Raw genomic sequence first — 65,141 nt, 5'->3', positions numbered from 1 at the left:
GAACAAGTCCAAAGGACCTTATACAGGAGCATGCTTACTATGTTTAAGAAATAGAAAGGCTGTCTGCTTGGTGTGGCTCAGTAGGTTGGGCATCATCCCATGCACCAAAAGGTTGCCAGTGCAATTCCCCGTCGGGCCCCATGTCCAGGTTGTGGGCTCCGTCCCCGATAGAATACATGAAGGAGGCAGCCAATCGATGTTTTGCTCTCACATTGATGTTTCTCTCTCTCCTTCTCCTTTCTTTTCTTTCTAAAAATCTATTTAAAATTTTAAAATTCTTTTTTTTTTTTTTTTTTAAATAAATAGAAAGGCTAGCTTGGCTAGAGGGCAGGGTTCAAGGCAAAATTAGTGCGAATTAGGTTATAGAGATGGCCACAAGCAGGATCATGTACAGGAGAGGCTTATAAACCATAGGAGGCATTTTGAAGTAATATGAATGAATCCTTTGCAGGGTTTAGAAGAGGAGGGGGTGGGGATCTTTTTTCTGCAAAGGGCCATTTGGATATTTATAATATCATTTGAGGGCCATACAAAATTACCATTTAACAATTAGCTTGCTATATTTGGTCAAACATTTCATTAACTCACCCCTAATGCCTTGGCAGGGCCAGACCAAATGATATCGCAGGCCTTACTAGTATTCAGCCCTCAGGCCAGATGTCCCCTGATTTAGAGTAAGGGAGGGGTGTGATTCTCTTAAAAGGATCACTCTGGTGTCTGGAGGTTACACTTAGGAGAGGGAAGGAGTTGACAAGTATTTAAGAAGTGGGACAAATTAAAGAGCTTTTGTGGTAACCTAAATGAGAGAAGTGTATAGCTTGGATCAGGCTAGAAACAGTGGTGGTAATAAGAGGTCAGATTCAGGGTATATTTTGAAATGCTTATGATGGATTGGATGTGAAGGATAGAAGGAAAGGAGGAATCAAAGATAATTCCAGTGTTGTTGTTGTTTTCGGCCTGAATAGTTGTGTAAATGATGGATAATCTAAGGGGAGAAGCAGGTTTGGGTTGAAAATCAGTTTTTTAGATTTAATATGCCAATGAGCTATGCAGGTGGTGACACTTGAATGGACAATTAAATCACAAGCCTGGAATTCGGGGATGAGGTCCTGGATCTACATATAATTTGGGAATTATCAGTGTGGGGGAAGGTATTTACCTCCCTGAATGACTGGAAAGAGAGAGTTTATAAGAGATCTAAGGAGCCCCAGCAAAGAAGGGAGAGTATGAAAGGACGTTCGAGCTAGGTTAAGACTGAGAAACTCCCATTGGATTTGACAGCCTGCAGGTCACTGGTGGCTTTGACAAAAACTATTTCAGTGGCCTTTTGGGATAAAAGCATAATTGAAATGGGTTCAAGAGAGAGTAGAAAAGAGATAATAGGATATCACTGGCAATTTTATGGTAATAAACTAAAAAGTTAGACAAAATAGAAGTGGTAATCAGAATAATGGTCCCCCAAGAAGTCCATGTGTTTTTCCTCAGGATTTGTGAATATATTACTTTACATGGCAAAAGGAAATTTGCAGATATGACTAAATTAAGGATCTTGAGATAGGGATATTATCCCAAATTATCAGTTTGTCCAATGTGTAATCATAAGAATCCTTGTAAGTGAAAGAGGAAGGCAGGAGAATCAGTATCAGAGTCAGAGCAAGATTTGAATATGATAAGTTGCTGGCTTTGAAGATAGTGATGGAAGAAAACATGACTTGGGGTGGTGAACACACAATGCAATATACAGACAGTGTATTATAGAAGTGTATACCTTAAGCCTATATAATCTTATTATCCAATATCACCTCAATAAAAAAGTTCAATAGAGCCCAGCCAGTGTAGCTCCATGGTTGGTCATCAACCCATGAACCAAGAGATCACCAGTTCCATTCCCATTCAGGGCACATGCCCAGGTTGTGGGTTTAGTCCCCAGTAGGGGCATGCAGGAAGCAGCTAACTGATGTTTCAATCTCTCCCTCTCCAAAATCAATAAATAAAAACATATTTTAAATTTTTTTTTTAAAGTTCAATGGGAAACTAGAAAAGAAAGTACTGTCATACAAAGGAGTGAGTTTTGTGGGACTGGAATCAGGTGTCATTTCTTTTTGGTCCTACAATAAAGAAAAATTGCACCTAAAAATGAATGAATTAGTGAAGGAGTGAGTGAGTTCCTGGCTTTGAAGATGGAGGAGGGGCCAGAGACAAGGAATGCAGGTGGCCTCGAAGTGGGAAAGGGCAGGAAACATGTTTTCTCCTAGAGTCTACAGAAGTAACTAAGCCCTGTAAACACTTTAGTATCTTTTGTCCAAGAGATTAATATCACTTGTAATGAGTTTTTAATTATATTGGACTCAGAGTCCAACACGTCCGGGTGTATCTTCACTCTTCCAGCCACCGACCCTGCTGACCAGCAGTAGCCCCAGCCCACCCTCATGCGCTGGCTGCACCCCCACAAAGACAGCTTCTGCTAAGCCAGTGGTCGGCAAACTCATTGGTCAACAGAGCCAAATATCAACAGTACAACGATTGAAATTTCTTTTGAGAGCCAAATTTTCTAAACTTAAACTTCTTCTAACACCACTTCTTCAAAAAATAGACTCTCTTAGGTCCTGGTATTTTGTGGAAGAGACACACTCAAGTGGCCAAAGAGCCCCATGTGGCTCCAGAGCCGCGGTTTGCCGACCACGGTGCTAAACAGTTTTCCCCGCCTGAGGCTGTTTCCGTAGATTTCTTCAAGCTCCCTCTTCATGTTTCCACCTTGGGCATACATGGATGATCAGATGTTCCTGCAAGCTTCAACTTGCCTACTGACACCAGTTCTTCAAGCAGCCCGAACCCTGTTTCTCTGACCCTCCCTGGCATTCCTCACTAATGCAGGCTAGATTTTCATCCCCTCCACCCTGTAGTCTGGCCTTCCAATTCTCCCCTTCCAGACCATTTTCCTAGCTCCTCACATACTTAGTAAAATGCTATTCCTGTAATCAATCCTTTAGTCCCATAATTCTTATGATGACTTTGTTTTCTTGACTGATGCACTCTGTTGGGGGAGACAAATAAGCAGGCACTTTTAAATCGATGTAAAAAGTGCTAACTAACCTCACTAGCTATACAAACACATGAAAGATGAATGACATTCCAAAATCTGAAAAAGAGCTTTAGAGTTCGCCAAATGAGTATTGCTTCAGATAATGAAAAGGAGAAAAGAACGTCCCAGTCTAGATGAGACACAGGGCCAGGGAAGAGTAAGAGGAGAAACTGCAAGGGGAAGCAGGGGCTAAAGTTCTATATAGATTTCCCTCTGAAGCACCCTAACAGCATGATTGTGGGTGTCATTTATAAATTTATCTAGTGACATCCCAGTGGGTGAACAGGTTGGAGGGGTGTGCCGTAATGTTTGTGAGGCATCCCAAGCACCTCAAATTAAAACTAACCTTTATTTTTTTTAATTAGTTGTATTTATATTCTATTATAGATGTACTCAGCAGCTTCCTGAGTACGTGATCTGGCGATCATCTTCACAATTAATAATCTCCAATACTTTTCATTAGTTCACCAAAGAATGTTTTTACAAACAAAGGATGGTTAGAAATACTTAAAATTAGAGCTGGTCAGGCATTGTCCCATACACAGAGAGGTTGCTGGTACAATACCCAGTCAGGGCATATGCCTCGATTGCTTACAATAGTATGGACATTTTAGTAATGTTAATTCTACCAATCCATGAACCCAGTATTCCTCCACTTGTTTATATCTTCCTCCACCATTTTTTTCAATATCCTGTAGTTTTCTGAGTACAGGTCTTTTACCTCCTTAGTTAAGTTTATTTATAGGTATATTCATGTTTTTGTTCCAATTATACAGGGGTATTGTTTTTCAGTTTCTCTTTCTGTGGGTTTATTATTGGTATATAAAAATGCCATAGTTTTCTGGGTGTTAATTTTGAAATTCTGCTATGTTGCCGAATTCATTTATTAATCTAGTAGTTTTTTGTTTTTTGTTTTGTTTTTTTTTATGGAATCTTTAGAGTTTTCTATGTACAATATCATGTCATCTATGAATAATGACAGTTTTACTTCTTTTTTTCCAATTTGGATGCCTTTTATTTCTTTTTCTTGTCTGATCGCTATGGCTAGCATTTCCAGTACTATGTTGAACAGGAGTGGTGAAAGTGGACATCCCGCCTTGTTCTAGTTCTTAGGAAACATGGTTTTAATAATGTTGGCTGTAGGTTTGTTATATAAGGCTTTTATTATGTTGAGGTATGATCCCTCTATTCCCACTTTGCTGAGAGTTTTTATCAAAAAAGGATGTTGGATTTTGTCAAATGCTTTTTCTGCATCAATTGATTTATCACGTCATTTTTGTCTTTCAGTTTGTTAATGTGATGTATCACATTTATTGATTTGCAGATGTTGTACCAGCCTTGTATCACCAGGATAAATCCTACTTGGTCATGGTGTATGATCTTTTTAATGTGTTGCTGGATGTGATTTGCAAATATTTTGTTGAGGACTTTAGCTTCTATATTTATCAGGGATATTGGCCTGTAATTCTTTTTCTTTGTTATGTCTTTCTCTGGTTTGAGGATTAGAAAGAACTTGGAAGTGTTACTTCCTCTTGCAATTTTTAGAATAGTCTGAGGAGGATATGTTTTAGTACTTCTTTGAATGTTTAGTAAAACTCCCCTGAGTAGCCAGGACCAGGACTTTTGTTTGCTGGATATTTCTGTGTTACTGCTTCAATTTCATCAGTAGTTATCAGCCTATTCGGATTATCTGATTCTTCCTGATTGGGTTTTGGAAGATTTTATTTTCCTAGGAATGTGTCCATTTTTTCTAGGTTGTTCAGTTTGTTGGAATAAAGATGTTTGTAGTATTTTTTATTTTATTTTTTTACAATCCTTTGTATTTCTGAAGGGTCAGTTGTTAATTCACCTTTTTCATTTCTGATTTTGCTTATTTGGGTCCTCTCTTTTTGTTTCTTAGAGAGCCTGACTAGAGATTCATCAATCTTGTTTATCCTTTCAAAGAACCAGTTCATGGTTCTATTAATCTTTTGTACTGTGCTTTTATTGCTCTTGTTTGTTTGGTTTGGTTTGGTATAGGGGTTTTTTGGTCTCTTATGGCATTTATTTCTGCTCTGACCTTATTATTTCCTTACTCTGGGCTTTCTTGTCACTCTCCAGTTCTTTAAGTTGTAGGTTTAGTTAACTTATTACCAGTTTTTCTTGTTTTTTGAAGTAGGTCTATAGTACTATAAACTTCCCTCTCAGGATTGCTTTCACTGTGTCCCATACATTTTTGGATTGTTGTGTTTTCATTGTCATTTGTTTCAAGGGTGTTTTTTGTTTCTTCTTTGATCTCTTTGGTCACCCATTCATTGTTTAATAGCATTCTATTTGGCCTTCATATGTTTGATTGTTTTTTATTGTTTTTATTGCAGTTGATTTCTAATATTATGCATTGTGATCTGAGAAGATTCTTAATGTGATTTCAGTCTTCTTCAATTTGTAGAGATTTAGCCTATGTCCTAAAATGTGGTCTATCTTTGAAAATGTCCCTTGTGCACTTGAGAAGAAAGTACAGTCCATAGCTTTGAAGAGAAATGTTCTGAGGATGTTAATTAGTTACATCTGATCTAGTGAGTTGTTTAGAATTACTGTTTCTTTGTTGATTTTTTTTAAATATATTTTATTGATTTTTTACAGAGAGGAAGGGAGAGAGATAGATCTCTCAATGAGAGAGAAACATCAACCAGCTGCCTCCTGCATACTCCCCACTGGAGATGTGCTCGCAACCAAGGTACTTGCCCTTGACCGGAATCGAACCCTGGACTTTTCAGTTCCCAGACCGATGCTCTACCACTGAGCCAAACCGGTTTCGGCTCTTTGTTGATTTTTGTCTAGAAGATTTATACAGTGATTTCAATGGCTATGAAAGTCCCCTATTATGATTGTGTTACTGTCTATCTCTCTCTTGATATCTTCCAGAAGTGTTTCTATGTATTTGGGTGCTCCTGTATTGGGTGCATATATGTTTACCAGAGTTATATCCTCTAATTGTATCCATCCATTTAGTATTATGAAGTGGCCTTCCTTATCTCTTGTTATAGCCTTCATTTTTTAGATCTATTTTGTCATATGTAAGTATTGCTACCCTAGCTTTTTTTTTTTTTTTAATACATTTTATTGACTTTTTACAGAGAGGAAAAGAGAGGGATAGAGAATTAGAAACTCGATGAGCATTTTCGTTTGTTTTTTTTGTGTTTTTTTTAAAATATATTTTATTGATTTTGTACAGAGAGGAAGGGAGAGAGATAGAGAGTTAGAAACATTGATGAGAGAGAGTCATCGATCATCTGCCTCTTGCACACTCCCTACTGGGGATGTGTCCCACAACCAAGGTACATGCCCTTGACTGGAATCCTTCAGTCCCCAGCCAATGCTCTCTATCCACTGAGCCAAACCGGTTTTGGCCCTAGCTTTTTTTGTTTGTTTTATTTCTGTTTGCCTGAAAATTTTTTTCCATTCCTTCACTATCTGTGTGAGTCCTTTGTTCTAAAGTGAATCTCTTGTAGACAACATATATTGTTTTCTTATCCATTCAGCTACCCTAAGTCTTTTGATTGGAACACTTAATCTATTTACATGTCAGGTTATTATTGATAGGTACCTGTTTGTTGCCATTTTTATTCTTTATGTCTGTGTTTCTCCTGTTCTTTCTATTTCTTCTTATTATTCCACTCCCTTTAGTATTTCTTACATTGCTGGTTTGGTAGCAATAAACTCCCTTAGCCTGTTTTTTCCTACAAAGCTCCTGATTTCACCTTCAATTTTGAATGATTGTTTTGCTGGAGAGAGTATTCTTGGATTCAGTCCCTTACTTTTCATTACTTTGTATACTTCATTCCAATACCTTCTGGCCTGATGTGTTTCTGTTCAGAAATCATTTAATAGTCTAATGGGAGATCCCTTGTAGGTAACTTTCTGTCTCTCTCTTGTAGCCCTTAAGATTCTTTCTTTATCATTAACGTTTGCCATTGTAATTAAATGTGTCTTGGTATGGGTCTTTTTAGATTCATCTTGTTTGGGACTCTCTGTGCTTATATGACTTTTTTCTTCCCCAAGTCAGGGAAGTTTTCTGTCATTACTTCTTCAAATAGATTTTCTATTCCTTGCCCCTCTTCTTGTCCTTCTGGCATTCCTATGATGAGGATGTTGCTTCGTTTTATGTTGTCCCAAAGCTCCCTTAAACTCTCCTCCTGTTTTTTAATTATTTTCTAATTGCTGTTCAGATTAGGTGTTTTTTCTACCCTGTCTTCTAACTCACCAATTTGGTCCTCAGCTTTTTCTAGTCTACTGTTGAAACCTTCCATTGTGTTCCTTATTGCAGCTATGGCATTATTCATTTCCTCCTGATTCTTACACATGTTGGTGAATTTCTCATCCAGATGTTTGAGCATTCTTATAACCATTGCTCTGAATTCTTTCTCTGACAAATTGCCTCTATTTCACTTAGTTCCTTTTCTGGTGATTCCTCTTTTTTTTGGGGGGGGGGAGGGGAGGTTGTTTTTTTGTCTCCCCATTTTTGGTGTCCCTTTGTATTTGCTTCTATGTAATGAGAGTTGCTGTCTATTTCTGGCCCTGGACAATCTGCTTGAGGTCTGAGAAATTGAAGCCCCTAGTAGTCCAATGGTCCAAGATTCCTTAGCCCAGAGGCTGACTCTTCCTTGAGCCTCATGCCTTTATTGTCTATGCTCTGAGTTGTACTCCCTTACCTCATAATCTGGTCCCTCACTTGTCCGCTGCAGATGCTTGGGGTCAGTGGAGGCACTTTCACAGTTCCTCTGTTGTGTGACTCCCTGTGAAGTCCCAGAGCCCTCTGGCATGCAATTCACTGTGCAGCCCAGGCACCTGCAGCAGGATGGTTCCCCAGTGCATTGCACTTGCAGCACAGTCCTGAGGCCTGGGTGAGACAGGGTTCCCTGGATTGCACTCACATCATGGGGTCCTGGAGTGCAGGGTCCTGGAGCATAGGACCCCCCAGAGTGTGGGGACCAGGAGCCTGGGCAGGCAGGCGCAGGAAGTCTCTCTGGTGGGAAGTCACAGCAGACATCTGAGAGCCCACAGCGATATAGTGTGCACTCACTGCAGGGGCACAGCAGTGGCAAGTAGCTCACCGAGTGGATCTGGGGTGGTGTCTGAGGCCCATCTGGGTGTTGGTGTGGCTGTACTCCTGGCCTCTACTGCTCCCCCTTCAAGATGGCATGGGCTCCACACCAAAGTCACACTCGGCCTGGCAGTGCCTATGGAAGTAGAAGGGACTACCCAACCAGACAAGCCTGATCTGCCAGTCCCGGAGACACCTATGAGATCTAACTGTCCCTTTCTCACCCACATACACACACACCACACATCTCACTCCTTTACTCACTCATACTCTCTTCCTCACTGCCCTCCCGCCAGCCACCATGTTGGGATCCTCAAAAATAACTCTTTAAATATATAGCTATAATTTAGTTTTTATAACTCTATAACCCTTTTATATAAAAAAAATTCCAATTTTTTTTCAAAAATGTTTATTTCCCTTTTTTCTTTACATTTAGAAACCTGGCTCTCATTACTCACAATGCATGCACTGATTTATTTAACCCTAGTATACAATGAAAAGTACTTTCAGAATTACTAACTTGTACACCTTATGACAAACAAATTCACCAACTAAAGTACAGTGCTTATGCCATTTTTGTCTTCAGCTTTATCTATTCACTCAGCTGAGTATTTCCTAAAGTTACTTAGGTCAGCTCCTTTCTTCCCTTTCTTCAGTGTGGTTATGTCATCGATTTTAATGCAGTTAGATATAGTCATCATAATCTGCATTCCATGTTGAGTCCAACGTCTTGACTGATTTTTTTTATTTACACACAGAGTTATGCATCCTTTACCACTCACTGTACCATAAAGAATGGCTACATTGAGCCAAAATTTATCTTGTGTAGCCCTGACCAACTATTGATTCATTTTTTGTTCTTATGAAAGGTAGAATTCTAGAATAAAACCTGTTAGCCAAATGGCAAACAAAACCATCTTGGGCCAAGTAATTAATGCTCATGTAAGAAAGGGATGAAAGAACAAGGGTTATTTAGTCTCAGTCATACATTTCCAAAGTGTGTGTCATCCCCAAGGTGCCATGGGGAAAATATAATGGAAACCTCAATTATTGTCCAAAATTTCCTCTCTCTTTCTTATTTGCCAAAGCTTAACTCTCTCTCACCACCAGCAAATCAAAACAGTTTGTCTTTGATTTTCTTTGGAGGTTGTTAGCTGCTTTACAGTAGTATGTATGGAAGGAGAGGGTGGGAAGATCAATGAAGAGATTAGGTAGAGAATGGTCTCATTACATCATCTGTTCATAGCACTTCTCTACCACAGCTAGAGAAACAAAAGTAATGCATCCTCTCCTTCCAGCAGCTCAGTTTTATGGAGAAAAGAGACATAAATAATCAACGGTAATAGTGTTATACTTGGCCCCAAAGGAGTGGAGTACCTGCATTTATCTCCGCCATTTTGTCTTCAGCTTTATTGGTTCACTCAACAGACTATCTTGGGAAGATCAGGGCATTGGGGCTTGGTGTGCAAGTTGGGATTCACCAGGCAGAGAGAAGCATAAACAATATTTTCCCAGGAAGAGAGGACAATATATGCAAGGCAACTACAAGTAGTTCAACGTGACTTCAGCTCATGTTTCAAGTTGAGTAGTGTCAGGATATGAGATCTGAAAGGCAAGATGTAAGGCAAAAACATGGATAACGGCCTTCTGTTATGGTTTTTTTTTTTTTTTTTCTTACTGAATTGTATAACGTTTTAATTCATCAAATTATCGCTAACTCAGTGTATGCCACATAGTAGGTCCTCAAATAAAATTAAATTAATTGTCCAACGTGTTTCTAAGTATCATTTATATCTAACCTAATCAGTTGCAAAACTAGTTTAATATGTAAATATTAATCTAATGTCTATTTTTTTTAAAATCGAATTAGTATACTGCCCTCTAGTGGCCTTTTCTATCACAGTCAATGCAAATCGCTTTCACCCTTTAAATACTGATTGTTTCTGAATCTTGGCCATTGTAAATAATGCTGCAATGAGCATAGTATGCAAACATCTTTTTGTGATTCTGATTTTGTTTCCTTCTGATAAATACACAGAAGTGGAGTTGCTGGATCATGTGACGGTTCTATTTTTTAATGGATTTTTTTATTTTAAAGAGAGAAAGATAAATTGATATTAGAGAGAAATATCGATCAGTTGCTTCCCACATGTGCCCCAACTGGGTATCAAACTGAAGCCTGGGTATGTGATTTCTAACCAGGAACAGAATCCACCACCTTTTGATGGACAGGACAACGCTCCAGCCAACTGAGCCACACCAGCCAGGACTGATAGTTCTATTTTTAAGGAATTTGAAAGTTGCTTGGATGTTAACTAAACTTCTTATGGTAATCATTTCACAATATATCCAAATTATGTTGTATACCTAAAAATATATATCAACAACATATCAATTTTTTAATGCAGTTTACAATCAATAAGATAGCTTTACTCACTAATAGCTTGCCACCCTGCTTGAAAACCAGTGGTCTCTGACAACACTTGTTTTATTTTAAAATATTGTTTTGTATTTATATATGAGTACATGTTCATGTATATAATACATAGACTATGTATTGTTCATTATATAATTTATTCTGAAAGTAGATATGATCTAACTTTTTCCTCAAACAGTAAGTTGGTTAAGTTTAATAAAACAGTGATGTAAATAAAATTTCTCACACACTAATACAAATAATTAAAAAGAGTAAATATATCCTTTTCTCATTTTTATACATTTCACATGTATAATCTCAAACAAGTCTCTACTATAAAACTCTGCTTTTATTCTTGAGCATTAAAGACTGAATATCTTCAAGAGTAACAAAGCAAATAATGTACTAAAACTTATTTTTATAATAGGGACATTTAATAAAGCACTCTACGAGACAATAAGAAATGTGTTACATTGGGTACATTTATATGATAACCATTAAAATCATTTTTTTACAGAATACTTAATGAAAAAGGAAAACAGTAATAATTTATTGCTAAGTGGAAGAAGAGGACTATGGGGCTTCTCTTTTAGTGTCTTAACTCTGAAAGGAAACAGACAGAAAACAGGAAATTAATGCAGGAATTTTATTGCCTATTAAGTTTTTATATTTTTCATACTACTTCATGCATTTTTTTTTTTATCAGATAAGTCCAAAAAACTAAGAGCACTGTTTGATAAAAGTATACGCATGAAAGGAGAAAGAATGCTCCTCAAAGTCAGGCATTGAGATTTCCGGTGACAGGTTTCCATAATGGAGGTTGAGTTTGCTTGTCACAAAAGCATTTCCCAGGACATGCTTTAAACAAAGTATTCCTAAAAGGGGCTTCTGCACCTTCAGAATTAGAAGATGAGTAACTAAGCATAAACTTGCTTTACTTCCTCCTATTTGCAAATATCAGTGAAAACTCTCCAAGAACTTCCTTTGGAATGGTTACCTCAGCCTGACTTTTGTTCCAGGGGTTGGTGCTTGGAAAACAAAGTATAATAAAATGCAATTAGAGGCCCTGGCCAGGTGGCTAAGTTGATTAGAGCATTGTCCTGATACGTCAAGGTTACTGGTTTGATCTCTGGTCCAGAGCACATATAAGAAGCAACCAATGAGTCCATAAATAGGTAGAACCTTAAGTCATTGTTTCTTTCTCTCTCTCTTCCTCTTCAATCAATAAATTAAAAAATAAAGCACTGTTAGAATATTGCACAATAAAACGATAAACTAGATAAGCAAAAATACAATATTAAAGGATTGCCTTATGATTGTTAATGCTTATGTTTCCTAAAATTTGGATTATAACCCAAAAATGTTTGAGACACCTAAATATTTTTTTCAAAACATTTTTTAAATATCTCCATTTTTTAAATTTATTTTTATTGATTTCAGAAAGGGAGAGAGAGAAACATCAATGAGAGAGAATCATTGATCAGTTGCCTCCTGCACACTCCCCACTGAGGATTGAGCCCACAATCTGGGCATGGGCCCTTGACCAGAATTGAACCCAGGACCCTTTATTCCACAGGCTAATGCTTAATCCACTGAGATTTAGCTAGGGCTAAATCTCTCCATTTTTAATATTTTATCCTCATAGTTTATTTCTTATGTAGTAATTGTCATAATGCCTTTCTTCTATAGAGTTTTTATAATGCCTAGATATTAGACGTTTAAGTAGTAAACATTCAAAGAATTTTAAAGTAAGAAAGAACTTTACACATCATCTACTCCACACTCCTCATATTAGTGATGAAATCTAAGTACTTTTTAAATGGCTTTGGTTAAGGGCATTAACCTCTATAATTCTAATGTCCATGGAAATAAAACTAGTAATTTGCTTTTTTGCTTTCTACAGTCGAGCAAAGAAAGGCAAGGAAAAAAAAATTATCTACAGAAAAATGTGAGCTTTACAAGTTACTGCATTTTTAAAAATCTATTCAAAGTTCTGTGACTTGTTTATTTGTGTGTTTATTATTGAGTGCCTCTTAATCATCTCCAATAGAAAACAAACCCAGGCCCCTGTCAATAAATGTATAGCCTATGCGTTCTTAAAGGCTGATAAACAAGCAATTACAGCAGAGAGTGATAAATGTTACACGTAGCAAAGTTCTTAATGCAATCACACATCTAAACCAGATCTGGGCTGTGAAGCCACTCTTCTGGAGAATGTAACTACTAAACAGGGCCCTGAAAGGTGGGTGTGACAGCAAAGATGGATAAGGAAGGAAGGGTAATTTCAGGCATCAGAAACAGCATTTGTCAAACTCCACCTGCTTTACGTTTGCTTCATAAATCATCAAATCAGAATACTGAGAGTGCTTCCAAACAAGGAGAGCAATTGATCACACATTTTCACCCCTGCCCCTTCTTGAACCCAACTTAAGCAGCTGAACAATAAAGAGGAGAGATACAGAGGAGAAAAGACCAGGAGAGAAGACAGCACCACATCTCGAAGTTTAGAAAGAGGGCGGTCAAGGGGGAAGTGACTTGGATGACCAAAGAAAGCTAAAACTTTGCTGACAGTGGGGGAAGCCTAAAAGCAAGCAGGTCTGTCCTGCCAAGCTACTGGAAAGCCCAGGTTTGAAGGAAACTGGGGTAAAGGTGACACTGAAACAGGATTCGTTGAAAGTTTGTTTAAGAAGCAGGCAGACACCAGATCCGATTTCCCACATAATACAGCTGGGCAACTCCCTTTCTTTTACCAAAACAGGAGCGTTTAACTAAAGGAAGAATAAAAGAGAACACCTTTAATGTCTTTAACCGGTTAAAGGGTGTTTGGTGGTGGTTGTGATACATTGCCAAGACTCCCCCTTCAGGACTGAAGAGTCTGCAGGCTGAGGGAAGGCCGGCAGCCCACAGTTCTCAACTGAGTCACTCTCCAGGCATTGCCCTCAGGCCAAAACCTCTCACTGGGTCCTTCTCCAACGCCTGGTTCCAATGGGGTCCACGGGCCAGGCCCATTTGCCTCAAGCTAGCACAATTCTGAAAATTCAGCATGACTGTACCCCAGCAGGAAACAGAAAATGTAATTCTTTTAAAGAAAAGATACTCTTTACATCAATGGCAGAAATTTTAAGTATCAATGATAAACATTAAAAAACATGTTAATAAACACTGACTTTATAATCATTCAAAGCGTGTATACATTTTTGGAGGTATCATGTGTCTAGCCTAGGTGTGTGGTAGGCTATACCGTCTAGCTTTGTGTGAGCACACTCTATGATGGTCACACAATCAGGAAATTGAAATCCTCTAGTGACAGATTTCTCAGAAGCATATCTCTGTCATTAAGTGACGCATGACTGTAGTGAATGCACTAGAAAGAGACCATTCTCACCCAAAGGGCTACTCTTCTGGGAAGCAGTCTTTGCTCACAGGTGCCTCATCGGCCCAACTAAGCAAGACATTTTCTCCGAGCTGCTTCCTCCTTCACTTTCTCCTTTCTCAGGTGTCAGACCCACATTATAATATCAAGTTTTTCCTAGAGCAGTGATCAGCAAACCGCAGCTCGAGAGCCTCGATCAGATGGAGGATGTTTTTAGCAAAGGCCAGTTTAGGAGTACCCTAATTAACTTAATAACAAAGTGCCTACCTATATAGTTTAAGTTGAAAACATTTGGCTCTCAAAAGAAATTTCAATCGTTGTCCTGTTGATACTTGGCTCTGTTGACTAATGAGTTTGCCATCCACGGAGCTAGAGAATCCCTGCTCCTTCGCAGGTGTTTCCCACCAGTAAATGTCACACAACTCTAATTCCATCGAAGCATCTGCTTCTCAGAAAGTGAACTGACATCATTGGTGCTGGGAATGCCCCAAGAAAGCAGCCTGTAGGGCAGAGATTGGATCACTCCCCAGCTGGCAAGGAGAACCCCAACTGAGTGGATTGTTGGCCCCCGATTATCTCTGGCACAACTGAGTGGCTCAGCTGCTGAGTATTTCACAGGTAATGACCTGGGGAAGCATTCCAGTGGAGAAGGCTGACCACTGCAATAATTCAGGCTTTTAAAAGACACAGGAGTGACAGTGCCTGCAAGGACAGCGACTGGTTATTACTAAGTGAGGTGAAGCCCTTCAGAGGGATAATGACAAACAGAGGGCAGTTAACAAGCAACTGGAGGCTAAGAGTGAGAGCCAGTCTATGCTTGTGGTGGGGTAGCCTACAAAGCAATATCCCCGCAGTGGAAGAGAACATAGCTGAGGAGCCATCCTGGGACTTGAGAGTTAGAATGTGGAGCAGCCGAAGCAATTCAATGCCCTGTTCGATGAAAGTAAGAGCACTGAAACATGGCATGGAAACCTCTACACAATTTGGGTCCAAGAGATCCCAAGCTCTGTGCCCACGCTCCTGCCATCAGCCCGAGCCTGCAGAGAGCCACCACTGATGAGCGGATGCCTGCCTCTCCCATCATACAGATCCTTCTTCCAGATCCTCCTGGCCCAGCACTTCCCTGGCTGTATTGCATTTAACCATCGTTATCTTCCTGTCCACCAGGAGACAAAGTGGGGATAACTATCTTGTGGTAGAGAAGCCTCAGTAGGGCCCTCAAGTATGGGGTAAGGGAGGGGTGGTATCACTAAGAACTTCTGTTGGTTCTCCTGTCTAGACCACGGCTGAAGGTATGAGACGGTCACAGAGCAGGTCTCATTAACAGTGATGGACATGACCAGCCCCCACATTAAGAGAGACCTGGTAGCAGCACTGAACTGCCAGAAGCCAGGGAGCCATAGTTACCACCACATCCAGCAAGGTTAAAGAGGCAGCCAGAAGAACTTGATTGGGATGACTAATATTGAATTGGAGGTTTCTAAGAGCAACACAGCCAGTCTCCTTTGAAGGGTACTATGTGATATCTGTAATCCGAAAACGGCAAGAAAGGAGGAGCAGGAAGCCAATGACTATGGTCCCAATAAAACGTCACAATGCCAATTTTTAGATCTGGAACCCATTGTATGAAGAGATGACCAGGTCCCAGTAAGAAGGACCCTGCAATACCTTCAACAAATGAGTATTATAAAGATTTTTTTTTTAGTTCTTGCCTAAAGGAAACTATGGCCATTTCAGTGAATTTACACTGAGGAAACAGGAATAACTAAATATTTAAGGAATATTGGACACAGTGATCTTAAGCTACTAGAGGATGTGATCTACCAAAACAAGGGAATAACTGAGACAACAATGATATAAAATCTAAGAAACCAGGTCTCTGGTGGCCATGCATTGGTCCCAGGGAATGACTGTTACTAAGACAGGTTTATTCCTGGGAGAACCAGAATTATTCTGGCGGGCCACTTGAAGACTTGCTTAATTTTCATCAGACTACACAGTGGCCTAATACACTTCCATTCAGCCACCCTACCCTCGGGGTCAGACTTGCTTTGTGGCCTCACGGATCCCTCAGCCTCTCCTGGATCCCGCTCCATGTTTGCTCACAGGCAATATGTGAATGGATCAGGGAATATCACCTTTGTTCGTTTAGCCTCCTCTTGGTATCTGGTTCTTAGAGGACCCAGCACCAACATGGGAAAAAAAGCATATAAGTACAACCAATGGACACAAAACTCTGGGGAGGGAGGATATATATGGGGGGTATGGGGGGGGTGCAATGTTAAAATATGTACACAGATAATAATTTAATAAAAAAATGTAAAAAAATAAAAATAAAATAAAAAAATTTTTAAAAAGCCCAGTATGATGGTAAAGGAACATTCTAAGCACTAAGTCTAGAAAGCAACCAGCCCAGACATGTACAGAATGGATAGCCACAAGGAGATAAAAATGATAGGACACCTAGCATGTTTGAATGTCATTACTTACTCTGCACCATGGCAGAGTAAAAATTAGCAATAAATCATATTAAAACTAAACTGAAAAATCATAATTTTTAATAATTAACACAAAAATTTGAGCAAAGAAAATATATTCATAGAATACTAGGTGACAACAGTAAAAAATTATGCTTACATGGACTATGTAAATAATTATTAAATATTAGCACAACAAAAAATATAATAATATAGTGATAATATACTACAAGGTTAATACATCACATGTTAAACTGAAATATCAAGAATGACAGCATACTCATGTTGTTTAGAAATATGGAGGTAAATACTAAAAGAAAAAGCTAAAAAGAATTAAAAGTTGTTAATCTGGGGAGAAGAAATGAAGATGGACCCTGCTAACTGTTTCATGATAACATGTAGATTTTTAAGTTTTGACTAACTGTGGTAAAGTTGAAATTTAAAATAGTTACTTAAAAATCAATGAAGTTGCAACAATTTGACAATCATCTGGAAAATATATAAAGAGTTCTTAGAAACCAATAAAAGGCAAACACCATATTGCAAATATAGGTAATTCGTTTAAAAAAATATGAATAAGAATATAAAAATATTTCATTTCAGAATTAAGTTAAAGTAAAAGAAAAAAATATGAGACCATTAGATAGATATAGGACCAACAGAATTGAATATGTCCATGCAAAAACTTGTACATAATCAGCATTATTTATAATAACTAAAAAGAGTTTATGGACCCAAATGTTTGTCAGCTAATGAATGGAAAATAAATCATGGTATACCACATAATGAAATATTACCCAGCAATAAAAAAAAGAATGAAGTTCTGATACATGCTGCAAAATAGGTGACTCTTGAAAACATTATGCTAAATGAAATAAGCCAGTCAAAAGGCCATATGTTATATGATTCCATTAATATAAAATGTCCAGAATAGGCAAATCCACAGAAGCAGAAAATAGCTTAGCGGTTGCCCGAAGCTGGTGAAAGGAGAAACACAGAGTGACTACTTATGGGTATGGCGTTTTTTTAATGGGGTTATAAAAACAGTCTAAAATTAGATAGTGGTGATGACTACACAACGCTATTAATGTTTTTTAAAAAATCACTGATTTGTATACTTTAGAAGGGTAAATAGTATGGTATGTGAATTATATCTTAATAAAGCTGTGGTAAAAAAAAAAATAAAACCACAAAAAATTAAAAATACCAAAAAAAGCAATGAGAGAAAAAATAAAGAAAAAATGTTAAAAGCAATGAGAAATGTAGAGTAGAAGAAAATAGTAAGGTCAAAAGAGGAAGAAAAAGGAGAAAAAGCAAGAAAATAAAAAACCAATTCAAGCAAACGTATTTTATGGTTAAATAAATGAGTGATAAATTATAGATCTTCACTCAAGGGGTCACATATTGAAGTTTATGTCTTAGATTTGCACACAATAAGGGTCATATTCCCTTTTTTTAATGCTATGAATTTCTGGATGTTGATTTGTTTTTGGTGTGTATTTTTAATATATTTTTAATGATTTCAGAATAGAAGGGAGAAGGAAGAAGAGGGTGAGAGAGATAGAAACATCAATGATGAGAGAGAATCATTGATTGGCTGCCTCCTGTATGCCCTACTGGGAATCGAGCCCACAACCCAGGCATATGCCCATGACCAGAATCGAACCCAGGACCCTTCAGTCCACAGGCCGAAGCTCTATCCACTAAGTCAAACCAGCAGTCACATTCCTTTTAATTTGTCATTGCTGTATACAAAATATTTTATATACATACCAATTACCACCAAAAAAAAAAAATGTTCAAATAGCTCAATAGCTTTTATTTTTTAGATTAGAATAAAAACTTTTCACAGAATCTATTTCATCAACAAAGAAAGTAAGGTTGCTTTCTCCTTGGCTTGAGAAAAAAATAATAATAGTGGGATTTTTTTTTTTTAATGAATGATTAAAGCCACAGGCTTAAGCAAGCAGATACCACATATCTAAGATAATCTAGCTGATCTACCCCAATGAAAAAATACTTCATTGTATTTATTTAGGTTTCTTTCCAAATGTGTGTATTACCTGGAGAGAGTAAGGTTTTCAAGTGGCTTTTTGCCAAATGGATTGGGAAGGCAGAAATATCATCAGAGACTCAGAGATGCTATCGGAGCATTACAAGAAAAGACTTGGAAGGTGTGCTTGGCGAGGAAGCCAAGAGGACCGTAAATCCAAATGAATCAGGAGCCAAAACCATCATTTTAAACGGAAGAGAAGGAAAGCAGCCTCTTCCATAAAACCGACTCCTCAATTTCCAGTTTATTTTCATGACAAGCTAGAAAGTATCTTAATTTAGTTGGCAAGGTTAGCTTTCTAGTAATTTAAGTCATATTTATTAGCCAGATATAAACAAAGGGTAATCTCCTCGAAGCATCTGCTAGAGTGATTCTCCAACAAGGAGCTTTCTTTGACACATTTTCTCAGTCAAATCAATTCTTAAATAGTGCATGTAACCGCATCTTTTGGCTTGGGTACCTAAATAAACATCAAATAAACACAAATACTTATTTTTTAATTTAAGAAAATTTTTAAAAATTCTTTTAAAGTGGAGGGTACTGAAGCATTGCATTTCAGGTGTTCAGAAGTCAAGACTTTATAAGCCTCTAAGCCTAGCTAATGCTAGTACATTTATCTCTTGAGACTATTTTTATTGTTAATAAAGCAGAAATGTGCTAGCAATATTAAAATTTGTATATTATGTCCAAACTTTGGTTAATATAATTTTTAATGTTTCTATTCTTACTGTTTAAAAAAAAAAAAAAAAAAGAATGATTTTTTTTATATTCTACAACTTCCAGAATACATTTAATTTCAAAGCAAAATTCAAACTTCCTATTAATGACATATTTTGATATGCCTTTTTTTAAAGATGAAAGCAATCAAATAAAAAGAACTTAAGGGACAGTTGTTTCGAGACATATAACCTGACAATAGATTCAAGTACCCCGTAGACAAAAAGGCAAGAAAGATCCAACTGCATTTCAGTCAGCTTTTATTGAGAACCAACTTTCTATTAAGCCATCATAAATTAAGATACTCGGGATCATGTTTTCAGAAGTAAACAGTGGTGTGCAGTCCTGGGCAGATTTGAACAAGTTACAGTAATGATAACTTATTGACATTTATAATTGATGCCAATATTAACAGTGATACTTCAATGACAATTTACTGAACACATACCAAGTGTTGATAGGCACAGTACATGATAACCTCATTTGTGATGCTCTCAGAGCCTTACAATGTAGGTGGGACAGTCTTCCCTCTTTTAACAGATGGAAACTGTGAAACAGAGAGAAATTAAGAAACTTGCCCAGAGCCACACGGAAAGTTTGACAAGCTAGAATTCTAATTCAGGCGATCTGACCCCAGGACCTATGCTATACTACCTCTTGAAATTCAGAATGAATTTTCCTTTGGAACCACATTGTAACTGTAATTAGTTTCACAAGCTAGTCTGTAAAAGCCAAAAAGCATGTCTAGACAACAGACCATACACACTTAACCGAACTTTAATGACTAGTGAGCCAATTCAGAGACACAAAGAAATTGGTAGCAAAAGAAGAGTATTTTATCTCTATATTTAGTAATGGTCATTACTTGAAAAAAAATAAATTTAAAACATTTTAAAGCCAAAGAATCCCCTTTGCAAGTAAAATGTTACCCAGTACTTTGATTTCTAAAACAGATAAGAATAGGGCTGTTTTAACTGAATTGGGAAAGCAAAGGCCATAATCTCCTTCCACCATTCTGCAAAATAGAGCCTAAAATACCAAAAATTCAGGGTTTCCAGGGAAACAGACTGAAGAAGACTGAAGTAGACAGAGAGATTGCCAAAGACCCATTGGCTCTTAAAGCACCTCCTGGTGTTCTAGTAGACAAGGTAGATAAATGTGAGTGGTAAGACAGTACAGTCACTTGCAACAGTAAAGCTGCCCATCTAATGGGAGGTCTTCAGTGTCAGACAACTTTGTATCTGGTCCCATCAACATTTTTCATCAATAACTTGGATGAAGTCCTAAAAGGTATGCCTTTGAAACAAGTTTGCAACTAGATAAGTAAGGATATACTTTGCTTTGAACTTTAATGGGGACTGTACAAGTCACAGCCTGACCACCAGCTCTGCTTTGAATGACCCCAATTTCGGGGATCACTGTCATTCCCAGCCAGCGTCAGAAAATAACCTTTGGTTAGTGGCCATTGCTCAGGATTCAAGGCCCATGTGGGTTGGGAAGCTGATGGAGAGGGGGGTTGTAGAAGAGTTTATAAGATAATGTTATTGGCAGCATTCAAGTGTAAACAAAACGCAGTGTTGGTTTCCAGGCAGGAAAAACTAAAGAGCCAGAGGGCAACATATGAGGAAACCTATCAATCCTCATAATCTAATCCCATGGCCCTTAGCAGAAAGTGTCCGCCAACAAAGACGACCTCTCCCAGTCCAAATTGGGTTTGAGGAACAGCTGGACCAGGATTGCAGTATATTCTAGTCTTTTTTCTTATGTATCATGTGCTTTTACAAATAATGAGTTCATCGTCACATATCTTTTGCTTAGCTGCTCTTTTTTACCTAACAATATCCAGAAGCTCTTTCTCTATCATTAAACAGTGCTTTCTCAAATGTTTCATTCATTCAACAAATATTTACTGAGCACACACTCTGTGTCAAGCGTTGTCTTAGGCCCTAAGGATATGACAGATTAAGCTCCCAGTCTCACAGAGATCTCAGTCTGGTGGGAAAGAGAATAAGTATATAATAAAGAGAAAAGGAAAACGCCAGGGCTGACAGGTGTTACGTAAAGGACTGAAACAAGGGAAGTGATTGTATCTGAGACTACTTTCAATTGATTGTCAGAGAAGGCGTCACTGAGGAGGTCTTATTGAGATCCTATGACAAGAGCCATCCATGGAAAGATTAGGGTGAGATAATTTCAGGAAAACAGAAAGCTAGGGCAAGGGCCTACGGCAGAAACAAACTCGGTCCATGTAAGAAACAGTGAGAAGATGCAGTGGGGAAGGGAGATGAGGTTGCAGAGATTAGTAAGGCCTGGGTCCCCCACTAGAGAAGAGAAGTGTGTGGAGTTCTGTCCCAAATGTGAAGGGAAGCCATTGGAGATTAGTGTCTATAAAAGTGTATGTGTGTGTATCAGTTTTACAAAGGTATAATTTATATACAATAAAATTTCCCCAATTTTAAGTCTATAATTTCATTAATTGCAATAGTGTATATGGTTGTGTAAACAACGCCATGATCTATGATGTAAAACATTTTAAGCACTTTAAAAAGTTTCCTTCTGCCCTGGCCAGGAGACTCCATTGATTGGAGCATTGTTCTGTGCACCAAAGGGTCTTGGGTTCGATTCCCAGACAGGGCACATACTTACATTGTGGGTTTGATTCCTGGTTGGGGCACATATGGGAGGTAACCGATTAATGTTTCTCTCTCTCTCTTTCTTTCTCTCTCTCTCTCTCTCTCTCTCTCTCTCTCTCTCTCTCTCTCTCTCTCTCTCTTCTCTCTTAAAAAAACAACAGCATATCCTTAGGTGAGGCTTAAAAATTAAATAAGTAACGAAAATTTCTTCCTGCCTCATGGTTTCAATCTCCTCTCCCCTAACAACTACGGAGCTGCCACAAGAATTTTAACTTCTCTAGAATGTATTTTCAGTGGAATCATCCAGTCAAGACAGCTACACAATTTGCAGAGCAAAACAAAAAAAATGTAGAGCTCCTTCTTAAAAAGTGATTAAGAATTTCACAGCAGCAAAACACAGAGCACAAACCAACCACAAGTCCCTGTGTGACTGCACAGATTGCACAACCATGAAGCCAGACTTACATTCAATATGCAGTTTCTGTGTCTGGCTTCTTTCACCTAGCATGGAGATTTGTTCATGTTGCATGTTTCTGTAGTTTGTCCTCTTTTATTACTGAGTAGTATTCTACTGGATACTATTTACTTACCTACCGATGGATGGACATTTGTGTTGTTTTCAGTTTGGAGTTATTATGAATAAATTGTTGTGAACATTCAAATACAACTCTTTGTGTAATGTCTCTTTTACATATACATATATTTTTTAGTATTGATTTCAGAGAGGAAGGGAGAGGGGGAGAGAAAAAGAAACATCAATGAGGGAGACCTAATCTCTGGTTGTTGCTGTCTTTATTGTTGTTCCTACTGGGGATGGAGCCCGCAACCTGGGCATTACTGAGCCATGCCAGCCAGGCTGTGTGTGATTGTCTTTTGAAGAATTTTTATTTTATTTTAATATAGTCCTATTGATCAGTCCTGGGTCCCGGCCACCCGCTCTGGGGCACCGGAGCCATGCTGCAATGGGACTGGACCCTACAAGAGGTACCAGGTTATGAGAACATGCAGGCTGTGCTGAGAGAGAGACACTTTCTTTCCGCCCCCCCCCCCCCCCCCAGTGCACAAATTGTCATGTATTGGGCCTATAGTGGATTATAAGGAAATGAAAGTAGAATTAGAAAGATCAACTAGGAGACTACCTGTAGTCCAAGTGAAAAAATGGAGTGGGAGTGAGTGGGCGAGACTAAGAAAAATGGATGGGTTTGAAATAGGTTTTAGAAGTAGAGTTGATAGCATGTAGATTATCTGTGGAAGATAAGGGAAAGATGCAAAATCTTGGGTAATTCTCATATTTGAGACTTAAACTGCAAAGAAGATGGAAAGGCTGTTTACTGGGCTGGGAAAGACTAGAAAGTGGTGGAAGAAGCAGGAATGGGAGGCAGCCTCCTTGGGCCATGTTAAATGGAGTGCCAGATGTTAAGGAGGCATTTGGAGATACAAGTCTGGAATTCCAGGAAGAGGTTAGAGCCAGGGATTTAAAAAAACAAAATAAAACAACAAAAAAAAAAACATGGCAAGTAGATGGTATTTAAAACTAAGATAACTTGTTGTGTGTGTATGAAATTGTGTGTCCTCCCCTCCAAAATTTGTTGGTTGAAGTCCTATCTCCCCACCCCCCATGTGATTGTATATGGAGATAGAGTCCTTAAGGAAGTAATTAAGGATAAATGAGGTCATAAAGGTGGGGCTCTAATCCAGAAGAACTGGTATCCTTATAAGGAGAGGGAGAGGCACCAGTATGAAACTCCTAAAAGGTCAAGTAAAAGGAAAATAAAGAAGAAACAATAAGATTTAGAAACACTCGAGCTTACTTATGACCTTGACAAGAGCGGTCCTCATGGATTGATGCAGATAGAAGTTTTACTGGAGCAGAAGGAGGAGATGTGAAATCAGATGGTGACTAAACAAGTCTTTAAGATGTTTTGCTGTGAAGGGGAATAATAAACGGCCTAATAAACAAGGTGATATGTAGAGCAAAGAAGTTTTTATGGATTTGTTTTTGTTTGGTTGGTTTTTAGGATGGGAGGTAACAGTGGATGTGTTTGTGTGAATGATCAAGTAAAGAAAATTAAGTAGAGAATCAAGTAGAAAGATCTATAGCAGGTGAAAGGGAAAAAAACGCAGAAGGTAAGTTCTTGAAGGAGTAGAGGAGGGGGAATCTGGGTGAAGGGTTTGATGTTTGGCGAAGCTGTGAAAATGAAGGGATTGGCTCTAATTGCTTCTATTTTTCACATTCAAATATGAGGCAAGGTCACCAGCTAAGATGGGAATGGGAATGGGAATGTATAATTTGGAGATTATAGGAGAAGGTATGGTATAGTTGTTATTGACAGTGGAAAAGTGAACATGCTAGAAGCTTTACCGCGGCTCCGACAACTTGCAAGCCTGTGTGAAAATGAAGGTAACATCTTACAGCCCTGATGTGCTGACACTGTGCACTGAGGTTCAGGAGCAAAAATCCCATCAAGCAGGTAAATTAAATATTTTAATTAGCTATTAATTTGCAAAAATATATTTTACATTGTTAAGTGAAAAAGTCCTTTTTTTCTTCAGATTGACAGCTAACTGCACGATCCGGTATATAGCATTAAGGTAAGAAACAATATATGCAGTGTTATATTTGTTTTAAATGTCGCAATGGTTTTGCGGCTCCTAGGTTTTTTTTTCCTTCGGAAATGGGTCCAAGTGGCTCTTTATGTCTTAAAGGTTGCAGACCCCTGGACTAGAGAAATCTCATACGACAGTCCAGGGAGAAAAGTCTTCCCTAAGAGGCTTCCAGCTGACTTGCCTTCTATTTCAACAGCCTAAATGAATTTCGGATGTACCCCTAAACCAGGGACTAGAACTCCCTGCATTGAGAATATCGACCTCTATCTAATGTGAAAATGTGTAATTCTCTTACTAAGGAAGAAGCCTGGGTAGGCAACCAACAGTATCTGCCATACTTTGCCAAGTTGCTAAGTGAAGAAAAAGGACATCATTATTTTAATTTGCACTTATTTCTTTGATAATTAGAAATACTGGTGGGGTAGGGGGAGGGTTTCCATTTGATTGGTTTTTTAATGTTTTTTCTCTTGTGAATTGGATGGTCATGTACTTTACCCAACTTTCTGTTTTTAAATTGATTTTTTGAGCCTTTCCTATATTCAGAATAGCAATCCTTAATCTATTTTATTCATTTCAAAACACATTCTCTAATTGTCCTTTGGCTTTCTTTTTTGGTTATGGTGTTTTACATGTGCAGATGTTTCTATTTTCATCTAAATCTGTCAATTTTTTTCTCTCTTGAATGCAATGTCTAAAAAGAATATCCCCAGATAACTCCTGTGGTGTCATGCTTTGAGGGACATCCCCAAATATCTATAAATATTTACATATTTTTATAATAAGTTTAGGATTTTATTATGTGTGTGTGTGTCTTTAATTCACCTGGAAATTGTTATATAGTGTAAGGTATATTTGATTTTTTTTTCTTGGTGTTTAGTCAATTACCTCAATGCAGCCCTGATGATGTGAGGCCTTTAATTAAATACTGTCAGGACTGCCCCTACTCTCCTAACCTTAACTCCAAAATATGTCCAGATTTCCTGTCCTGGCATCCAGTGCACTCAATGGCCTGACCCTATTTCTTTCCTGCCCTATTTCATGGATTCTGATTTTCCTACTGGTTTTCGAACTGTACTCAGAAGGGAGTGTGTGAAGCCCTCTGAAAACCATTTCGGCATAGCATACGGGAGCCAAACAGATAAGCACTCACTCCCACTTCAAGCACAGAAACTCCCCTTTCACCTCATTTACATATTGATGCTTTCAGATATTTTTATTGGAGATTCAAATGCTTTATAAGAAAAAAAAAAAAATCAGCCCTAACCAGTTTGGCTCAGTGGATAGAGCATCCGCCTGTGGACTAAAGAGTCCCAGGTTTGATTGTGGTCAAGGACATGTATCTTGATTGCTGGCACATACCCAGTAGGGAGTGTGCAGGAGGCAGCTGATTGAAGTTTCTCTCTCATCGATGTTTCTGACTCTCTATCCCTCTCCCTTCCTCTCTAAAAAAAAAAAAGAAAAAAAAATCAATAAAATATATTTTTAAAAATCCATTTCTAGACCAATTAATCCTTCTATGCAAGTCTCGCCATGTCTACTTATCATAAACCAAGTTCCATAGGAAACAGACTTTGAGGCAGACATCTGTGTATAAGAGATTTATTGAGGCATGTACCCTATACAGGAGTAAAGGAAGTAAGACTAAGCAGAGGCGTGGGAATTAGGAGGCAGTTACACAGAGTCCAGTCAATTAGGAGGAACTAAAGCTTGGATGAGATGTCCCATACTGAGGTCAGGGGCAGCAGTGTCCGATCATTGGATTGTGGTTGCCCTGACAATTAGTGTAAACTTGGATAAAGAGCTCTCTTTGGTTAGGAGCATTTCCTGGAGAGATACTCAGAGATGTAAACCATCTACAGACCACAGTTCCATCAGTTAGGGAAATGAGTGCCTCATTTCTGCAAGGGGCTCCGGATGGCACACATAGCAAATGTATTTCTATCCATTGACATGGGCTATTTTTATCAAGGATAACATTTCTCGCCACCTCTGAATCCTACCCATTTATTAAGCCTAGCTCAGATACTATAGCCTCTATTAAATTTTGCCTGATTCTTATCATTGTAAATAATATTTTTCTCCTCTAAATTTCAAGCACTCTAACTATATTCCTCTTATGGTACTATGTCATTTACCTTCCATTAGAACTATTTCTTATTTTAATAAATTGAGAACTTTTCAGTGATACAGGTAATCAACTAGGACCTGAGAATATAGAATGAATGAAACAGCTATAATCCTCTTCATATTGTATAATTGGAAGTTAAAGAGTTTACAGTAGTAAAAGAGCATGTAGAACAGAATTTAGTTAAAACAAGTGCATCAGGAACTATTCTAAAGAAGCAAATGCAAAATAATAAATAGAGTAGCTCAGTGAAAGGAAGTGGTAAGATAAGAAGTAGATTGTATTTCAATAAGAGAAAGCTGTAAATGCTAACAATGACATTTATGCAGCAAATGTAAATATATTGATCTCTTCTGGTGTGCCAGGCATTCTCTCAGGTCTGGGTAGAGTTACATCACTAAGAAAGAAAAAAAAAAGAAAAATTCTTCCCCCTCTCCCCTTATTTAGCTTATATTCTTCCTAGAAAATAAAAGAATCCAATATAGCTAGTGTTTACAGAACAAAAGAAAAAGGGGTGCAAGATGGGACAATATGGGGCTATAAAGGTAGGTAGAAGCAGATCACTACTAGTGGCTTGTTATGAATTTGAAGATGTCCATATCATAGGATCTGATCAGATTGCTTTTTTTTCAGTTACAGTTACTTTTAATATTATTTTTGTATTGGCTTCACGTGTACAGCATAGTAGTTAGACAATCATATACCTTACAAAGTGTCCGTCCCCCCCCATATTTCCAGTACCCACCTGCACTATACATAGTTATTGCAATATTATTGACTATATGCCTTATGCCAGTGGTTGGCAAACTTATTAGTCAACAGAGCCAAATATCAACAGTACAACGATTGAAATTTCTTTTGAGAGCCACATTTTTTAAACTTAAACTTCTTCTAATGCTACTTCATCAAAATAGACTCGCCCAGGTCGTGGTATTTTGTGGAAGAGCCACACTCAAGGGGCCAAAGAGCCGCATGTGGCTCTCGAGCCACCGTTTGCTGATCACTGCCCTACGCTGTACTCATATTGCTTTTTAAATAATCACTCTGACTATAGTATACATGTCCTGTCCCCCCTACTATATTGTAGACTTTTAGAATATTGCTCTGTAGCTAATAAGCATATAGACCCCTTCGTAGATAATGGGCATCCAGTAAATAATAGCAATGGCTACGACTTGATTGTTTCTATGTGCAGGAGACTGGTCTAAACATGTTCCTTAATCCTCACACCCCACCATCTCATTTGACTGTCTGAATGGGAGGAAGTCTGCTTATTCATTTGAAGCACTGGGACCTGGACACACCTGAGACACTATAGAGTGACTCTATGTGCCTGGTAGAGGGAGATGGGAGGAGCAGGGAAAAATCAAAATGCCATATGTTCAGCTCCAAATGCTTTCTTATTCATATCTTATTCACACTAAGTCATTTTAAAACATTCATAGGGAACTATGAAGATTAAAAAAATACATGGACACGCCTGGCTGGGGTAGCTCAGTGGTTGAGCATTGGTCCATGAACCAGAGGGTTACAGTTCAATTCCCTGACAGGGCACATGCCTAGGTTTCAGCCTCGATCCCCAGGAGGTGTTCAGGAGGCAACACATCGGTGATTCTCATAACTGATGTTTCTTTCTCCCTTTCTCTTTCTCTCTCTGAAATCGATAAAAACATATTTTTAAAAATAAAATTTTTTTAAAGAAAATACTTTTTAAAATACATGGACATGAAAATGACTTGATCCTATAGTCCAGAAAGACTGGTATACACATTTGCACATTTTTGAAACCCTCATCCTATCATCTGTGTTAATAATTATTGAAGTGTATGTCTACAGCAGCATTTTTCAACCGCTGTTCCGCGGCACACTAGTGTGCCGCGAGATGTTGCCTGGTGTGCCGTAGGTGCAGACAAGACAAGAATTTTATAATTTTTCACTATTTTGTTTACTTAATATTTCATAATAAAGTAATTATAAAATACTTTCTTTGTATTTATTTGATTCCTATTCAAGAGAATTACTTTATTTATAGTCAATATAGGCACAGAGTTAAATTTTTTAACATTTTCTAATGGTGGTGTGCCTCGTGATTTTTTTCATGAAACAAGTGTGCCTTTGCCCAAAAAAGGTTGAAAAACACTGGTCTACAGTACCTGATGAGCTGGTTTATCATAATGACTGTGCTTTCTGAGAAGCCATTTATTACAAACATAACAATCTCATGAAACATCAATGATAGACTATCCCTCCCCCACAAATATACATTTTTTTAAATCTCCAGAATGTGTCACTGGGATCTGTAAAGAGACCTGCCTGACTGGAGACTCCTCCCCCTCATCCCAATACGCCCTGACATTGCAACACACAAAAGAAAGACTCCCTTGTGGCCTGGAAGGAGGGGCTGTGCCCACCCGAGAAGTTAGATATTACATTTAGGAAGAGGCACCAAACAACAGTCATAGACTGAGCCTGCTTCCAAATGAGAAACACAATGAGGCAGAGCATCTCAGAAGATGAGGAAAAACAGCGAAGGTATAAAGACATGCCTGTGGGGTGAAGGGCGTCCCTGTCCCAGTTAATACTGATAACTAGAAGGGTGAGCTGAGGAGTTTTACCGGATCTGATGAATGAGCTCTGAGGACCAGAAGACTGAAGCAAAAGTGTGGGAAATTTATTACAAGCAGATTCAGGCTCCCCACAAGGGGAGGGAAACTCAATAACGGCTGCCCACTAAAAAGCCTTATAGTCCAGGGGTATATATTTGCTACAAGCCTGCTTCTATATCTATCCCTGTTGTTGCCTGATTGATTCCCTCAATTGTCTTTGTGCCCAGCAACTGACCTGAACTTTCCCTGTTTCTGTGTGTTTCTACACCTTAGTTTCCTATGCCTCCCACTTTGAGTCCAGAAATATTATATTACTAGAGGCCCGGTGCACAAAATTTGTGCATGAGTAGGGTCGGTAGGCCTAGCCGATGATCAGGGCCAATCTGTGGGGCAACCAGCAGGCCGATCGAGGGCCCCCCCTTGCACCCCCCTTTGCTGCCCTGGGACCTGCAGGCTGGAGGGCAGCTCCTACATTGAGTGTCTGTCCCCTAATGGTCAGTTCATGCCATAGTGACTGGTCATTCTGCCAGTCATTCCCCCGTTCAGTTGATTTGTATATTAGGCTTTTATTATATAGGATTTCTGCTTGGTTGGTTCCTGTGATTAGGCTGGCTCAACCTGCTGTGTCTCTGCTCCTGCCTATGTTCCATCTACCTTTGTTTTCCACTGGGCCACTGACCTATCTGCTTGTGTGTGTGTGTCAAGATAATCCTCTCAATATGGAGAATCTTCTACCAGAATTCTGTTTTAATACAAAACAGCATAGAGGTCCTTTCCTGGAAGCCATCCCAAAACAGTCAGTTCTTAGATTAAGTATAGGTTTAGGCATAGGTTAACCCATAAAGAAAAACATATAAATAATCATCAGGAGCCCACCCTCCCCCACGGAGCTTAGAGCCTTATTGCTGCACACCAATTTCCCTAAGACTCAAACCCGGCTGCTCTCTAGCTTCTCCCCAACCAGCTTTACCTCCCTCTTAGTGCTGAAGGTGGGGCGGACTGATCTGAAGAGGAAACTGGGGTCCCTTGCTTTATACCATTTCATACACTTCATTTAAACCAGTGTAACCAGGCTTTTGCAATAGGAAGCATTTTTGTAGAAATCAAACAAGACTAGGAAGGCAAAGGAACTGCTTCTCCTGGCAGCCATAAAAAGCTGTCTGTTAATGTCAGAGACAGGAGCTCTGCCACAGAACAGAGACGTGTTCCAGCCCCTACTTGTTTATGTCTTCCTGGGCCATAACTCTACCCTGCCCCTCCCCCTCCACACCGTCCCCTCGGGAGACAGACATTTTCCAGGAACCAAAGGCAGTTAGATGTAACCCTTTCCTTTACCTCAAGGCCTGTTACCTGCCAGCAGAAATGTGACATGATGATGATGGACACGCTGCTGCTCTACTGAACGTCGTCAAAGTCAACAAGCAAATAATAATATTCTCTAGTGGGCTCATACCAGAAGCTCTGATAAGCACATACATACATTTCCTCAATAAATTCTTGCAACAACCCCGTTGAGAAAACTGAGGCCTAGAGAAGGTAGCTTGCCAAGTTACCTTCACACAATTAGCAAGTGGCAGAGCGAAGAGCAGGTTGGCTTGACTGACCTTAAGACCTACACTTTAGCTGCAGTGCCACACTACCTACAGATTATATTTATAAAATGTTATTGGTAAGTAGGCTTCTCAATCTTTCATAGCTCAACTTGTTTAAAATTAAATATATCCAGACAGAAAGTGTGCCTCTGGCTAAACTTAATGCTTACAACAAAAGTAGAACTAGGTAACCTCGTCAAATTGTCTTTTTCACACAGAATATATAACATAGATCAGTAAAATCAGAATCATTGATTTATTTACTCAACACATTTTTTTAAAATTTCCTCCTATGTACCAGTCACCAAGAATGCAATGTTAAATAGAATTATCCTTCCCCAATCTCTTGAAGTTTATGGGCTAGTAGAGATAAACATTAACTACAGGAAAACATAAGTATTTAAATAATTACACATTGTAATTATTTAGTTTTCATTTGGCCACAGATGAAGTGCTCTGAGGGACAAGTATGTGTTATGAGAGGAAAACCATTATTGACTGGGTGGTCAGAAAGCTCTCTAATCTGAAACCTGTAGGTTGCACAAAAAGTAGCTGGGCTAAAAGGAGAGGGGAGGAAGGTGCTCCAGGAAGACTTCTACCAAGGCTCTGAGTGTGGCTCTCTCCAGACCAGTGATCCCTGAATAAGGACCATGGGAGGGAGATAGGAAATGAAGCTGGAAAGGGAGAATGTAGAGTAGCAAGAGTTTGAATTTTACCTTTGTGCAATGAAAATCCATTAAAGAATTCTCAGCAGTATAGTTTCAGAATCTGATTTATTGTTTTTTAAAAGCTCAATCTGGCTGCTGTGTGAAGAATGGCCATCAGGAGAAAAGAATGAGAGACAGTTGGGAAGTCTTACTTACAGTCATCCAAGCCAGAAGACAGTGGCTCGGACAAAAGTGGCAACCGTGGAACCCGGAGAGAGGTGGACAGATTGCATACGCATTAGGAAGATTATAACATTTAATGATGAATTTGATACAGGAGAGGCTAGGGAGTGGGTGGGACAAGGTGGGATCAAAGATAAGTTCCAGGTTTCTAAATTGAACAATAGGCTGGAGGCGTAGTGTAGCTTGAAAGTAAGAGGAAAAGAGGGTGGGATTAGTAGGTACAATCGATGACTATTGTATAGACCGCCACTTCTCATTTAATGTGATGTGAACCACCTGAGGAATCTTGTTAATGTGAAGATTCTGATTGAGTAGGTCTGGAATAAGACCAGAGGCACTGTATTTCTATAAATTCCCAAGTGATAATGCTTTTGGTCCATCAACCACATTTTGAGAAGCAAGGTTCTACTCTAGCGACACATAGGTTTGTAAACTTTTTGCAATATTAAAAACAGACACACACAAAAAAAACCTTTTTAATTTAATTATCATTATTTCCTAAAGAAAGGCTATTTTAACTACAAAAAGGTGAGAATAATTTTAAAATAAAGTGCTTTAATAAAGTTTTAATTTTAGAAAAAGTACATCACTCTTAGTTTTCATTTGGCCACAGATGAAGTGAAATTTTTATTATGAGCTGACTTTCAGTAGCCACTGATCTAAATAAAACAACTTATTGGTTATCCACATTTTTTAAGTTTTAAATAGCTATGATCACAGTCACTGTTTCATTCTTCTGTAAAAATCAAAAACTATCATTATCAGCTTTGTGCAGTGACAGTATCATAGGCATTTAGGTTTATCTCAGGGGGCAATTATTAATAATTGGGGGAAAAATCTATCATTATTTATCAGGAACATACAACCACCAGAATCAACCTAATATTGTTCTTAGCTTCTAAGTCTGTTTGGTAAATCTTTTTCAAATCACTGTTGGGCATTTGGCCTGTTTCCAGATCTCAGCTATTGTAAATTGTGCTGCTACGAACATAGGGGTGCATATGTCCTTTCTGATTGGTGCTTCAGGTTTCTTGGGATATATATCATTACCAAATATGTTTTCCCCATACTGTGGATACTCTTTGTTTTGTTGATTTCTGTTGCTGTGCAGAAGCTTTTTGTTTTGATGTAGTCCCATTGTTTATTTTTTCTTTAGTTTCCTTTGCCTTGGGTATTTGTATTCTTTTTGCTTCTTTGTTCTTGTTTTTCTCTATTAAACATGTGTTGTTCCTGTGATTTTTTAAAATTTAGAGATCATTGGAAGGTACTAAAAAAACAACAACATTATCAACACTGAATTAATAAAGGTTGAATAGATAGAATATATACCAATCATGCATATTTAAGTGACAACTAACAATTAGAAAACTATCAATTTCCAATTAAACACTGAACTTTAAGACTATGCACTTAAAATCTAATCACTGATTATAAGGTTTGAAAAAAAAGATGATCAATTTCATCAACACAATAACATGATTTACTTTTGAATAATGGAAAAAATAAGCAAAGAAGTTCCTAAACTTAAATTAGTATCTTAAACCCAAAATGAAAATAACCATACCTATATTTTTATTTTGGGGTTTAAAATACAACACAAAGAGCACATATATCAAACTTTATCACATTGTACATTTTAAATATGTGCAGTATATCAATTATATCTCAATAAAGTTGGGAAAACCTAGAAAAAAATTACTATGTAGCTAGGTCCTGTAGAAAGTGCTTTTATAAAATATCAAGCAGAAATAATCACAGGATTTTTTTTTTAAAGGGCCATTTCAATTCAGTGGGTTAGAAATGTCCAGTCTGTTTATTAATGTACAGAGCTAGGTTAAATAGAAAACCATGTGGAAAAAAATTGAATGAGCTTAAAAAATTATTTTGAGCTGAATCATGGACATAAATGTGAGACTATTTCCATGAGTCTATATAGACAAAAAAGCAAACATGGCACCTAAAATAAACTTAATTGTGCTTCATTAAAATTAAGAATTTCTGAACATCCAAGCTACAAACAAGCTACAGACAAAAAGGAAAATATTTGCAACACATATAGGGTGCCCCCCCCAAAAAATAAAAGTATACACTTTTAACAGCTGATGGCTGTAGAGTCTATTACATTTTAAAAATTAAATGTATTTTAACAAACACTGCCTTTATAGTGTGTATGAATGTTTAGGGGGGACCTGGCACTGGACTTTTATCCAGACTATTATAAACTTCCCATAAATAAGAAAAAACTGACAGCCTTTCAAGGGCAAAACACTTGAATAAAGTGAAGAAGATAACCCAAACAGTCACTAGGCATATAAAAAAATTGTCTACAAATTAACCATCAAGGAAACGCAAACTTAAAAATCACAATGAGAAGTTAATACACCCTCACCAGCATGGGCTGCTTGCAAAAATGTAGAACAACTGGAAATCTCACATTGCTAGTTGGTGTGTAAGTTGATCTGCGTTAGAAAACTTCTGGCGGTATCTAGCAAAACCAGCATGCCCTGCGGCTAAGCACTTCCACTCTGGGATATATTTCCAACGGGAATGAGTGTATAAGCCCATGAAAAGACAGGCACCCTGCTCTGGCCCCACTGCTTGGTTGGGGCGTCTTCCCATACACACACCAAAAGGTTGTGGGTTCTATTCCCAGTCAGGGCATATACCTAGGTTTTGGGTTTGATCCCCAGTTGGGGTGGGTACTAGAGGCAACCCATCACTGTCTCTCTCTCTCTCTCTCTCTCTCTCTCTCTCTCTCTCTCTCTCTCTCTCTCTCTCTCTCTCTCTCTCCTTACCTTCCTCCCTCTCTCAAAACATGTCCTCAGATGAAGATGTGAAAAAAAGGCATGTCCCAGTTTGTGACTGCTTCCAGAATACCCTCAAACTGTAAACAACCCGAAAGGGTACACTGTGCTTAGCAATATAATGAAGTACTAATCAACGTGAATAAAATATATATTCTCAGTGTCTGTGTTCATCTCTCCATCTCTCCTTGCTGTTGTGGACAGGGATGATCAAGATCAGTTCTTGAAGACTAGAGGGAAAGGAAAGAGAATTAGCAAAGGATCTGGATTCGGAATCTGTGTGTGTGTGTGTGTGTGTGTGTGTGTGTGTGTGTGTGTTGGGTGTGTTGGGAGGGGGGCGGGGTGGAGAGGATCCTCACATTCCGAAGCCAGATCCACTGCAATTACAGAAAACAAAACAAGCAGTATAGATACAGAAGGTAATTTTCAATACAAAATAAGAAGTGTGTTTCCATTAAACAGCCTATTGTACTGTGGTGTGCATGTCAAAATTGTTTTAGCCTTCAGATGTCCCTTTCCAAAAAAAAGACCCCGATGGTACCACCATCGTTTCCCAAGTAGTCACGTAATCTTCCAACATAGGTAAACCTAACGGAGTCCAGAATAATTTTTCTGCAGAAATGTCTGAGTCACCAAACCTAGATCACTATAAATCCGAGATTACAAAACGCTGAGACTAGGAAACCAGCCCACGCACAGTTATGGTCACCAAGAGTTCATTTGCACAAGAATGCACCGGCAGTTTCTCTAGCTCTCGCAGCCGCTGGGCTGGGGTGGCGGAGTGTGGGTGCTGGGGCGCGGGAGGAGCGGGGGCACCAGCGTCCCAAAAACCCAGGCGGTTTCCCGGGGCCCAGCCCGCCCTGAGCTGGACTCAGGACCTGACCTGGGAGGACGCGTGGCCCCGCCCACGCCACGCCCACGCCCACGCCACGCCCCTCGGCGTCGGCCTCCGCGTCTCTATGGAAACGGCGCCCACTGCGGGGACCACGATGGCGGCGGGGGAGCCGGGGGAGCCGGGGGATCAGGGTGGCTATGGCTTCAGGTTTCTGCCTCAGAAAACTTTCGCGTCGCTGAGCTCGCAGGAGAGCACCGGCCGGCTCCGCCAGTGGTGAGGGGCCGGGGCGAGGAGGAGACGGACGCCCCTGGGGACCGGCTGGCGGCGGGCGGCGGGCAGGGCGGCCCAGCCTGGGTGGGACCCCGGGGCCCGGATCGCGGATCGGGGGGTGGGGGGTGGCCTCTGTGCTCTCGGGGTGGCGGGGGGCCGGCCCCCCAAGCTGACTTTGTCCTCCTGTGCTCCAGGTCCATGCTGGGCAGGATCCAGGCCCAGGCGTTCGGGTTTGACCAGGTGTTCCGGGCCTACCGGAAGGATGACTTCGTTATGGTTGGTATGGGGGGCGGGGCCGGAGAGTTTCGGGGTCTCAACTGATTTTAAAATATATTTATTGATTTTTCACAGAGAGGAAGGGAGAGTTAGGAACATCGATGAGAGACCAGCTGCCTCCTGCATCACCCACCTCCTCCCCCCCCAAATTGTCCCCGCAACCAGTGTGCATGCCCTTGACCGGAATCAAACCTGGGACCTTTCAGTCTGCAGACCGAAGCTCTATCCACTGAGCCAAACTGGTTTTGGCCTCTACTGACTTTAAATCCCCCCAGCTTCCACCACGTGGGGATGTTGTTTCTTGGAGTTGGAGAAAAGCACGTGATACGTTTTTAAAGGAACTTTTACGTTTCCCATCGCCATACATTAGCACATCGTCAGTATCCTTCCATAGAGATAATTTACAATTTTGGAAAATTCTGCCTCTGTTTTTAATAGGCACACCTCATATTTGAGAATTTGTTAACCCAGCTTTATCACCCGCTTTAATCGCCAGGCTTAGCTTCAAATTACTTTTGTTTGTGGAAATCCAATCTGTCTGAGAGAACAGGCTCGAAAAGCACTACCAAATGAGGAATCAAAAAATAATAATAAAATAAAGGTTTTTAGCTACTAGAAGTAAGTGTTTTGAAAAGGAAAAAGCTCCCTTGAAACAAGTTCTGGTGTGTTCGTTAAAATTAAGTCACATTACTTTTATTATTTTTAATATATTTTATTGATTTTTTACAGAGAGGAAGGGAGAGGGATAGAGAGTTAGAAAAATCGATGAGAGAGAAACATCGATTCATCTGCCTCCTGCACACACCCAACTGGGGATGTGTCCACAACCAAGGTACATGCCCTTGACCAGAATCGAATCTGGGACCCTTGAGTCTGCAGGCCAATGCTCTATCCACTGAGCCAAACCGGTTAGGGCTAAGTCACATTACTTTTAATTCCTGGGGTATTTTTTTTCCTCTTCAGTCAAATGGAAAAAACTGTTATGGTCTGTGATACTATCTTTGCTATTCTTGTCCTTGGGGCACTGATTTATTCACTCATTCACCAGCACTTCCTGAGGGCCTGCCATATGTTGGAAACGTTGTCAAGTGCTGGGGATACAAGACCCAACAAGACCCATAGGAGGCTTTCAGGGATCTCACGGGCCTGTGGCAAGACTGTCAATAAACAAAAACGCGATCCTCTCATAAAGAGTGAAGAAAATAGTAGCCTAATGAATGAATCAATATGTCTACTGTGAAGGTATATTCGTTTCCCAGCACTGTTGCACCAAAGTATCCCAAAATAAGTGGCTAAATACAACAGAAATATATTATCTCGCAGTTTTAGAGGCGAAAGTCCAAAGGCAAGGTGATGCTCCCTCTGAAATCGGTAGAGAAGAATTCTTTCTTACCTCTTCCTCATTTCCAGAGGTTGCCAGCAATCCTTGGCACACCTTGGCTTGCCACTGCAGAACTTTCATCTCTACCCATGTCAGCATCACTTAGCCGTCTGTCTTCATGTGTCTATGTGTGTGTCTCTTTATAAGAACACCAGTGAATGTTAAGGGCCCACCCTGAACTAATTACATCTGTAACAATCCTGTTTCCAACTAAGATCACATTCTGAGGTTCCAGGAGGGACATGAATTTTGGTGGGTACACTAATTCAACCCTTAACAGAGGGTAAATGGGTTAAATGTCTATTTCTCTTTCCCTAAGCTAGTGTTGTAATGTTAATATAATATGCTAATATAATGCTACTGATGATGACATTAATAATATTTCTCAAATATTCATGGTTAGATTTTTATAGTTTTATATTTTTCATTTATGCCAGTACTGGCTCTCCATAATTTAAAAAAAAAAAATCAGAATTTTATTCACTGAATTTGAGAGTGTTATAAAAAAAATTTAATATATTTTTATTGATTTCAGAGAGGAAGGGAGAAGGAGAGAAACATCAATGATGAGAGACAATCATTGATCGAATGCCTCCTACCCACCCCCTACTGGGGATTGAGCCCGAAATCCGGGCATGTGCCCATGACTGGAATCAAACCTGAGGCCCTTCAGTCCACAGGCTGATGCTCTATCCCCTGAGCCAAACCAGCTAGGGCACAAAATTTTTAATGTAAGTCATTTACTCAATAAATATTTATTGAATACTTATGTCCCTGCTCTAGGGTGTTAAAAAGATTTGATCCCAGCTTGCAAAGCATATACAGTTTCGAAGCTAGAAATGTAAAATACTCTCTACAACACAATAAAATAATTGCTATAATGGAGGATATATCAGGTATCCTAGCAAGAAAAAAAAAAGACCACTCTATGGAGAAGGGCATTTGTGCTGGGAAAAATTTCATGGAGAAGAGAGTAGAATTCATATGGGTTGTGCATTAGACACAGAATTCATCAATAGATTCAAGACTCATTCATAAAACACAACCAATTTTCTTAATACCAGGCGATTTTTTTTTTCATGTTTGTTAATCCTAATTTATTTTTCCTGTGAGGTAGACACTATTATTTCCATACTAGAGGCCTGGTGCACAAATTTGTGCATGGGTGGGGACCCTGAGCCTGACTAGACTAGCAATTGGGGCCTATTGAGGCTGGCCGGCTTTGCGTGGGGACGGGGGAGGGGGGGCGCTCGCACCCAGGAGGTTGGCCAGCTATGGGAGGTTGGCTGTAGGAACACACTGACCGCCAAGGGGCAGCTCCTGCATTGAGTGTCTGCCTTCTGTTGGTCAGTGTGCATCATAGCTACCATCCTGCCATCTGTGGTAACAGTCACTTCGGCTTTTATATATATAGATTTCAATTCAAAGAGATGTACTCATACAATCATCATTGTTACTTGTGTAACTAATTTGGAGGAAATACAGCATTGTGGCCCAGGAGAGGATTTGAATCTTCAGGGCCCCTCACTGGCTCAAGCTCCTCAGTTGCAGAACCTCTTTCCAAGGAACTCTAAGAGACTTCAGATATGGTCACATGTGGCCTCCCTCCCTCTCCTTACTAGAAAACAGTTTCCAAAGCAGTTGTTATGATCTCATCCTCACCTGAGGATATTTTTCCATTGCTTTTTAGAAAGAGGGAAAGACAAATATCTGTGTGAGAGAAACACATCAATTGGTTGGCTCCTGCATGGGCCCTGGGGCCGGGCCTGAGGAATCAAACCCGGGACCCTTTGGTCCACCAGCCAACATTCTATCCACTGAGACGAACCTGCTAGGGCCATAGTGTTTTTCTATAGCAATAGTGACTACTGTTTGCCATATTAGCTTTCAGCACTTTTTAAACATTTGTCACTAATCTTTCCTACAATCTGGTAAGTTTGGCGTTTCGATCCCCATTTTATAGCTTAGGGAATTAAAGCTCAGAATAGTTAGATAATTTGCGCAACAATGCCCGGCAAATGGCAGAATCCAGGCCTTCTAACTTAAACATCCATGTCAAAACCTCATAACTGAACAAAGGGTATTGCTTACACCAGAATTCCAGATTCTGGATTTTTCAGTTTAAAAATGAATTCTGTTCCAAGTTCATTTGTGAGGTAGTAAATGGATGGAAAGAAGGAAGGGAACATTCATCCAGCAAACATTTCTTTGGTTCCTAGGTCTGTGCTGATGAACAAGATGGTTAAGGAGAGGGGAATACCAAAGATTGCATTGCAGAGTGATCAGTGATATCAAAGTGTGTGCACAAGGTACTGGGGTAGCACAAAAGAGAAAGTGACTTTCTGACTGCAGTGGTCAGAGGAGCATTTACAGAAGTCACTTGAAAGAAGTGGAGAAGTTTGTCAGGTGGACAGAGCGAGGAAACCATGTTAGACAGATGGGTGGGCAATATTTTAGAAGACCTCTTGAGCCATGCGAAGGAGTTTAAGCTTTACTAGCTAATGAGGAGCAACTGAAAGGTCTTCAGCAAGACAGTAAAATGGAAAATACTGAGATCAGTGTGGTGGAAGTGTGGAGGGTGGAAGTGTGTTAGGACTGAGTCTGAAAGCAATGAGACCAAATTGGAAACTGCTTCTCAATTATGATGATGATCTCAATTAAGACAATGGCACTAAATTCAAAGCACCATAATGGCCTGGAGAGATGTTTGTGGAAAAGGCAATACATAAGGACTGGTAAAATATTCAGAGTAAGGCACTAAGTTTCAGATTTGGTTGACTGGAGTGGTAGATGATACAAACAAATAAAATGAGTTTAGTGCTAGACATGCTAAATTTGAGGTGTGTCTAAGTGGCAATATCCGATAGTTGAATATAAGTTGAGTCCTAGGAGAGCACGGGGCTCAGTGCACAGTGTTGACATCCTCACCATGGGACTGGGGCTAATGGAAGGGGGATCTTTCACATAAACTGCAGGTAAGTTCCTTAATTTACAGGGCTCTCCGAAGGTCTGCACATCTGCTTACATTTCATGACCAGGCTGCATACATCTCATTGCCACATGCCACAGAGACTAGAAGTGCAGACTTTTAGCTGAGCACATACATGGGTAAATGTTTCGATTTCTTAAGGGAAGGGAGAGAATTGACATTGAATTAGAAACCAGCAGTGTCATATAGATAAAAATATGAAATGTTTACTACTTATATTTCACATGTGTGGTGTGCAGTAGACATACATTAAGAATTATATAGAATCCTAACTGGTTTGGCTCAGTGGGTAGAGTGTTGGCCTGTGACTGAAGGGTCCTGGGTTTATTTCTGGTGAAGGGCATGTACCTTGGTTGTGGGATTGATCCCCAGTAGGAGGTGTGCAAGAGACAGCTGATATGTTTCTCATTAATGTTTCTACCTCTTCTCACTTCCTCTCTGTAAAAATCAATCAAATATATATATTTTTAAAGAATTATATAGGAAATATATTTTAATTTTAGAAGTATTTTTCAAACTCACATTCTATGAAACAAGTTTATTCAAATCTTCACATGCATTTTATCATCATTATATTTGTTATCACTGTAATTAGTTTATGAGTCATCTAATATTTTTCCAAACACATCATCTTTCCTAAAGTTATTTGAGATACAGAGAATCCATTCTAATGCCTCACTGGAAATTCTCTAACAAACTCAAAATATATTTGCATACATTAAGGTAGGTGTTTTTTGTTTTTTTTTTTAATTCTTTGGTGTATAATTTTAACCCCAACGACAGCTGTCATACTGCTTTCTTTAAGTAGCCTTTATGAAGACTTAGTTCAATTAGCTCCACATAAATTCATTGCAGGCCATTTAGCCTACTTCCATTTATAATGACTTAAATGTAATTTGTAAGTTGCAAAATGACTAAATCTTAAATTCCCTGCTTTAGTGATTTGTTCAGAAGATTTCTAAAAAGTGTTCAAAACCAGTATTGATTGAGATTTATTCCAGCTTTTTTTGTTTGTTTGTTTTTTAAGAATTTATGCCCTGGCCAGTGGGCTTAGTGGTTAGAGCATCAGCCTGTGCACTAAAGTGTCATGGTTTCAATTCCCAGTCAAGGGCATGTACATGGGTTGCAGATTCCATCCCAGGCCAAGTGGGAACACGTGCGGGAGGCAACTAATTGACGTGTCTCTCTCACATTGATGTCTCTCTCTCTCCCCCATCCCTCTCCCTTTTATTCTCTCTAAAAGTCAATGAAAAAAAATACCCTAGGGTGAGAGTTTTTTAAAAAGGACTTGTTCATTGATTTTTAGAGAGAGAAACATTAATGGTGGAGGAGCATCTATAAGCTGCCTCCTGTACACACCCCACTGGGGACCAAGCCTGTAACCCGGCATGTGCCACTGACTGGGCATTGAAAGGCCAACGCCTGGTGCCCGGGACGGCAACATCTATAAGCTGCCTCCCCTACACCCCAGCCATCTGAACCACACTTGTTTGTTTTCAAACATGTATGTGATATATGCTAAAATAGATGTGCACACACTCTACTTTGAAACTTTGTAAGGCAACAACTTCCTGTTTTTCTGAGGAATTACTTTGGGAAAAACTTACTTTTGTAATTGGGCGTGTATGATACCTGTAACATGTTTACCTTTATCCTCCACCACTAACTGTAAACTCCATGGCAACAGGGACTTTGTTTTGCTTGTCATAATGCAGACTGACATTCACAAATGCTTGTTGAATGTGTTCATCTTCACCCCACACACCTGGTCCCTTTCTCATTAAATGACAGGTGTTCTGCCTGGTTTTTTTTTTTCCTACAAAGTTTCCAGGAGTCACTTTTGATTCTTCTGGCTCCCTTTGCTCCTCCTAAATATGCTTTGAATCCATTCACTTCTCTACTTCCCTACTTGCTATGGGCTTGACTGATGTGAATATCAAACATTCCAAATTATAGCATACTCCTCTCTCCTAACTAGTCTCTATACCCTTCAATTCATTCTCTACACTACATCCAAAATTAACTCTTTTAAAAAATGACTCTAATCACCTTTCCTCTGCTTAAATCCTTCAGTGTCTTCAAAATACTGATTCAAAATACTTAATTCAAAATACTGATCAATCTAGATAAATCTTAGATCAACATAAAATTTTTTTGACCTGGCCCTTGCTGGTTTGGTTCAGTGGATAGAGCATCAAACTGCAGACTGAAGGGTCCTGGGTTCGATTCTAGTCAAGGGCACGGTTGCAGGCTCCTCCCTGGCCGGGCTCCTGCAGGTGGTAACCAATCGATGTGTTTCTCTCACATCAGTATTTCTGTCTTCCCCTCTGTCTTCCCTCTCTCTAAAAAATCAATGGAAAAATATCCTCAGGTGAGGATTTAAAAAAGAAAAAAATATATTATTTAAAACAATTTTTTTTTTTTACCTGATCTACAAGGTCTAGTGCAAGCATGCCAAAAGCTAACACAGGCCAAATAAACAAGGTTTAAGTTTATGTGAACCACAAAAAAAAAAAGTTTCAATTTTCATAGAAACGTAGGTTTATTTTGATAGAGACATTCTGAATACAAAGGGCTGAAATAAATGAGTAATTGTTAACATAATAGAACATTTAAGTAAAAATTAATCTTTTTTCTTGAACATTAACTTACCAGACACTGAATAACTGCACAAATTAATAAGCATAATGCAAATGAACCTATTTTTCTTTTTTTCCAAAAGTGAAATATTTCCTGTTGCGCACACCAAACAAGTCAGTCTGAAACTAATGATGTGGCAATCAGCTGCTAAAATATTTGCTGCTAGTGTTAGTGGAGAGAAATGGGGTGCCTGCGGGTGAGGCGCTTAAGAGAAATGAATGCAACCCAATTATAGTAATCAGACATTAGCCAACGTTGTAGTTCGATATTAATAATAACATATAACAGGATATTATAAAAATTAAGTTACAAAATTTTTATTAAAACGTTTCTTACATACTGTTACATTGGCTGGGCTGCAAAAATATTCTCTGTGGTCTCGATGTGCTTGGTCTAGTCTAGTGTAACTCCCAACCTCATCTGGCCATTGCCCCTTGGACTCTGGTCACTCTGAACTTCATTTCCTTGAATGGGATGCTCCCTCCTTTCTCACTTTATGGAGTTCAAAGTTGCCATTTTTATATATATCCAGTGTTATGCGAGTACCATATCAGGACAGCTTCACTGCTAAATTTTCAGGAATCTTTGCTGATTGCTAAACTATTAGATCATAGAATCACCATGGAAATCAGCAGATGTTACAAAACAGGGTTTTGGGTGAGGAAGGGATATCAATTGTTAAACATTTACCAACCTGCTACTTACCTTCCTCATCTAAACCTAAATGTTCTTTCTGTATTAACCATTCTTCCCAACATTATTAGATCTAGCTGGGGAGGGGTGGTGGTGATTACCAAGACAATTGGGAAAGGAAGATGGAAGGAAAACCCAATTTCAAATATTATATAGCTTCCTCCTTTTCACTATAAATCATTATTTTCTATTAAATAATGATTTATTTAATTGATATCTATACTTTGACATAGTGTTGTTCATGCTGTTCCAACTTAAACGTAACAAAACTGCACTTCTTGCCAAAATCGGTTTGGCTCAGTGGATAGAGCATCTGTCTGCAGACTGAAAGGCCCCAAGTTCGATTCCGGTCAAGGGCATGTACCTTGGTTGCAATAAAATATATATTTTTTAAAAATAAAAAATAAAAATAAAAAACTGCATTTCTTTATAAAGCATTTATTACTTAGACATTTTACTGATTTAAAATTGTCTTTCCCTGTTTGAGTTAAGTGAGATTTTACTGTAGTTACTTTAGAAGTTAATTCTTATTATTGTTTATAATAATATATCTAAATTGTTTCTTCAAATTTGTATTTTAGGCTTTTTTCAAAGACCCAAATGTTATTCCCAATTTGAAGTTACTTTCAGATTCTGGACAGTGGATTACATTAGGTAAATAAAATTTATTTTTGTATTTTAGATGACTATTTTACCGTCATAACAAAATTTTGTCCCAGGAATTTTTATTAAAATACAGATTGTGAATAGTCATTTGTTTGGTAACATCAAAGTCAAGTATGAACAGCTCTGCCAGGCCTGACCTGCATCTTTTCCTGGCTTAGCAACATAAGGGCAGTTTTTCTCATTTCATTAATTGGGGAAGTATTTATTTTGTACTTTCCATGGACTCTGCCAGATACAGGGTACATTAAGATGAACAAAAGAAAACCTGTACTCAAAACTCTGATATGTGGAAAAATATGTGCAATAATTTATCACTGGGGCTCCCAAAGCAGTGGGAGCAAAAGGAGGGAAATGGTCAGTTCTGCACAGGAAGAAGGGGTCAGGTAAGACGCCACTGGTTTGAGGATGCTCAGGCAAAATCTCATGTGGGGCAGGGGAATGGATTTCTGAAAGGAATTAGCCACTGTGGATCATTCTTTTACATATATATATATATATATATATATATATATATATATGTGTGTGTGTGTGTGTGTGTGTGTGTGTGTGTGTGTGTGTGTGTATATATATATATATATATATATATATATATATATATATATATATATTTTTTTTTTTTTTTAATTTCAGAGAGGAAGGGAGAGGGAGAGTCAGAGAGAAAATATCAATGATAAGAGAGAATCATTGATCAGCTGCCTCCTGTATGCCTCACACTGGGGATCGAGCCTTCAACCCAGGCATGTGCCCTGACCAGGAATCGAATCATGACTTCCTGGGTTCATAGGTCAACACTCAATCACTGAGCCACGCCAGCTGGGCTATGGATCATGCATTGAAAAATAATAATACCAGCCTGGCTGAGGTGGTTCAGTGGTTCTATTACCAGTCATGGCACATGTCCAGGTTGTGGGGGGCATGCAAGATGCAGTCAATTAATGATTCATTCTCTCATCATTGCAATTTCTGTCTCTCCCTCTCCCTTCCTCTCTGAAATCAATGATAAAAATACAATATATTTTTAAAATAAAAAGAATAATTCTGTAACCATAATAAATTGAATTTAAAAAATAATATGTTAAATCTTGGAAGAGTCTTAAATTCTCAAAAGAAGAACTTTACATAGCTAATGTTTTCATGGTACATTGAAATACAGCTAGAAATCTTGAAAAAAAATTACCAAGACACAAGGAACATTCAAATCTCTAAATAACTCTCAGGTCAAGGACTAAGAGTGTTAATAGAAGACTATTTTGAAAACAAAAACCTGAGAAATATATATTTTTTAAAATATTTTATTTTTAATTTTAAAATTAAAGTTGACAGACAATATTATTTTAGTTTTAGGTGTACATTATTTTAGTTTTAGGTGTACATTATTTTAGTTTTAGTTGATTAGACATTTATATAACTTATGAAATGATCCTTCTGATAAGTCTAGTACCCATGTGACACCAAACATAGTTATTACAGCATTATTGACTATATTCCTAATGCTGTATTTTACAGCTCCATGACTGTTTTTATAACTGGCAATCTGTACTTCTAAATCCCTTCTCCTTTTTCACTTATCCCCTATCCCTCTCTCATCTGGCAACCATCAATTTATGCATGAACACTATATTTTAAATTTTAGATTGAGGCCTCTTAACAATCATCATTCCATTTAGGAGGAAAATCTGGTTGATGATGTGAATTTGTGCTCAAGAACAAGCGAGTTGATTTTAAATTGGATGGGGTTGTTTCAGTGAATTCTTACATTGCATTTTTATGGAATTCTATTAGCCCTGCACTAAAATAACTTTTCTTGGTATTAGTCAAAAACAAGATTACAAACAGTTCATGATGTTAGACTTAGTGGGTCAGATTTTATTGCTTTTGGCTAAAGTACTACTGCAAAGTTTATAGAGTAAAAAGCTGGTACAGCATGATCTTCAGATCACTTACAAAGTCAAACAGTATCTGACCAAATGTATTTACCAATTCAAAGTCTTCAAAAGGAAATAATTAGAGCCATGTATCACTGTGTTTATAAAGCATGTTTACAGTAACCAGTCAATTCATTTACAAAAATAAGGTCCATTGAGAAAAGTGTTCAACCTTCCCCCATGTTGGTACATACTTCACAAAACACTCACTTTTTTCTAAATTTTAAAAAAGACATTGCAAAAGAGAGGTTCTAAAACTCCACATGCTCCTGGCAGAATCAATTAGAAGTACTCTGAAAAACAGGGCAGAGGAGGTAGCCCTCATTTCAGAAGCAGACATTCCTAGTGGATTGCTAGTATTCTTCCATTAGCTTGTTTTTTTCTCCACCTACTTACTTCTCTTCTTCTGAAATATTATCTTCTCTCTGATTTTCCCCTGGGGGGCCCGAAGAAACAGCTTTTTTATTATTATTAAATTATTATCTGTGTACATATCTTACCATTGCCCCCCGCCCCACTCCCATACATGCCCTCCCTCCCCAGAGTTTTGTGTCCATTGGTTGTACTTATATGCATGCATACAAGTCCTTTGGTTGATCTCTTAGAAACAGCTTTTTTTTTTTTTATGTTTAGTAGGCAGTTTATTTATTTTTATTTTTTTTATTATTAAATTATTATCTGTGTACATATTTTAACATTGCCCCCCCCTCCCATATATACCCTCCCTCCCCAGAGTTTTGTGTCCATTGGTTGTACTTATATGCATGTATACAAGTCCTTCGGTTGATCTCTTATCTCCCCCAGATCTCCCCGCTGTAATTTTACAGTCTGCTTGTTGCTTTACTGTGGTACATCTACACCGTGGAATACTATGCTGCCATAAAAAAGAAGGAATTCTCATCATTTGCAGCAACCTGGATAGAACTAGAGAACATCATGCTGAGTGAAATAAGCCAGTCAATGAAAGAGAAATACCACATGGCCTCACTCATTTATGGATATTAAGAAATATTATAAACTGACAAACCAAAAGAAACAGCTTTTTAAAGAGAGAGAGAACATTCTTCTAGCAAGTGAACCAATGATAAAGAAAGTGAGAGGGAACCTCCTTCACCACTGGCTGCACTTCTTGATTGCCAGTGAGTGTTGTTTCAACCTCTCAGCCAGCTGCCATTGCTCCTTCCTTTAGACAGTTTGCCCTTCTTTACTTACGTATAATGGGTGCTTTCTATGTGCTCAGCTCAGAGCATCATATACATTATTAATTCTCAAAACAGATCTGAGGAAGATATTATTATATATTTTTATTTCACAAATAAGGAGTCAGAGGCATGAGCTAAATAATTTGCAGTTTTACCCAGCTGGCTGCATAGACTTGAGATTCAAATCCAGGCTCCAGAATCCAAAACCTTGACCACTGCACCCTCCTACCTCTGCCACTTCCACATTAATGAAGTTGCCAGAAAAGCGCCAACTTGGACACAAAAACAAGACATACAGTGTATTATAATCCCAGGTGAAAAATAGTACATTTTTAACTTTCTGTATGAACACAGTGATGCATTATATATCTTATAAATGCTAGAAACATAGTGTAACCAAATTCCTACATAACAGATAGCATGTCCTATGGGCTGAATTATGTCCCTCCAAAATTCTTATACTGAAACCTTCACCTTTAATGTGATGGTATTTGGAGATAGGCCATTAGGATATAATTCTGTTTATATGAGGTCTGAAGGGTCCTCTTTATGGGATTAGTGCCCTTATAAAAGGAGGAGGAAATAGCAGAGCTCTCTGCAATGTGTGGACAAAGTCATCTGCAAACCAAGAAGAGGGAATCACAGAGGTGAGCCACTGCCCTATGGATCTGGGATCAAATCAGCCAGCACCTTGACCTTGGGCATCTCGGCCTCCAGAACTGTGAGAAATAAGTGCCTGTTGTTATACCGCCCAGTCTATGGTATTTTGTGATAGCAGCCTTATCTAATTAAAATAGACTGGAAGTGGAGTGCTGCTGTAGCAAATGCCTAAAAATGTGCAAGTGGCTTTGAAACTGTGTAATGGAAATGGGTAAAAGCTGGATGAATTTTGAGATGCATGCTGGAAATAAGGATGTTCGAGTTGATTCTAGTGAGGTTTCAGACGGAAATGAGGGACATGTTATTGGAAACTGGTGGGAAAGCAATCCTTGTCCTAAAATGGCAGAGAACTTGGTTGAATTTTTTTTGGTGTTTTGTGGATATGTTGTATCATAAATCATTGAATGAAATCCAAGACGCCTCAATGAGCCAATTAATTAGGAGCCGTTTATTGCTCGGCCCAGAGGAGGTGTCTTTTTCCATATCTCTGAGCAACCCGTACAGGAAGTCTCCCATATTTACACTTTTTGAGCCTCTTTGTTTGCAGATATTACAAAGGGCTCTGTGTGAGTCATTGTTACAGACAGTTGTAACCTTGAATACATAATGGGTTTGTATTTGGCATAATTATTATCAGATTAGTCTGTTTTAGTCTATTACATTGGATGGCTAGCTTGCAAGGTCAGATAGTTAAGTTTATCTTTTTCTATTATTTGAACTAAAAACAAAGTCATTTTACAGAATAACAGACTGTCTTAAAGTGACAGAGTTTACAGGACTAGGGACTATCTAACAATAGCAGAGAATTAAAACAGAAGTTTTTTGTTTTGTTTTTTATATACAAGATAGGGGTTACTATGCTTCAGATAGTAGATAAAATTAGATATTTAACTGAGGAAACTTCTAAACAAAGTGTCAACTTAGTTCCTCTAGAATGCTTATAGTAAAATTAGGGGCCCAGTGCATGAATTTGTGCATCTTGAAAGGAACTGTGGGCTACAGGCTAGGATAGGCACAGGGGCAGGTCTTGGCCCATCCTCTGTGCCCCTGCCCAGCCCCTCCACCACCCAACCCACCCCCCATCCCACCCATTGTCCTGTCTGCTGGCAGCCCCTCTCCTGCTGCTACTGCTGCTCTCACACACTATTGGTGCTGGCCCCATTTGCACCCGCTGAAGGCGCAGAGTGATTGGGACCAGCACCAGCAGAGGTGCAAGTGGGGCTGGCACCATCAGTGGGTGTGAGTGGCAGCTGCTGCCCCGATCGTCCCTCAGGAGCAGGGGGAGGTGGAGAAGCCTCAGGGGCAATCAGGACTGATAGCCGCTGCTCACAACTGCTGATGGTGCCCAGTGATGAGGACAGGCGCCGGGCAGGACACCGGCAGTGAGTGCAAGTGGAGGCGCTGGCTTCAGGTGTGAGCAGTGGCTTTGGCATTGGCAGTGGATGCAAGCAGGGCTGGCACCAGCAGCCGATACAAGTGCCAGGCAGGACTGTGGCGCACAGGAGCAAAGAATTTTCAGTAACCACCAGAGGCTCACCCTGATGATAGTGACCTGCACCCACCTTGGTCTGGTGCCCCCATTCACCTACTCCACCATCCTGCTGCGGCCAACGCCTGCCATGTTCTACCCTGATAGTTAGCACATGTTATAGCAACTGGTTCGGTTGTTCTGGTTGTTCCGTGGTTTGGTCTGTTTGCATATTAGCCTTTTATTATATAGGATATGAAAGGAGAGCAATGGATTGAACAAGTAATTGTTAAGCAGAAAGGAACCAGAGCTTGAAGATTTGGGAAATTCTCAGCATATTCCTATTGCAAAAAATAAGAAATCTTGTTCTAAAGAGAACACTAAGAGTGTGACTAAGCTACCATTTGATAAATAGTATAGGATTCAATTTATGGACTTAACTGGCCATTTCAGCAGAAGCCAGAAAATGAGATAAATGGGGATTATACTAGCAAAGACACTGACAGTTTGAACAAAAGACAAAATGAAGACTGCCAAACATCTTAGATCCTACAGAATTATACCATAGAGCCATTTGGCTGCAAATATGCTCTATCTATAATAATAAAAGCATAATATGCTAATTAGACTGGACCTCCTTCCAGACGACCTTCTGGATGAAGCTGGGGCTGCAAGGAAAGGGTGCCTGGGTGCCTGTTGGTGGCTGGAGGGAAGCCGGGGTCCCAGGTGTCGGAGGGAAGCCAGTGGCAGCAGCGGGGGCGGGAAGGAAGGCCTACTCTTGCACGAATTTCGTGCATCAGGCCTCTAGTTTCTCAATAAAAGAAAAGAACTGAGAATGCAATTCAGAGATCATCAGAGCCACCCCCTGAGTTTCAACAACATACCTCACCTTGAGGAGTTACAGAGGTGGAGCCACTGCCCTATGGATCTGGAAGGCAGTGCTTTGAACCAAAAGGATTAGTCTTGGGGCTTAAAATCTAATAGAATTTGCCTTGATAAATTTTAAGCTTGCTTGGAACCATTATTCCTTCCTTCTTTCCTACTTCTCACTTTTGAAATGGAAATGTCTATCCCTATGCCTGTCTCACCATTGTATTTTAGAAGCACATAACTTGTCTGGTTTCCCAGGTTCATAGCTGGAGAGGAATTTTGCCTCAGGATAAATCATACCTCTAGTTTCACCCAGACCCAATTTAGATGATATTTAGATGAGATTCTGGACTTTTAGAGTTTATGCTGGAATGATTAAAACTTCTAGTGCTGTTAGAATAGAAAAAATGTATTTTGCATATAAGAAGGACATGAATTTTGGAGTCCAGAGACAGAATGCTATGGTCTGAATTGTGTTCCTTCAAAATTCATATGTTGAAGTCCTAAACTTACACCCTTGCCTCATCTAACCCTAATTATTTTCCAAGGGTCTAATGTTCAAATACTGTTACATTGGGGGTTGGGGTTTCAACACAATCCAGTCCATAACAAATGCTATTTCTATGCCTCAGATTAAGTAGTTTGTATTTAATTACCTTCTCCCATCATCCAAACCCTCCTGTCACTCCTCAATCAGAGCTCGGGTACATCTGTTAAAAAGGCAGGTTGCTCAATGTTTATCTCTCATTCTGTGGCCACCAACCTATTTTTGAAGACTGTCTTGCTCTCCACTGCTCTTGTTCTTTGACCTTTTAATATTGTTTAGACCTACTCTATCATTTTCTGTGGGCTTTTTCCTTTATTCCTCCAGAAGATTTTTGCCTCTAAAACACAAGGAGCTTTTCTTAGCAGCATTGCTTTTGAAATTGCTGAGTATCTGTAGTTCCTGGCTCTGGGCATCCTTCTTGCCTTTACACTAACCCAGCTCAGGTCCTAGCAGGATTCTAGGTGGACAGCCAGAGGGAGGAAGTGAAATAATTGCCAATGTTACTCCTCTGAATCTCAAGCAACTTCTTGGGTTAAAGGTCCGGCAAATGTATGAGGAGAAGACACACCAAAAACCACCATACCTCAGTCTACAATCTCCATAGAACTTGGAAGAAAGAAGACCAATATGCCTCTATATCTCAGTGAGAGCATGTGTATATGTGGATGCATACAAGGGGGAATTGAATGATTCATTAAGGAAATCATAAAAGTACTCACTTTAACCTTCATGTATTTCTGTAATTTAGTAGAACTTTTTTTTTTTTAATATATTTTATTGATTTTGTACAGAGAGGAAGGGAGAGAGATAGAGAGTTAGAAACATCGATGAGAGAGAGTCATCGATCAGCTGCCTCTTGCACACCCCCTACTGGGGATGTGCCGGCAACCAAGGTACATGCCCTTGACCGGAATCGAACCCGGGACCTTTCAGTCCCCAAGCCGACGCTCTATCCATTGAGCCAAACCGGTTTCGGCTGGTAGAACTTCTAATAACAAAATCCATCACTGAAAGACATATTCAGGAAGTAAGTGGGAAGGGGGAAGAGCTAGAACTACAAGAGAAAAATAGACAAAACACCATGATTTCACATTTCTCTAATCTCAAACTTGTGATAACTTGATTGGGGCCTGGTTTGAAATATATTTTAAAAAGGAAAACTTTTTTTTGCAATAAACACTGTAAATGAGAGTACAATAAAGACATTTTTAAATGGAATGGGACATTTATGAGACATCCTCAATGACTTTAGAAATACCCATTAGTTATGTCAATTAAAATTTTGTAATATGCATTAAACATAATATAAATCCAAAGTCATTAATTCCTGTGTTTTTATAGGCAATTCTGATATATGCATTAAAACTGATCTAAAAATCTACTACTACACACACAAAAAAAATCTATTTCATTTTAAGGCACTTCTAATATACATATCCTTCATCTAGGCCTGAAATGGTAAAATTTTATTTTAAACTTTTAATGATTTTTTTTTTTTAATCCTCACCAGAGGATATTTTTCCATTGATTTTAGAGAGTGGATGAGAGAGGGAAAAACAGAAACATGGATGCAAGAGAAACACATAGATTGGTTGCCTCCTATACATGCCCCCAACAAGTGCTTGGGCTGGGAAGGAGCCTGCAACCTAGGTACATGCCCTTGACTGGAGTTGAACCCAGGACCCTTCAGTTGGCAAGCTGATGCTCTATCCATTGAGCCAAACTGTCTAGGACATAAACTTTTAATGATTAATAAAAATTAAAAGCTGTAAAATAATAATTTGACAAAATTCTTTAATGTATCTTTTAAATATATCAAAACATGCCTGATGGTCATTACTTTGAATCTCTGCATAGTTATGCTTTTTTTTGGAAATAATTGCAAATATTAAACTAATTTTTATATGTCTATAAAATACCTTTTTTCAGGAACTGAAGTGAAAAAAATTGAAGCTATAAATGTTCCTTGCACACAGCTTTCAATGTCATTTTTTAAACGATTATACAATGAAGATATTGTACGAGACAATGGACATATTGTTAAATGTTTAGACTCTTTTTGTGATCCCTTTCAAATTTCTGATGAATTACGAAAGGTAAGTACAGAATTTTTAAACTTCACAATAAAATTTTATTTTAGAAAATGCTTCATATCAAAAACTTTTGCCTGTCTAAAACCCACAAAATACCTGTTACAATGAATAATGATCAGTACATTGGCAGGTTTCTTGGATGAAACTTTTACTATCAACTTAATTATTTGTGTATTTCAATAGTTCTCAGCTGGGTGCTACTGGCATCTAATGGGTTGAGGCCAAGGATGCTGCGAAACATCATACAATACACAGGATAGCCCCTCACAACAGTTATCTGGCCCAAAGTGTTCAGTAGTGTAAGGTAACAAAACGCTGACCTATGTAATAGATGGCTATTTTTCTTCAATGTGGGGCTCTTCACATACCAAACGAGTATTTAAAAACATGTCTGGAGTAAAATAATATTTTTATCTCCTCTCTGAGATTTTTTTAAAAAGCCATTTGCCGAAACCGGTTTGGTTCAGTGGATAGAGCGACAGCCTGCGGACTGGGGATGTGCCCACAACTGCGGATGGTTGTGGGCACATCCCCAGTAGGGGTTGTACAGGAGGCAGCTGATTGATGGTTCTCTCTCATTGATGTTTCTGACTCTCTATCTCTCCCTCTCTGTAAAAAATCAATAAAATATATACAAAAAAAGCCATTTGATTAAGTTAATTTTTGTTTTAGTGTGGGGTATTGAACTTGGAATCAGAAGACATGGATGATTTTACTTAATTTCTGAGTTATGTACAAGATAATAACCATAGATAAATCATTCAATATGTTGAGCCTCAAAATCTTACCTGTAGAGATTAACTTGTCCATTCTAGGCTTTGTGCAAGTAGCTCAGTTAGAGCTTCATCCCGATATGCTAAGGTTGTGGGTTTGATCTCAGGTCAGGGCCCATACAAGAATCAACCAATGAATGCATAAATAAGAGAAAAAATAATTTCTCTCTTTCCCTCTCTCTCTATTTTTATCTCCCTTTCTCCCCTTCCCTCTCCATTCCTCTCTCTCTAAAATCAATAAATTTTTTATAATGTCCATTCTACCTTCTTCCTGAAATCATTGAAAAAAATTTAGTGGGCAAAGCATTTAAATATGCTTTTTAAAAGGTATAAAATGCTGTTGAAATATTATCATTATTTTAATTATTGAGAAAGAGTATTTACAAAGTGGATTTTGTTATCAAATAGACATAGGTTCAAATCCAGGCTCTGCCACTTTATAATTGACTAGGTGCCCGGTGCATGAAATTCATGCATGGGGGGGGGTGTCCCTCAGCCCAGCCTGCTCCCTCTCCAATCTGGGACCCTTGCCAGCCTGATTGATGCCTAACTGCTCCCCTGCCAACCTGTTTGCCCCTAACTGCCTTCTCCTGCAGGCCTGAGTCCTCTCCAACTGCCCTTGCCTACAGGCCCGGTCGCCCCCTACTTGCCTCATCTGCCAACCTGGTCACCTCTAACTGCCCTACAGGCTTGATTGCCCCCAACTGCCTTCCTTGAAGACCTGGTCCCTCCCAACTGCCCTCCCCTGCTGGCCATCTTGTGGTGGCCATCTTGTGTCCACATGGGAGCAGTCATCTTTGACCACATGGGGGCAGCCATCTTGTGTGTTGGAGTGATGATCAATTTGCATATTATTATTTCATTAGATAGGATAGAGGCCTAGTGCATGGGTGGGGCTCAGCTGGTTCACCCTGGAGGGTGTCCCTTATCATAGTGGGGGTTCCCTTGGGTTGTGGGCAACCTGGGCAAGGGGCCTGTGGTGGTTTGCAGGCCGGCCATGCCCCACGGCAACCCAAGCGGAGGCCCTGGTATCTGAGATTTATTTATCTTCTATAATTGGAGTGGAGCCCAAGCCTCCTGCTTGCTTCATGGCCACAGCCTATTCTGTTGGAATTTATTTATCTTCCATCATTGAAACTTGGTAGCCTTAAGTGGAGGCCAAGGCAGGCCAGGGTAGGTGGAAAGTTTGGGTTCCTCCATTGTCAAGGAAACCCAAGCCTCTTGTTCTCTTCCTGGCCACAGCCATCTTGGTTGGGTTTATTTGCATATTTGCTCCTGATTAGCTGGTTGGCATGGCTTGTGGTGTAGCAGAGGTATGGTCAATTTACATATTACTCTTTTATTAGGTAGGATAATTACTATTCTTATTCTACATTAAGCAAAAGGAAGATGTGCAAGTCTAATGTGTTGCAAATCCATATATAAATGAACTAGAGAAGCTACCGATGTACCATAATAGGCAAGCAATCCTGTCTGTAGGAGACCAGGAGGCATCCAGCTAGTCTATACATTGATCTGCACTAGTACAAAGCCTAAGATAATTCTTAGTTTAAGAAAATAAAATGAACTAATTGAGAATAACCAAACTCATCCAATTGAATGAGTTTGGTCTTAAGTGAAGCATATTTATATATAATAAGAATATAAATACTATACAGTGAGGATCTGATATTAATTTCTACTCCTTCTTACCATGTATTGGAAATTATTATTCAAAAAGTGTCTCGTCTAATCTGGGTTTCTCTCCTTTTGGGTACAGTTAATCTCAGCTCTTCTCTCTGTCACTGAACTGTGTTAAATTTTTTTGCTCAAGGCCCTTACCCCTAATTTTGGAGAGTTTTAACAACACTTCTACAGCAATGGACTCTTTTAGAAAGAGGATTTGATTTCCAATAGAGTATTCTGTTTAAAACTGCCTGCTGTGGCTTGTCTTAGTTATGCCATGAATAGTGCACCTTTATTCAGAAAGTGCTGGGACTCATCATTTTTCTGATAGTTGCCTGTATATTTTGCTCCTGTGTTCTTTGTTACTCTGTTCTTTTAATTTGATTGCATTCCAGCTGTAAAATAAATTATTTGCAGATTTAGCATGAAATATAAAGGGCCCCCCATTGTACAGCAATACGGATTTTACTGGCAATACTGTGTAACGTAAGTACTTACGATAATAACCTCATTTCTGACGGCAGCTCAGAAGTTGGCTACTTAACTGTTACATACCAAATCATTGAACAGATCTACATGTGAATGGAGAGGAAGATCAACCATGGAATGTTATTGTTTACCATTCATTCCAAAGAAATTTCTAATTATTGTAATTTTTAAAATATATTTTTATTGATTTTTTTACAGAGCAGAAGGGAGAGTGATAGAGAGTTAGAAACATCAATGAGAGAGAAACATCCATCAGCTGCCTCCTTCCTACTGGGGATGTGCCCACAACCAAGGTACATGCCCTTGACTGGAATCGAACCTGGGACCCTCCAGTCCATAGACAGATGCTCTATCCACTGAGCCAAACCAGTTAGGGCTAATTATTGTAATTTTTAAATTGCATAAGCCAATCAACTCAACATATGAGAGTGCTCATAAGGAATGTGCTAACAATTCATTCTTTTAAAAAATTAAATATATCAGGGTGACATTGGTTAATAAGATTATATAGGTTTCAAGTGTACCTTTCTTTGGTACATGAGATGTGTATTCCATTGTGTGCCCACCACCCAAAATCAAATCATCTTCCATCACCATATGTTTAAACTGTTTACTGTTAAGGGCTTTAATTACTCTTGTATTAAGCCAGATCTTTAGTATTAAGCCAGATCTTGGGCATTAGTATCACATCATTCCTTACAGAAGGGAGGAAGGGAGAGAAGGGAGATGTCCAAGTGTCACACCCAGAGAGCAGTGAACTACAGACCACTTCTTTTATCTATCTTACTATACGGTATATACTTTGGCTTTCATCAAGTTATTATAAGCAAACTTTATATACACAGGACCTTAGAGTTTATTATTTTTTAAAATGCCTCATATAGTGACATTGTGATGAATTTTCATTTGAGATTGGGGTCAATAAAATGTTAAGCCTTATCAGTTTTCCTAATTAAGTGTACTTCTTGCTACTTGGCTGTGATTATTATATATCTTACATTTTCCTCTTCTATTTGTATGGTGATGTTAAGTGTATGAATGGTATTTATAGCTTTTCTCCATTTAGAGTTCCTTATGTGTATTTGTTTTCTCTTCCCATTTTATTTCTTAGTAAGAGTTTTTAAAATTCTTTATTATGTTTATTTTATCTATATTTTATTGTTAGGTATTTACCATAGTTTAAAAAGTATGTGGGATATAAACAATTTAATAAAATAAATATATGTTATAGCATACATTCATCACCTTGTTCATGTCCACCACGGTCAACAAATTAATCAATTGCTTGTACTGCCCAATGATATAAGAAAATCCCCAAAATCACACCTAGTCAAACTGTTTTCTGAAAGAGAGCAGGAAAGGGAGAGGTGGTTATGAGGCTCTAATTACCTGAATAGTTCAAAATGGGGTAACTGTGGGGGTAAAGAAAGTAGTGACCCAAACACCGGAAAGTGAGAGGACAGAGAAAATGACTATTGCATTTAGCCTCCGTAGAAGCAAAGACTATAGACCTAATTCAATGGAGAAACTTCTTTTATTTGTGGTCCAGCTGTTTCTAAGTAAGCTGTTTCTAAGTAAGATTTAAGGTGACCCAAAAATAAATTGCAACAGCGCTAAAACAATTACTGAAGATGGCAAACTAGAACAAAGAAATAAAGTAGAAGAGAAGGTTTAGGTTTAGATTTAGATTTGTTTCTTTGACGGAAGGTCAGTACCTATGGATAAAATGGGGGTGAAAACTGCAAATCTCACAAATCATTCTCACCAGTTCTCAGGATTGGTTATTAAAATAGGACTAAGATTATATAAATTGAAATTTGCAAAAACTAGAACCTCGAATTATGTTACATTAAGATGAATTTATCATCTTACATAGGTTTTGCTATTGGAAGACTCAGAAAAATATGAAATATTCAGCCAACCAGATAGAGAAGAGTTTCTGTTTTGTCTTTTCAAACATCTCTGCCTTGGTGGAGCTCTTTGTCAATATGAGGATGTGATTAATCCATATCTGGAAACAACAAAGCTTATCTATAAGGATCTAGTAAGGTAATGTTGCTAGATTACAATATGTAAATCTCTAGTTAGCAGACTAAATTATTTGTTAAACTATGGTGGGATTACCCAGCATTTGTGGTCCAATTAACAACCAAAGTAAATAAAAATGGTACTACCCTGTCCTCCTCATAGCCTCCTCCTCTTCCAGGCTAGAAAATGTCTCGATTTCTTTGTTTCTTCCCCGTCCCCCTCCCCCGCCAATATATTTTTATTCATTTCAGAGAGAAAGAGGGAGAGAGAAATATCAATGATGAGAGAGAATCATTGATCAGCTGCCTCTCCTGCAATTGAACCCAGCACCCTTGAGTCCACAGGCTGATACTCTATCCACTGAGCCAAACTAGCTAGGGCTCCCTGTCCCTCTTTTAGTGCTCAGTCCCCTCATTCTTCACCTGCCTCTTGTTTCCTCATTCAGACCTGTTACCTGCTCCATTCCTCATTAGCAACTGCCATCTTCCAGGTCTCCTTTTTTACCCCAGGCCTCCGATTAAATCTCAAGAGAACAGAAAGATCCCTCAGAATGTTTGAATTTGCTCGACTAATAGTTAATTTACCTTTGTAATTTTTGGAAGAATTTTCATCTAAGTGTAATCTTTACTTTTTAAACTAATACCAAATCCCAGTTTGTTTTAAATATTCTACTAGATGTTTTTTTTTTTCTTTACGAAGATCAAATGAGGATAAAAACTTTATATCTTTTATTTATACTTTAATTTTAAGTAAAATGGAAGTTCTTTGGTTTTCCATGATAAAAATATTAGATCATCTTTATAGGCAAAGGGGATAGGAACAAGTGAAACAAAGGGCCCCAGAGTTTAGCTACAAAATTTATTTTACCAGGAAAACAACAAAATTTATTTCTATCAAACTCCTGATTGTTACTTACTTAAACTCAACACCTCAGTTTTCTTATCTATTTCATGTATCATATAGCTATACAGAAAACTACATGATTTAGCTATTTTATTTTAGTTAATTTCTAATATATGGTTTTAAAAACAAAAATATTTTTGTGAACTCTGATTTTTATGAAAAAATAATTAAAGGTTGCTGGAAGAGATATATTCGAAACAGAAAAAGCACACACATACCTACATCAAACATTCTGTTCTTACCATTTGCAGCTCATGAAAACTTACAAGACCACTTGTAGCACTCCCTGCAGACACTTCTCATCCTACCGAGACATAACCCCCCACCACCACCACCACCGCCACTGCCACCAGTGTGTTTCTCATCAGCCACAGGAACCTGTGGAATTCCTCACTACCATGCCCTGTGGAGGAGGAAATTCTATTGGAGATATTTGAAATAAAAGTAACTTTAGAACCTTCTGTTTTCCCCAACATTCCCTTTTCTGGATTTTTATTTGTGATTCTCTTCTATACTCTTTGGGTGCTAAGAAAAAGTATGCCTCAAAGACTAATGAAATAAGTAGCCAAAATTCAGGATATCTTACAGACAAATATAAATTCAGTAAGTGTTAATATTGTGCACAGAACTCTGCCAAACTCTAAGCTTCAGAGTCTTTAGAGCCTAAAGAGACTGCAAAAGGAGCATCAGATAGTCCTTGACCTTAAGGAAATTACAACAAACAAACATTAAGTAATAGTAATGTAAGTTGTTTAAAATCTTTTATAAGTAACATTTTTATATAATCAAATGTTCAATTAATTATAGGCAAATGTTTATAACTTTTTATACTTTACTAGAGGCCCGGTGCACGAAATTCATGCACAGGGAGGGGGGTGTCCCTTAGCCCAGCTTGCACCCTCTCCAATCTGGGACTCCTCGAGGAATGTTCGACTGCCCTCTCACAATCCAGGACTGCTGCCCAACTGCTCACCTGCCTGCCTTCTTAATTGCCCTTAACTACTTCTGCCTGCCAGCCTGATCACCCCCTAACCACTCCCATGCCAGACTGATTGATATCTAACTGCTCCCCTGCCAGCCTGTTTGCCCCTAACTTCCATCCCCTGCAAGCCTGATCACCCCTAACTTCCATCCCCTGCAGGCCTGGTTACCCCTAAATGCCCTCCCTTGCAGCCCTGGGGGGACAATTGGGGGCGAGAAGGCTGGCCAGGGAGGGAGCAGTTGGAGGTGAGCAGGCAAGCAGGCAGAGTGATTAGGGGCAATCAGGCAGACACGCAGGTGAGAGATTAGGAGCCAGTGGTCCCGGATTGCAAGAGGGATGTCGGACTGCCATTTTAGGCCCAATCCCCTGAGGGGTCCCAGATTGGAGAGGGACATACCCTCCCCACTCCCCGCCCCCCCCCCCCCCCCCCCGCCCCATGCACCAGGCCACTAGTCAATAATAATAAAAGCATATTACCGTATGCTGATTAGAGCAGATGTCCTTCTGACTGACCTTCTGGATGAAGCTGGGGCTGTGAGGGAAGCAGCCAGAGGGGAGCCTGGGTCCCAGGTGCCAGAGGGAAGCCGGTGCCAGCAGCTGGGGAAGGAAGACCTACTCTTGCATGAATTTCATGCATCAGGCCTCTAGTTGTTTATAAAATTGGTTAACTGATACCTACCTCACTAAGTTGTCTGATCTTTATGAGGTAAATTATATAAAGGTATTTGCAGATTATAAAACATTATAAATATAGTTCATATATATTTACATGTAGATTTTCTGTAGTTTATTTCCTCTATCCTCAATTTGCTTTCTGATATATATTGGTAATGTTTGTTTGTTTATTTGTTTATAATATTTTTTATATAACATCAGTGACAGAACTGGCATTTGAGTTTAAGTTGTGTAGTTCTTTAGTTAATGTGTATTTACCTACCCTTCCAGTTCACTACACTTCAATCTGACTTTTACCAATTCTCATTTTTCCAATAATTGTCTCTAGCCTTGGAGTCATGTCGTTTGAATCTCAGATTGATGCCAACTTTCTAAAATTCAGATTTTTGCAATTACAACTCAGTTGACTTTGCATCACCCTTGAATGAAACCACAGCTGCCACCCTTTTTAAATCACTTTAGTTGGATGTTATATATTTCCATATTACATATGATAATAACATAATAAAATACTAAATGTATTATGCCAATGCTCATACATTTAAAATGTATCTTTCTCCCTTATTTTAGTGTTCGAAAGCATCCTCAAACCAAGGAAATACAAATTACCTCTTTCATCTTTAAAGTTACAGCATATGTAAGTGGAGAGGAAATTTACTACCAATGAACTTAAATACCTGCTATTAATAGGGTTGTTACAATTGGAGTTAGCAAGTTGGGCTATGCTATGCCTATGAAAAAAAGATGGTGATATTTAGCTTTTTGTTAATTTTAAGGTATGCTTTTATTTGGAGAACAGTATGAACTTTTCCCCCTACCTTCCTTTCTGTTGTACATGTCTAATAATAGTCCTTAGTAAGAGCTAAATCTGTGACTCATGGAAAGTAAATCATAGTTCTCTGTCAAACCACAACTTATAGGTTAAATAAATAAGAATGCCATAGATGTCTTTGTACCACAGAATTGGATGCTTGAATTTTAGTAGCATACAAAAGTGTCTTCATTCAATCAGTTCAATGTTTATGGAGTATTTACTGTGCTGGGCTAGTTGCTTTTTATTGATAAAGAAATATAGTCCCTCATTATTATATGGACCATGTTTTAAAAGAAAGCAAAGATAGAAGAAAGTTGCAAAATGGAAATTTTAGCAATATTAGCACTTTATAAGCACTTTTTCAGAAGATGGATTTTCTTTTAGACTACAAATTCCTTAAGGTAAAAAATGATGCATGTTTGTGTAGTAATCAACATATGTATTATTAGCATAGTAGACTAACAATATTTTTGTTAATTACTTAACTGCCAACTTATGGTCAAAGATTTGATATATGTTTCATGACATTTTAACAATATATATTAGTTAAATATGTTGACTATTATTTGAATACTGTTGTGTACTAAATAATTTAAGTTTATCTTTTTCAGGATTCTGTTGGTGTGTGCTACCCTTCAAGAAAAAGTCACGAACAGACATTTTCTTACTTTATTGTGGATCCTATCATGCGTCATGTTCATGTTTTATACCACTGTTATGGCGTGGGAGATATGTCTTAGCAATATTCTTTCAGATAATCTATATTTACTATATTTTTATTTACCAATTTTTATTTTAATACTTATTTATAGATAAGCAATTACTTTGCAAGTTAATTCAAGGAAAATGTAAAGAACCCACGTAGGAGAAGCAAATGGCAAGATGCTTTTTTTTTTAAATATGTTTTTATTGATTTTGAGAGAGAGAAAGGGAAATAGAAACATTGGCTGCCTCCTGCACATCCCCTACTGGGGATTGAGCTGCAATCCGGGCATGTGCCCTGACCAGGAATCAAACCAGCAACCTCTCTGTGCATGGGACAACACTCGACCAACTGAGCCAGAGCCAACATGCCTTTCTTTAAGTTTGTCTTTTAAAAAGCTAACATAGGAAAGCTAATATAGAAAATAGACTCTATCCCTAACATAGTCTATACCAATACATTTGGAGAATTTTTACAGAAGTTACAAAGAACTAAAACTCTAGTTAATATTTGTTGCATTAGAATTCAAGTAAGTCCTTAATTTTCCATTTATTTTATTTTAGAAGCTAATTAATTCCTGATTGAAATTGTGGGAGGAACTTAAACATCTCTACTACGTATCATTAATATGAATTATTAGCTTTTTAAATTTGAATTTTATTTAATTATACTTCTACATTGTATAAAGGTTTATATCTCAAGGGCTGTGAAAAGTATAACAGTTTCTTTGTTTCATTTGTCCCACTCAAAATCCTCAATTAAAAAAGAATGTTCTGAAAGTAATTGTAAACTCTTTTAGCACATAATAATTAAAATTGCAGCTGCCTACTGTTAGTACAAGATCTGCATGTAAACATAGAGAGTTGCTCTGGTGGTATTATTAAGTTGGCAAAAGAATAAAGAACAGGTCTCTTAGTACTGTTTCCTCGTTACATTCATAAAATGAATATCTAACTTAGATATTTTTAATGGGAAAAGTAATTGACAAGTAACGTTGAGACTTTAAGGAGAGGAAAGTTTGTAATATTTGTTTCTGTGTTGTAGGAATAAGGATGATAATCTTGGATTTGAACTTGTGGATATATCTGGAAGGTAACTGGCAAGCTGAGTATAGAGGTCAGGAAAGAGAGTTTGACTTTTAATACCTAACACAGTGGCTTGGCACGTTAATTTATTGAGTGAGTGTTTTCCAGATATGTTCATAATATCCATAGTTTTTTTTTAATCATATGAAAAACAAAATCAAGAACTACAATGCCTTCTTGCTACCAGTCTGGATGCCTGCCACACAGACCCCCTACAATCTGGGGAACCTCTCTTTATCAGTCAGTCATTCAGACTTTTTTTTAGTACCAATTTCATGCCAGGCACTGTGCTATTGACTTTGGGGAAATATACACTCCCTATAAACTTTATAAAGAAGGTAATCTATAAGGGTATGTCTAGGAACAGTGACCGTTACATGAATTCAGAGATGGAAGAGATCACTATGAACTAGGCCTGGGAAGGGCTTGGTCTGGCTTCTCCAGAAGAATGGATGGGGTTCCAGCGCCTGGAAAGGAGAGCAGGCCAGCTGAGTAGAGAAGCATGCTGTGCAGAGTGCCCTGAGCCTCGCTCTGCGATGAAAGTTCGGAGGCAGAAGATGAGTTGCCAGTATTTTTTCTCTGCTTTAAAGGTGGAGGTAGAATATACCTTTGAAGGAAGATCAATCCATTGTTTTTGGAAAATCATTTTAATGACCTATCTGTGATTATGCAGATTTTTGTAGTAAGAGGTAGTAATAAAGACTTTGGAGTAGCCAGTCAAATTGCCTAGATCCTTACTTCTGCCATTACTTGCTGTGTGACCCAGCTAGTTATAACCTTTCTGTGCCTTAGTTGCCTCTTCTATAAAAGAAAAAATTAATAGGACTCCTTCATAGATTATTGTGAAAATTATACACACACACAAAACACAGACACGCGCGCTCACACACACACACACACACACACACATATATACATTTTATTTTAGAAGCTAATTAATTGAATGGCTTAGAATGGTGCCAAACACATAGTGTGAGTATTCATGAATTGTGGCTTTTTTCATTATTTGTTGAGGAAATATTTTTAAAATCTAGAGCTAAGCAGCAAAATAATGTAAAAAGCTGCCTTCCTTAAAGTCAAAATTGCTTTTCTTAAGATTATTATTATTATTATTGATTAATCCTCACCCAAGGTTTTTTCCCCCATTGATTTTTAGAACTAGTGGAGGGGTGGAAGGGAGAGAGAGAGAAACATCAATATGAAAGAGACACATTCATTTATTGGTTGCTCCCACATGCACGCACGCACTGCGCGCGCGCCCCCCCACCCCCACCCCCCGCCCCCGTCCTTTCATTGGGGCCAGGGATCAAACCTGCAACCCTTGCCCTAGACTGGGAATCCAATCCAAGACCCCTCGAGGGCAGACTGAAGCTCTCATCACTGAGTCATGCCAGCCAGGACAAGATGATATTTTTTAAATATAGTTTTATTGATTTCAGAGTGGAAGGGAGAAGGGGAAAGAGATAGAAACATTAATAATGAAAGAAAATCATTTATTGGCTGCCTCCCACAAGCCCCCCACTGGGGATTGAGCCACAATCCGGGCATGTGCCCTGACAAGGAATCAAACAGTGACCTCCTGGTTCATAGGTCAACGTTAAAACACTGAGCCACACAGGCCGGGTTTATTGTATTATTAATTTGACTAGATAGAGTATAAGAGATGGGAGCACTTTTTCCCCTTTTTCTGTAGAGAACCTAAGTTCGGATTCTAGGTGTTTCTTTGGCAGCATTTTGCACACTTAGAGTTATTTGCTCAACTGTTTGTAATCATTCAATGTCTGTCATGAAAACAGCAGCTGTGTCTGTTTGGTTCCCCCTTGTATCCTCAGTGCCCAGCATATTGCCTGGCACTTAACTGACACTTCATCTGTGTTCCCTGACCAGCTCAGCGCACGCCGATGGAGGTGTGACTCAGGTGTGGAGAGTGAGAGTGAGGGAACAGGGAAGGGTGGGCATCAGAAGTGCAGTAGGTCCACTCTTTATCCCTAAGCCGGTGTGAAATGGTGCACACCGGTGTACACTGGATGTAGCTGTACTGTGTGGAATCA

The 65,141-nt window shown here is 38.8% G+C and overlaps 1 protein-coding gene across 1 annotated transcript; it reads left to right on the top strand.

The window, feature by feature from the left end:
- Positions 1-35,430: 35,430 nt before the first annotated feature.
- CFAP300 (cilia and flagella associated protein 300) lies at positions 35,431-63,247 on the top strand. Its single transcript, XM_084893597.1, has 7 exons — positions 35,431-35,566; positions 35,758-35,839; positions 44,124-44,196; positions 52,810-52,976; positions 57,777-57,949; positions 61,059-61,125; positions 61,914-63,247. Exons 1-7 carry the CDS (start codon positions 35,448-35,450, stop codon positions 62,040-62,042), a joined length of 810 nt encoding a protein of 269 aa, XP_084749723.1. The 5' UTR covers positions 35,431-35,447; the 3' UTR covers positions 62,043-63,247.
- Positions 63,248-65,141: the final 1,894 nt, after the last annotated feature.

Source organism: Pipistrellus hanaki (genome assembly GCF_964339955.1).
Source record: "Pipistrellus hanaki genome assembly, chromosome: 9".
NCBI lineage: Eukaryota > Metazoa > Chordata > Mammalia > Chiroptera > Vespertilionidae > Pipistrellus > Pipistrellus hanaki.
The sequence above is the reverse complement of the archived record's forward strand: the minus strand, read 5'-3'. Positions and strand labels throughout refer to the sequence as shown.

Coding starts and splice junctions, on each gene's coding strand:
- CFAP300 (XM_084893597.1), top strand. CDS start 35,448: ATGGCGGCGGGGGAGCCGGGGGAGCCGGGGGATCAGGGTGGCTATGGC. Junction 35,840..44,123: donor GGAAGGATGACTTCGTTATG/GTTGGTATGGGG, acceptor TTTGTATTTTAG/GCTTTTTTCAAAGACCCAAA. Junction 57,950..61,058: donor ATCTATAAGGATCTAGTAAG/GTAATGTTGCTA, acceptor CCCTTATTTTAG/TGTTCGAAAGCATCCTCAAA.